The following is a 65951-nucleotide window of genomic DNA, read 5'->3' as shown; positions in this document are numbered from 1 at the left end:
GGCAAAGAAGGTAAACACTATCAATAAAAAAGATTCCATTTTGAAGAGATATTTCCCTGTTCTCCTTCTGGATCACTTGATTTATTTTCCATTTTTTTATTTTAAATATTTTCCCCCATTATACACACTGTCATTTGTATCATTATTCCTTCATTTTGTCTTGATGTCACATCTGAAGTGATAATTGGCTATGGAAACAAGAGTGTAGAGCAGGAATGTGGAATCTGTGGTCCTCCATATGCTGTGGGGTTGCTAATCCCATCAGCCCCTGGCAGCCAGCAGGGTCACTGGTGAAAGTTGATAGCATCTGGAGAACCATTGGCTCCCCATCCCTGGTACAGAGTCTCCACCCATTCTTGATGCAGAGGTTCCACCCACGAGGGCCTACCCTGCAGATCTGGCTCCAGCTTTGAAATGGTGCTTTCAGTTGTGCCCCCTCCTACATCAATTCTAATCTGATGGATTTGCTTGCAGGCAGGCAGGAAGGCAGCAGCAACAGCTTGCAGGCAGGCAGGCAGGCAGGCAGGAAGGCACCTGCACAAGGTGGTTATGGGAGATTCCCATCAGCATAACTGCCCACACTTAGAAATGATAGAAATCAATTTTCTTCACATTTTAATGTGAGCTTCTGGGGAAATTGCTTGCAAAAATGCAACTGCTAAGCAGGCAAAATTGCATATCAAAATCTATTCATGAGAGTGTATTTTTTATCATTGTTGTTGTTTAGTCGTTTAGTCGTGTCCGACTCTTCGTGACCCCATGGACCAGAGCACGCCAGGCACTTTGTCTTCCACTGCCTCCCGCAGTTTGGTCAGATTTTTATCATTATTTAATCAAATCAATGGGTGGGGGGGGGTAGGGAATGGGGCAGCCCTTACTTAGGACTGGAAAGATGAGAAAGGGAGAGAAACCCAAACTGACATATTTATCCATTCCTACCCACAATATCCACAATTTCTCCAGGACATGTGGAGGAATCCAGATGGTTCATTGCCCACAGTGCCCTGTATTTTCTGACTAAGGTGTCTAGTGCAGAGACTGAGGGCTATCATCTGTCCTGGTAGCTGCCTTGTCCCTATTCTGTCCCATCATTTCACAACCATATCAGGCTTTCTTTGAGCTTTAGTCTAAAAATGGTTTTGTTTGTTCGTTCTTTAATTAGAAAATACAACACTGCGCGAAGGTTGTGGTGGGATTGCATCACAATCAGGTTAGAGCATCAAGGCAACTGGGGAGTTGGGTATTAACAGGAGGGTACATCTTATGATCAAGCAGAATTGAGAAAAAGGAGCTCATGGAAAGTGCCTGTGTGACAAGAGTCTGCAGCCCATAAGAGGAAGAGGTGCACTTGTCCAGTTGAACATTGGCTCATAATGGAAAGAAGAAGAAGAAAAATCCTCTTGTCCTTTTCAATGATCAGATAATGCCCAGAGGCATGAAAATGCAGTAACTCAGTGTCTCTGTGGGTAAAGCTATAAATGTTACGGATGATCATAAAATTACCCAGCACCTTTAAAATGCAGGTATGGTATTTGACACCTTGACCTCCTCTGCAGTGTGAATAAATGCTCAATGAAGAAGTATTTCATTTCATTTGTTTTAAATTTGCCTGCCATTAACTTGGAGTGACCTCTTGTTCTCTAATTAGGAGGAGACTGTAAAATGCAAAGGCTGGCTGGGTTATTTTATTTTATTTTTTACTGTGGCTTTCGAGAGATTCAGCACCTCAGTTGAGTCACTTCTTCTGAGGCTAAATAATCCTAAATTTCTACAAAATGTCAGGGAGCACTTTATTTGTTATGAATTAACATTAAAGCAGCTATTCAGCTCTGTGGTGGTTCGCAGACCTGGTATGAGTAATGAGCTTCACTAGCTAGTACTCTTTTCTTTTCTTTTCTTTTCTTTTCCTCTTTTCTTTCCTTTCCTTTCCTTTCCTTTCCTTTTGCCCAATGCAAAGATTTTTATACCTAGCTGGAAAACATCCACAGTGGTTATGCAAAGTTGGTATAAACAGGTTGTGCTATTAAGAACAGAGGCATGTTGTAACACATCTCACATAACTTCTTAAAAGTTATACACTTTAATTGTTTTCCAGAGGGGGTGTCATAATGACTCAAAATATTTTTATTTTATACTGAAACACCAAAGTGGAGGAGGATTTTCAGTGGAATTTTTAATTGTTTGATGAAGAACAGACAAATGGGACAGTTTTCCAAAGCTCTTCTTGAATTGACTCGGAATTTATCCAAGCCCCCTCCCCCAAAATGGAAAAGTAATTGTTTCAAGTGAATCCAAAACTTCAGGAATCTATTTTCCATTCTCAAAGGGACTATATGGTCATTAGCTCCCATGCAGAAAGCTTTCAGCTTCCATCCCCCTAAAAGCTTCTGTTTTCTGCCATAAAGTAATTAGTGGGAGCATTAGAATCATAGAATTGTAGAGTTGGAAGGGAGAAAATTTGAAGGCTTGTATAGTTTACCCCAAACATGCTTGCACATTTCAGGTAAGCTATGCATGCCTTCCGATTTTTGTATATCCAGCGCAGTGTATCCATATCCAGGGCATATATATTGAATAATCCATACCTGAGCCTTAAAAAAAAAATCACACCTGGAAAACCAGGGATTCTCAAGAAAGACCTGGGATATGATGCAGGGGTCTATGGTGTGAAGGCGGGAATCACCAAAATTGGTAGAGGCAGCTTGCACCAAGTGGAATGAGAGCACCGTTCTCTGATTTGATTCTACTTAATATTTAAATTTTTAATCTGTAATCAGTGCTGACATAATGAAGGAAAAATAGATTGCAAACATTCAGGGTACCTGCATGAGAAATAGTCCATGGCCAAAAGTGATAGAGACTGAGAGTATCAGTTTCACCTCTCTCAGACAAAATAAGGAGTTTTAGAACAAATGCTTAAAGAGCCAAAATCCTTTCAGAAAGGCATGTTTTAAGTGCATGTGGAATATGTGGATATTTGCTTCATGCATGTCTATTACCACGGGGGTTACATTTGTAATTATAGGCAAGGAGTTCTATAATGCTTAGGGTTTCTCCTATTGTAGCTCTATTTAGGGCAATGGCATTATCCTGTCAATCTACATATTTTCAAGAACTTACACACACTGTCACTTCATCTTGCCCTGTGTGTGTGTGTGTGTGTGTGTGTGTGTGTGTGTGTGTGTGGTGCTGGGAGACTGAGCATTAGCATTGCTTCATTACCGTCCCATGAGACCTGGACCACATCATGATTCCAAACCATCAAATCACTTTTGGTGGTCCAGCTGCACTGCTCTCCTGCCATCTGTATACCAGCAGGAAAGTGAATATTGATGCTTTTATAATACAATATGGTGTTGAGTAATATCTTTGCTGCAGAGCAGGAGACCATTGGTCTCTAGTTGACTCTGATCCATGAACCAGCAGATGGATGAAAACCAATGAACTATAGAAAATGTCTGATGTTTCAGCCACCCTAACCAATGTATGATTTTATGAGGCACTTGAAGACTGTGATTGTGAAACCATTTATAAGCCTGTGAGCCCTAGTGACACCAGTGTTACTTACAGGCCTGTAAATTGCAGAGCCTTTAAGAATAATTATCCAATGCATCCTGAAGATAATACGGAAATATTCACTGTATTCATAAACAAGTCACGCTGGACTGGTGACAGTTTGTCAATGTACCATCTTCATATTTTATAAAATGGGGCAGCACTGTTTTCCAAATCGTTGGTTCATGGATTATTAGTGAGCTGCAAAACCATTCAGAAAGTTTAATATTCTACCATTTTCCTAAGGGGAAGCCTCCTACCAATATTTAGATGTGTTATCAACAATAACTGTTCTGTGAATTGCCACTGTTTTCCATAACGTAATTATCACTGACTACACACTCTCTGTATTTCATTTCCCTTTGATCTCCTTGTTTACAATCCCCATTTCACCAATCATGTGAGAATATTCCTGTAACTCAGGATAATACTTCATTCATCTGAGGAAGTGGACAGTGAGCTACAAAAAAGTATGTTGTAATTTACATAATTTATGCAAGTTACACATTTAACTTTACTCCACATTGTTCATTTCAGTGCAAAGGAAATACAATTTAAATTGTTAGGGGAGGGGATTAAACAATTACACATCGTTTTTGGAATGAAAAAAATGTGACATCAGTATTGCTGGATCATATTGTGTTCTGGACATGGGACAAATAAGTAAATCTCTGCATTTTTGCTTCTGTTTTCATCAGAACTCTCTGACATCCCTAGCAAGAAAACAGATCAGTCTCTGCCAAAAGCAACATATATCCTGGCTAATATGTCCTTGTGTGCCACCTAAGTGAAAAAGTCCAATAGAAATTCAATGAGCTTATAGAAATAGTAGGGCGCCCTGCACATGTTGCTAGACTACAGCTCCTATCATCCCTTACCATTGGCTATGCTGGCTGGGGCTGATGGGAATTGGAGTCCAGCAGCTTCCTGCATCATACTTCCCACCCCTGGACTATAGAATAAAAAATATCCTTACCCATTTGGCAATAGAGCAGACCAGACATATTTCTGGGCTTATTTGTCAAGGACTAACTGAAAGACAGGAGACATGCTGGAACACCATCTATTAGTGGACAATAATTCACAACTATCCTGTTGCTCCATTTATTCATGCATCATCTAATAAGATGACATTTAATACAAAATAAGAATGATGAAGTTTGCCTGAATTTGCACAATTTATTATTGGTGTCAAGCCATATTAGTTTTGCCAGCACTTGACATACTTTGCTTAGGATTGCTGTCTCCCAGAGTAAAAAGTTATTATTACCTAGTGGGATTTCATTTTGCACTGAGACTAATACAATCAAGAAGACTGAGCTAGCTGCACATTTCTCTCTGAGTCTTAAGTGGAAGACTGATTGTTTCTTGAAAGGCATCCCCATTTAATGCACCCACTTGCATCTGCAGTGCTTGATGATCACCATTACAGAAATGCAGAGACAATGGGATACTTTACACCCTAACTAGTCTCTCTGTTATCCACACTTACCTTTTGCCCCACTCTTTTCAGACACAGATTTCCACTTAAAAGCTCAGTGTCCAAGCAATTTTAATTGTTATTTAGAGCAAACATCAATTCAGTTTTTTCACAGATTGATATTTGCTCTGGTTGAGCTTCAAAGAGTTGGGTTTCATGGGGAAAAGGGAAAAGGGCACCCTCTCTATCCTCCCTCCAGGCAAGCGAGAGGCTTCATCAGAGTTCAGTGACACACTGGAGCCAGGCAAAAACACTTAAAGAAGGCACAGAGTGTAGTCAGGGAGGGGTGTGGCCTCAGGAAAGAGGGTGTGGCTGAGTGGGAAGTGTAGCAGAGTCCTGAGGACCAGATAGAGAGAAATGGAGGGCCACTTGTGGCCCCGAGGCCTGATATTTCCCACTTGAGTTCTTCAAGTATCCCCATCTACTAGTGATGCAAAGCCCCTTCTTCCAAAGGGCCTTACCAAATATTAAGTGTTACTGAAAGCCATCTGAGACTCAGCCTTGGAGGGCTTACACACTCTATCTATCATCTATCTATCTATCTTTACCAACACCCTCCTCTAAGTATTCTGAATAAAATACAGGAAGCGTAGAACAAACTATTGGTATACTTTGGAGGGTCAGGGAATGGTTGCGTTTGCATAAGGCTGAAAACACATGCCAGAAGTGTGCCAGAGATACTTGTATAATTTATTTTACAGACATAGGAAAGATGTAACCCACAGGAGCAAAGCATTTTCAAATCACTCCTGAGAAAAGGACACATCAATTCTAAGGCTGCCACCAGGCTCTCGAGTTCAGATATTCCCAGGCTTTTTCCCCAGACAACCGCCCTACACATCCTGTCAAAATGAATCAGGATTCAGCAAGTTTATGCATGTCATGCTGTCAAGCTACAGATGCATTAGAAAGGAAGCGGTGTGACTGTTAAAAGTAGCTCTGAAAAGATGGAAAATTTGTCTGGGAGCAAAAGAGATGCAGCAGGTGGATTATTGTCACAATGCTTTGAATGGGACTCAGTGCCGGCTCTGCCATTAGGTAAAGAGAGGCAATGAATGTAAATTCTATCCTTTTATGGTAGGCTAGTTTCTACAAACAGTCGCAAATCCCTTTTCAGCAAGAGGCATTATCAGAGTTTAAGAACACATTCCAGTCAGGTAAAAACATTTGAGGAGTAGGCAAAGCAGGGCAGGGGAGACGTGTGGTATGGGAAGATGGGTTTGTATCTGAGGAGAGAGTTTCACTTGAGGATTGTCCCAAGGGATAAATAGAGAGGCCTGAATTTCCTTGCCCTTGTGTCTAACCTTTATTCAAGAATATTGCAGTTCCACTGAATGGGATGAATGTCCCAATTTCAGATTGTAACAGTTGGACAGAAGTCTACAAATCAACAAGTCTACAGCTGTTGTTTTGCTACTGTTTTTGAAATGCTGGCCCAGTGAGGGATGAATTAATACTATATGGAGACTCTTAAGGCCAATCTAATCCATATTCCTGCTTCCCATGGTAGGTTTCCTGTTTCCAGGAAACCCATAAGAAGGGAAGCCTTCTGCTCTTGTTGGTCTCCAACAAGAGATGTTCAGCTGCATGCTGTCTACAGTGTTAGAGTTAGAATGTGCCCTTCTTCAAAGTGTGGCAAGCCAGCCCTGTTGCAATTGGAGGCCCCTCTGCTCATTCTTCTGGATGAGGCCCTTAGATGTCTGCCCCAGAGTCCTGCCCTGATGGTGCATACCCTCCAACATTCTGCTGAAGAAAATTGGGACACGTGCCTTTTAGAGCAGTGTACTCGTGCAAGTCAGATGGCGCGTCTTTCAGTACTGAGCTCTTGTGGGAGCCAGCGTGAGAGTGCAGCAGCACTGCAGGCACCAGTGCTAGCTGCAAGCTCATCCTCCCCCAAGCTCAGTGGCATGCTGGAAGGAGAAAATGGGACATTCCAGGATCCAATCAGAAACCTCGGTGCCTTCTGTAATTCCAGAATGTCCTGGGAATATTGGGACAGTTGCCTGGTATGATGGTGCCACTGCCAGAACTGACATGAAGCCATTATGACCTATAGGCATTGATTGACCTAAGCCGTACTTCCTTTTGCCTTATTATTTCTTTTGTTTTAATATTTTTGGAGCACTTCATTAGGATCAGTAAAATGGCTTAAGGCCCCACCTGACCCTTTGCCAGATTCCTATGGAGCCTGATGCTCAGCCAATCATGCCTTTGTACTTCATTTTCCCACCACACAAAAGTCTGCCTTAAAAAAAGGCAAAGAGAAAGCTTTTAGAAGTCATGTCAAGATGCTTGCTGCTTGTTAATATTCTTGTTGTCTTCCATTTTTAAGCCATTGGATATGGCTGATGTTTCTAATTTACAAAGAGATGACATCTTTAATTGATTTTATCCTTTTGTCTTCCCAGTATATCCATTGCCACTTATTGATTCCCGTTAACATATTCAAACGCAAGTCTCCAGCATTAACAAGACCTTGTCAGAATACATTCACTTCCTGTTTCGTTCTAACTCCTGCCCCTGGGTATCTATTATGATGCGGCTAGTTATAAGACATTTTGCTTGGATTGCTGTCCACCCACTAAATTAAACCTGCAAGGCATGCAGCAAAAAATGTCTTTTTTTTTATTTAAAAAAAAAATCTGCCCTGAAGGATGGGCAATAGGAAACAAGATAGCTGGATGAATGGTAATAGTATTCAGTATCAGTACTGGGAAACATATATGGACTCAAAAAAGTGGGGGTGTCTTCTTTTCCTGCAACCCTTCCTCAAGCTGGAAATAACAGTAGCTAAATTCCAACAGCTGGCAGGCAGGATATTTCATTGTAGCTGGTGGCTGACTGAGAAAAAGTGTGTGACACAGCACGCTTGAGACTTTATCACAATTTCAGATGAAGGGAAGAGCTCTTTGACAGTGGAACAACCTGCCTCATGATGGGTTGGGATCTCCTTTGCTGGAGATATTTGTGTCTCTGTCTGCATTTCTCTCCACATCTTCTAATTAATCTATTTTAAATGCAGAGGTATATTTTGGGCGGTATGAACGGTTCTGCCACACTGGGAGCTGGTCCTAGGGGGTGCCGCAAGGTGCCACAATTATAATGTAATGCATTGAACAGAACAGGAGGTGAGAGTGGGGATGGGTGGGGTGGAATTGACCTCACAAAGGGTGCCACTGAAATCTGAAAGACCAAAGTCTGTCCCTGTATAAATAAAGTTACAAAAGAAAACAGTTCCTATCAGAGTTCTGTATTGTGGTTAATGAAATACAAAAACAATAAATTCAGACAGCGCTTTTCATTGTAAGATAACAAAGTGCTTGATTGAAGTAGTCTGTGCATATTGTACTTAAATGTGTTGCCAAATCATATTGATTTTAATTGTATTTTAATTGTTTCTTTTATTTCGTATTGTATTTTACTGTGTTAAAATTGGGATTCCGTTGCTTTTTTTAAAAAAAAAAACACATTATTGTCTAGCACAGTGCACTACAATAGATAAACAAGAGGCAGAAATATCATTAAGCAGCCCACCAAGACCCTCGGCAATTTTCAAGTGGTCTGTGGAATGGGAGGTTGTTTGAGAAGCCCTGGACAGAAGGCACACACAATCTGTGCCTTCTTGCTGAAGCTAAGCAGGTCTGAGTCTGGTCAGATTCTGGATGGGTGACTGCCTGTAAATCACATGTATGTGGCTTCGGATTCCAAGAAAAGTGGGACATAAATATAAGAAAACAAATGGATGTAAGAACATCAGTAAATGAATGCAAGAGATAAGAGTGAGGTGATATATCTTTGTGGTTTGATTTCACACAAATAAATCACGTTGAAAACAAATATTCATTTTCACTTTGGCATGACACCAATGCAGGCAGCACATGCTGTTCAAAAACCTCTCCCCCTTTCTGTCCATAGGCTTCCAGTGAAATTTGAAATGCATTGTTCCAGTGGGTAAATACAGGAGCTAAGAATTCCCCTGTGGGGAGTTAAGTATTAGATATTCTCTGCCTGCCTTGAGCACAAGCAAAGGATTTCAGTCTCCAACTGTTGTCAGCTTGGCACCTTTTTATGAACACAAGATAAGTTTTCTTTATATATAAAAAGTATAGCTCCTTGTGCTCCTGCTGCCTTGGACTTCATAGAAATCACTGTCTCCTTGCAGAAATTGCCGTCTCCTTTTAAATAAGCCAAGGTACAAAATAATGTAGCTCAAAGACTTCAGAGCATCTCAAATCTCAAAGCCTGCTACTTTGTTACTAAATAATGCAGTGAAAGGAAAACCTTTCCTGCACAGCAAGGTAAGACAGGACTGGAGGATTTGAGCCAAAGGAGTCAATTAAGGTAAGGATGGCAGCAGTCCCATAGGATGAATTTTCAATGTGCAGCAATAGTGTCCTGCAGAGAGATATCACCAGCAAAGAAGGTCTGATGGGTCTGTGAAGGCAGCATTGCCTCACCCCCATCACAGTCCCTCTCTAGGGCAGGAGCAACTGGGCATAACCTAAGTTGATGCAGCCTCCCCACGGTTTCTGTGAGTGCTGCCTGCAAGACATCTGGCAGCCTCTTGTTAATTTAGGGCTCCGTTTTTGCAACTGATGCTCTCAAGGATGCTTTTAAGATGAGAAAAGTGGCAGCGTAGGATCTCCTATTAGGACAGCTGCTGAATCAGCATGCCACTTTCCACAGGCGATTAGGGAGGAGAAACTCAGAATGCTGTCATGCACACTTGAATCTGGCAGCCATTTGCCAGAGATGGATTGCAGGTGAACACGCACAATCTGCACGGATGGGGCTATAGCACAGTGGCAGAGCACATATTCCCATGCAGAAAGTTCCAAAGTGGTTTGGTTCTTCTGAGTTGGAAGATTCCAGGCAGCAGGGCTGGGCAAGTCAAGAGGGTTCATGGAGCTGCTGCCAGTCAGAAGACTAAGAACTGGTCTTGATGGATTAATGGTGTAATTAATGCAGCTTTGCTTATATTAGCATGCCACACAACTTGTGGCATATTTGGTTGTAGACAGATGGAAGGAAGTAGCAAATGGAAGGAGGGCTCATATCTTAAGAACATAGGGAAACCTCTGCTAGATCAGGCCAAGACCCATCTAGTTCAACATCCTGTTTTTACAGTAGCCAACCAGATGCCTATAAGAATCCCTTAAGCAAGTCCTGAGTGTGACAGCCTCTGCTGCAGAGAAGGCGAGAAAGAGTTGCAGTGGCAGAGCATATGTGCTGCATACAGACCCCCCTATATTCCCACTACCTGTCACCTTCAGGGAGGACTGAGAAAGATCCCTGCCTGAAACCCTGGAAGCTGTGACCAGTTGGTGTAGTAGACAATACCTAAGATCAATGGAACAATGGTCTGATTCAGGAGCATCCCATTACAGTGGTACCTTAGGTTAAGTACTTAATTCGTTCCGGAGGTCTGTACTTAACCTGAAACTGTTCTTAACCTGAAGCACCACTTTAGCTAATGGGGCCTCCTGCTGCTGCCGCGCCGCCGGAGCACGATTTCTGTTCTCATCCTGAAGCAAAGTTATTAACCTGAGGTACTATTTCTGGGTTAGCAGAGTCTGTAACCTGAAGTGTACGTAACCTGAAGCATATGTAACCTGAAATACCACTGTAATCCAATGCCTCAATGCATATCTGAATATTCCACATGCACACAATGGCCTTCATATTGCGGTTTACTGTGTCTAAAAGGAATAAATAGCAGTCATTTGTTTATATGGGGGAAAGGAAAATGGGACCAACACTCTGTGGAAGCAAAATTTGCCTATCTAGTAAACTCTTGAGTCAATGACCAATCTCAATGGTATTACAGACTACAGCTGTTTTCTTCTGTCCATAGACCTAAAAGGTAGCCACTAAGAACCAAGACAGCCCCAATCTGCATAGCTTCTGGAAGTGTGATATAAGTTTAAAATATGGGGTGGATGGGTGGGTGGATGAATGGATGGATGGATGGTTGGCTAGATAGATAGTCCTCCAAGGAAACTATATGCTAGCATGGTAGAATGGATTGTAGGGTGGCACTTTGATGCAGTTTGCTGGACTGAGCAAGATATTCATTTAGAAAATGGCAGCGATAAAAATCTTTTAGTTAAAATATAAACCTTTGACTGCAAGAGACCTAAAGCAGAGCAATTTGCTTCTTCTTGGAAGGTCTTCAGCATATTGCTGTCTCTTACCTTTAATGGAATAATGAAGACTTGCCTCACAGGTTTCTTATTAAGAGAAATGAAATAAGAATATGAAAGACATGTTCCACAAATTATAAATAGAAAGTGTCCATGAACTGCGGTATATGTAATGGCTAATTGCAATAGTGTGTAGGCGACAGAGGGCTTTGGGTTTTGCATTCCACCTGCAACAGGAAATCACCAGACAGATCTCTAAAGCAGATATAAGAATGCTCAGCCTGTATTGCTCCTGCATTTGTATTATATCTTTTTTAAAAGGAAAGATTAGCTTGGATCTCCTCTTGGGTCCTATATCTGGGCATGCCTGGATGGCGGCCAAGAACAGATGGTCTGGTTAAATTAACACATTTCCCACAGTCCACAGTGTGCCTGAGAGAAAACAAAATGGCTCTGAATGGTTACCATATCCATAAAATATGTTTCTTAATAGCAACAACAAGAGCCAAAATGACAGTGCAACCCTGCCTCACATATTTATATTGTTGATGGTTGTAGAAATTTCCTTCAAAGGCTGGGCAGATGTTTGTTAGGAGGACTGCATTTTTGTACAAGATATCTCATCTCAGTGTACACTTGGACTTGGGAGACCGCCGGGTCCCATTCAATTCAATGATTCTGTGAACAGTGACATAGATATCTCATTCTTGGGCATCTGAGATATAAACCACATAGCATCTCATGGGGAAATAGAGTTCTGCACATGGATGACAATGAGATTCTTCCATGCCAGATACAAGCCACATCATCAGCATTCCCATATGAATTACTTCCAAATGTGACTTTATCCTAGGGACAAGTGCATCAGTCTGTTTCTTTCATTCTTTTAAAAATTAGTTTTTAAAGGTTTTTTGTGTTTCAAAGCAAACAGATAAACAGGAAGTAGTACATCTATTGTCTCCATTTTCAATTCATATTCTTTTTCACAGTTCATTTACATTTGGTGAGAGACACTTCTGTCATAGACATTTTGCAGTTGGAGCAGAGGAACGGGGAGAGAAATGGGGATCTTCTTTCATATTATTGCCTATTTTTAGTGTGGGGGTTTGTGTCAGCATCACATGGGTAGGTCCTTTGTTTGCATATTTATTTATTTTTATTGATCTTGATGTTGCGAGAAGTTAGGGGTTCCCGAGCTTGGTTGGTTGTGTTCAGTTGATGGTGGTGTGGCTTATTTATGTGAGGGGCATCAGTCAGTTTCCACCCTTCTGCAGGTATTTATCCATCAGTTCACTCTAGCTCATTTCTGCACTAATCTGCAATGTGCTTTTTAAATTTATAAACCCATGCAAAAAAAATATGCATTCACATGCATATTTAAACATTTTCTCTTACAATCACATTTTAAATGTACATATTATCCCTAGAAATATAGATTTTGAAATGAATAAGGAAGTGTGAACACCCAGAGCATAACAATATTCACACATTAACCCAGATAGTGTGAATCAGGTCAGTTCATAATGGAATTCGCAATGAATGAATTCCTCCAGCAGAGGATCCTAAGAACATAGAAAGAGCCCTGCTGGATCAGACAAAAGGCCCATCTACTCCAGCGTCATGTTCTCACAGCGGCCAATCAAATGTCCATGAGAAGCCCAGAAGCAAGGTAGGAGCACAACGACATTCATTAGCATATGATCTGCAGTAGGGTACCAGGCAAGGCAGGACTTTACAAATTTAACTATTCAGGTAGGTAGCCGTGTTGGTCTGACGCAGTTGAAATATATTATTATTATTATTATTAAAAAAATTGTCCAGTAGCACCTTAGAGACCAACTAAGGTCTCTAAGGTGCTACTGGGCATCCCCCCCATCTTTTTTAAACTATATTCTGCTTGCTTCAGCTGCCATACTCTGAGCTGTATCAGCAGCTGTATCAGCCACATCCCAACTGTCCTGCCTTTGACAACCCCAAATGCCTACTTGGGGTGCCATATTCAAAGAGGGTCTTGATGTGTAAAATCCAGTGCACCCCATCCCATTTTGCATAGTTGAGTTCTGGATTTTGCCTGAGATACTGACCACATGAAATGAGGCCAGGGGAAACTTGGTTGCTGCTTTTTTGCCCTGGGTGATTAACTCTCAGCTTAGTCTGCTTTTTCATATCCTCAAACATTTCTCTGATGAAAACAGGGACATCCCATTCCATACCTTCCAACATTTCTTCAATGAAAATAGGGACTTCCTAAGGAAAAGCGGGACATTCTTGAATCAAATCAGAAACCGGGATGGCCTCTGGGACTGTCCTTGGAAGATAGGGACACTTGGAGGGTCTGCTTTCTGGAACAAAATGTCCCCATTTGTGCCTAGGCAGAAGGACCAAGATGGGTGTGCTTCCTTAAGAATACTGTGTTTTGTGATAGTGAAGAGGAACGTATAATAAGAAATGTTTGAGTAAAAAGGAGGATGCATTCTACATTGTTACTAACATCTAAAATAAATCTGATTCCAACCCTTGAAATATCCTTATAGTAACCATCTGCCTTGATGTTATGCAGGGGTCCTTTTCACAAGCATGGCATGCTAGACAGAAGAACAGGAGTTAGTTCAATAATTTTACGAATTAGTTAACTGGGAGTAAATGATGTTAGAATGCCAGCTCCATGTTATATTTTGTCATGTGGATATTTGTGAGCAGATAACATTACCCAAGTGCCTTAGAAATGCCAATGGAAATAATATTATTCACACTGTGTTCACTGTACTTTAATTTCAAATAGTTACAGGCAAGGCTGAATCAGATTAAAAGTAAATAAATAAAAAAGCACCAAAGAGAAACAGCAAGCTGAGTGGAAAATTGGTTGGAAATTGGAAATAAAATTGCAATGGGTAATGGCTTATAGAGGCAAATAGTGGGGTTTCTTGGTTTTCTATCTCTATCAATTACATAGATGAAAGAATAACAAGCCACCTTTCAGAAATTTGCCTGTGATATTAACATGATAAGCAAAGGAAATTGGGTTTCAGATGCCAGTAGTGCCTGATGAAACCAGCAAGGCAAGAGCTCTGACACAGAAACCCTGCAAATAGAATTTTAACACAGATAAGTGGCCTTTGCGTAATGAAAGTTAAATATTAATTGTAACAGTGAACTAAAGAGCAAACAATACAAGCAACAAATACTAAAGGAGTTAATGAACTGTAATAGGCGCTTCTTGCTAACTTTCATTATAAGAGCAACGGGGAAGGTTGAACACTGGCGTACTTGGTTTGACACAAATCATAGACAAATGGCTAGGTGATAATGGAATTCTATACCTAGCTGCTACTAGAGGTTAAGCATCTTTTAAGTAACAAATTTATAGTAAACACTCACAGATGAATGTGCTAGTAATAATTGCTCCCAGATATGAGCTCCTATACATTCTGAATGGCTGTACAGAAATCTGCCATCCTCCTGACAAATTTGCACATAGAAACTGTGAATCAGGGAGTCATAATAATTGCCTTTCCTACACTTAAGATTCTACATGGTCCCACATTATTTGTTCTATAATTATAGCCCTACTAGAATGTTCAGTGTCTATCCATGATGACAATTGTATAAGGGAGAGTGGGAGGGCTCTTCTAAGCTCCTCCCTTTCCAGCATGTGCCCATCTCCTTTTGGCCATCTGTCCACGAGCTGCAGGGCAAAGTTGTAGAGCAGGAAGCTTCGGACCTAAGTTCCATTGTTTCTTCCTAATTTCTTCCTAGTAAGCATGTTTAAGGATAGCCATGGGTGCCAACTATAGAGGTTAAAGGGCCTTTGACCACCTTAATATGGATAGCTCAGTTGGTTAAAGTGTGGTGCTGATCCCCGTATGAGATGGTTGCATATTCCTGTATTGTAGGGGGTTGGACTATATGAACCTCAGGGTCTCTTCCACCTGGACAATTCTATGATTCTGTTATTGCAGCTTCACAATGCAATCCTGTCTATTTATCTGTCTCTACTCATAGATAAGCCTCACTTAGTTCAATGGGAATAACAGTACGTATAGGGTTGTAGCTTTGGGTTGCAAAGATTTCTGTTTATGCAAAGGAACCTCTCCCCCTCCTCTCTCTGTGCATGCCCTCCCCAGCATTATGTGTTCTCACAAATCCTTGTGATACCTCTTTGCAACAAACCATCTGGATTCTCATGACACTTGTCAAAATGTGCCCCCCCCCCAGGCTTCTTTAACTGGTTCTTGAAATCTCCCCAAGCCTTTCCTCACAATTTCATTGACCTGGACTATATCCCTGTACTCTGATAAATGTTTCTCTAACCCTGTGCTAAGCCATCTCTTCTACATCATCCAATCCTCCTATATTGTCCTTAGTGTCAAAGGAACATTAACTTGCCTGAGAGTGGCTCGGTAGTTGCCAGCTGAACATCACTATGGTACAATGTAATATTTAATAAAATCTAGATTGAAGAGGGAAGGACCACATGCATCATCCATGATGCAATTTGACAATGAGCCCCCCTCCCCCCCAAAGCAGCATAAAGAGTTTCAGCCCTGGTTACAATGAAAGGGTGGGACATAAATGTGTCTGCAGAGGGAGAGTGGACACATTGAAAACAGTGAGTTTTCCCTACCTAAAGCCAGGAAAACAACTGGTCATAGAATTCCTCCTGTGACTCACACTTGACTACTCAACAGGCAAGCTATTAAATGCACAATACAGGTGGCACATTGCTAACAGGTTTGTTATTTCCCTCACAGCTATTTATTTGTTAAGTGTGGAAACAAAGCATATCGTTTCCCCTACTTCTCTTGTAAATTACTTCTAGATGTGTGCAGTTAGTGCTGATGAGGGGAATATTATGTGCAATAACAGTACAGAATAGAGGTTATAAAGGAACAATGAATCTGGGAAGTTTTGTGTGTATGTGTGTGTGAGACACACACACACATATGCAGAAAAACAGATGCATTGCATCTATGTTTGTTGCTGAGAGACCCATGGTTTCAGTGTTCCTATTGTGCTTTGACACACTGGGGTCAAGACTGCTGAAATATAGATTTGTGGACCTCATTCAGATACCTGGCCTCTGTCTCTTCAGACAGCATTAACAGGGCTCTAGTGGTGCTCTCAATGCAATATTAATGTAGCAATCCATTCCACTCACAATGGTCCATTTTCATTTTTAATAGGGACAGCTCTGTCATCCCTGCGAAACCTATTTTCCTGTCAACCTATTTATTTTCCTTACCTCCTTGCCTGTGGACTTTATTTGTTGTGCACCTATTTTTGGCTCCTTCTTTATGGCCACCCTGGAAGCCATCCCTTTTCAGACTCCTGCTGCTATTCTGCTCTGTATATGGGAGGTGGCATTTCATAGCACAGCGTCGTAGGCAGAGGTGCATGAGGCAAAAGTAGGAGAGCCCAAAACTTTATAGATACAGTGGTACCTCAGGTTACATACGCTTCAGGTTACAGACTCCGCTAACCCAGAAATAGTACCTCGGGTTAAGTACTTTGCTTCAGGATGAGAACAGAAATTGTGCTCCAGCGGCATGGCAGCAGCAGGAGGCCCCATTAGCTAAAGTGGTGCTTCAGGTTAAGAACAGTTTCAGGTTAAGAACAAACCTCCGGAACGAATTAAGTTCTTAACCCGAGGTACCACTGTACTCTGGTGGCAATGAAAACATTCTTATGACTCTTGAGGTGCCATTTCTCTCGACGAGGGATGGGTAGCTAACTCCATACCATTTCAGTCTCTCTGGTGCTCAATCATAGGTCTATTTTGTCCCTTTGTGCAGATTTTTTGAAAATTAGTGCAAAGTTTGCATTTAAGTTCTGCACATTTGGGTATGTCCTTTTTAAAACACCTGCTTTTAAAAGTGTGCCCTTTTGAATATGGCCTGGTCCCTGGATACCTGAAATATACTTTTCGGAACAGAGCTTGCCCCCACCCTCAGCTCTTTCTGGTGGGATGCTTGTCAGTGACAGCTGGACCAAAATATTCTCTATTGGCATGATTGTGCATGAGGGAAATATACTTATTTACATTTGAATGGTCTCACTGTGGGCTCAGAGCAACAGGTAGAGCATAATAGAGCTTGGTGGGGGAAGAAGATGGATTGGGCCAAGCCTGGTGCCCCAAGTTGGAATCAGATAGGGTGGGATAAAACACAAGCACAATTTTATTTTTATTTTTTAAATTTCTATACTGCCCTTCATCTGAAGATCACAGGCTGGTTTACAATATAAAATCACAAAAAATACATACCATCAAACAAAATAACCACTCCCCACAGTTTAAAAGGCCATAGATTATTTAATTATCCAAAGTTAAAATAGTCCCTCCCCCCAGTTCTAGTCCCTTATCTTGAGGGTTTACTCCTTCCACTAGAAACTCTGAGAAGACTTTCTCATTTGTATTAAATACTGATAGAAGATAACCTTCAGTCCAAAGGGCCTGGAGTTCCATTTATCCTTACTTAACTTTTATTTCTCTGCTTTGATTGTATTGGCTGTTTTGCTCTGATGTCACAGAATCAGGGGTCCACTTCTTTCAACAAATTAATCCTTTATATAAGTATGGCACTGGAGAACCTAATGTAGGCACCAAGTATCACAATACTGCCTACAGCCTATCTGTCAGGATTTTGGAATCTTTGAGTAGGGCTGTTGGTTTATAAGCTTGGATTCTGAATTCTGAAGTCAGGGAACTTTGCACTAAGACAGAGCCACAGATTATTTAAATTATGGAAGAGGAGCCTGTGTATCCCTCCATATGTTGCTGGCTTACAGGTCCCATCCTTCCCGTTCCCTGGCTGGTGCTGATAGGAGTTGGAATCCAGAAGCATCTGGAGGCCCACAGGTTCCCCATCCCTGATTTACACTATGGACTTTTAGATGCAGATTGGTTGAATGGCCTTGGCTAGCCAAAAATACACATTTCCTATTTACTGAGTAGAATGTAAAATTTATTCTCATGGACTGATCTCTTTTTAAAGTTGCTCCCTTGGGACTTGATTAATTCAGTCTGATGGCAGCCCATTTCATTACAGTACAATTAGCAACATGGGGCAGTCAGTCTAAAATTGGGGATGATGCTTGAGCTTTAACAATTTTCATTTCTCATGCTGACAAGATAAGGGATTAAGAGCTTCTTAATGTGGATAGCTCACTGTCATGAATACCATGCCTAGTTGCATGAAATAATCCTACTTGGCTAAAGAAGCAAGATGTGATATATAATGAGATCTTAATGTAAATTTGAGCAACTGACATTCATACCGGAACTGAAGATCTGAGGTGCTGGTACATATCTATTGCCTTTTGCCTGGTCTTGTACACTACTACACTGTGTACATTAGGCTCAGCTTCTAGAAATCACAGTAGTAGAGAGATACATTTTCTGACATCTCTTACTGCTATCCAGCATTTCTGTAGGACTTTACATTATCCTTCAGATTATTTCACATAGTTATGGTCGATATAATCTCCACACTGTGGGCTTTTTTGCATAACAAGGTGGTACTTCCAAGTTCATAATTTTATCTCCTCTTGGTCATGGTGAAACAAAGGACTGTGGTACCATTGATTTTTTTTTCATATATAGCAGCAATGTGCTTTACAACCACATCTTCTAAATCCATCTTCTAAATGGCCCTTGATAATAGGACAGTGTTATTTCAATTAGATGGGGAACTGAGACACAGTCACTTGCTGAACTCTTTGCAATGACTCTAGGACAGAAGTGGAGCCTGAAGTCATTGGACCACAGCCATTCTATACATATTACATGGCAGGTAACCCCGGTTTGCAACTGAGTGTATACCTGACAGAGAGCTACACTCAATCCTGGCTTTCTGCTAAGTATCCATATCATTCACAGTATGTTTCCCTCATTGACAAATCACATTTTTAGGTGCTTTGGGGACTTAACAAATTTCAATTCTTCACATTCAAATTTAATGTTTTACATATTTGAAACCATATGTGTGAAGTCGCTTCTCTTAATTCATCTCTCCTCAAAACTCACCTGTACTGTGACACTTAGATCCAGTACCCTACCACAGAGGCAGCCAATGTGGTGGCCTTCAAATGCTGTTGGACTCCAGCTTATTATTATTATTACTCCAGCTCTCATCATTCCTGACCATTGCCAATGCTGACTGGGGCTCGTGGGTGTTGGGGTCCAACAAGATCTGGAAGGCACCACATTGACCTGCACTACCAGAACTAAGTATAAGTATACATATGTGAAATAAACTCATATTTTCCCCTCACCTGTCTTTGTTTCCATCTTCCTGCCTTTCTTCTTTTGTCCCTCTGTGTCCAATTTTAGACAGAACAGAGACCTATCCACCTATATTTTAAAGCACCATGCACAATGATTATCAGTATTCATTGTTATTGTTTAGTCGTTTAGTTGTGTCCGACTCTTCGTGACCCCATGGACCAGAGCATGCCAGGCACTTCTGTCTTCCACTGCCTCCCGCAGTTTGGTCAAACTCATGCTGGTAGCTTCGAGAACACTATCCAGCCATCTCATCCTCTGTCGTCCCCTTCTCCTTGTGCCCTCCATCTTTCCCAACATCAGGGTCTTTTCCAGGGAGTCTTCTCTTCTCATGAGGTGGCCAAAGTATTGGAGCCTCAGCTTCAGGATCTGTCCTTCCAGGGAGCACTCAGGGCTGATTTCCTTAAGAATGGATAGGTTTGATCTTCTTGCAGTCCATGGGACTCTCAAGAGTCTCCTCCAGCACCATAATTCAAAAATTGTATTCATTACCAGTATTATTAAACAGGCCTTTAGTTAGTTATTGCAGATGACCTTGTCCCAGAATACCAGCTTTTGTCTTTAAATTACAAGAGAAAGAGCGCACCTTACCAATAAATTATATGACATAATGCATCTAAAACAGCAGTGCATAATCTGTGGCTCTCCAAATATCGTTGGACTTCAAGTCCTATCATCCCCAGCCAGCATGGCCAATGATCAGGATTCATTGGAGTTGGAGTTCAAACTGGTTTCCCATCCACGATCAAAAACATGTTATAATTGCATTGTTGAGAAAATAATGTCTTCTGCTACATAGCCACACAATCTAATTTTGTGTGGCTATGTAGCATGGTGATTGCCATAATCAGTGGAGGAAGGGAACTCCATCTGCATTACCCTTCATATGTTGGTTCCTGAACTCTTTTCTTGGAATCCTTTAGAAATCGTTCCCATTTCTATTCAGAACACTTGTCGGAAAGATTATCACTTCAAGTGAAGCCCTTAACCCAGTGACTCCACTTCGGAAATAATGTTTATTCATAAAGAGAATAATGAGCAATGTTTATTTATAAGTATGAGGTGGCATGATGAGCTATATTATGCAAATTGTCATCCAGGAAATGTAGCAATATTCTCAGTAAAATGGACAAGAACACCAATTTGTGATTTTCCTCTGCAAATGGGTTCTGCCCTCGGATGGCAGGCAGCAAAATGAAGGGCAAAGTGCTTTACTTGCTAAGCAGAGTGGGCTGGGTGAACATTTATTTGGCTACAGGACCTGGAACCCAAAGAACGCTGCTCCTTCCTTTTGAATTTGTGGCCTAATCTAATGCATGCTCATGTTAACATTAAGTATCATTGGATTAAATGGGACTTACTCCCAAGTTAGTGTGCATAGGATTGCAACTGTTGCTGTTGTTGTTGTTTAGTCATTTAGTCATGTCCGACTCTTCGTGACCCCATGGACCAGAGCACGCCAGGCACTCCTGTCTTCCACTGCCTCCTGCAGTTTGGTCAAACTCATGCTGGTAGCTTTGAGAACACTGTCCAACCATCTCGTCCTCTGTCGTCCCAGCTGGCAATAAATCACACCATTCAAAGTTGGAGTTTTAATTCTTCATTATCATAAACATAATCTTCACAGACTTGGTTGAGTCTTAGGCCTAATTAGCACAGCAGCTCATCCCTGGTAGGTCTTACTCAATGAATCAGTTGCCGAGACTGAAAGTCGCCACCTTCCCACGGTCATCTGTGTCCCCTCATCTCCAGGACTTGTTCCAGCAATCAGAGACTGCACCTGTGTGCAGCCTAGTACTGTTCCACCCCTTCAGCCCTCTTTTGGCCCTGGAAGACGGGGTGGGTGGGCACTTGTCACAGTACGAAGGGAAAATACCCATGACTCTTTACCAGCCTGACTCATCTCTGCCTCTTGCCCTCTCTCCTCCCACTTGCCGTATTCTGGACTTCTCTCTGCCACAGAGTCTCCCAGCTCACTAAGTCATGTTATTTCTTCAGCTTCCAACACTTCCTCTTCTCAGTCTTCTTCGTCTTCTCCCTCTGACCACTCATCATTGCCCTGCCACTACTCCCCAGGCTCTGAGCCTTCTTTCCTTGGTGGTTCCTCAGCTGGTTCCTCCACACATTCATCTACATTCAACCAGTCAATGACACCACCATGTGTATAGACCCAATATATACTACTGAGAGGAACAGAACTTTTTGTGTGAGCTGTGAGCCACCTAATCATTGAAAACCTGACATATAAGTATAGTTTTGATGCTGACTAAGGAGAAGGGGGGGCTTGCTTAGTGAGGGAATAACATGGCCCCAAATCCTTTGAACTTTTTTCTGTTCCTTCTGGTTTACTATTATGTTTTGTGAGATAATTTTGAAGTAAATAGGACATGGCCTTAATTTAGGAAAGAGAACTTCTTTATCTCTGTAATATCTGAATCATAAATTTACCTTAAAAGTGATCTTCACTATCTGTTTGGAGTATGGTTCCTGCTTACAGAAGTATGACAAACAGTTAACTCCCTGGCAAATATGTGAATTCCTACTCTGATCTTTTATTTAACAATCAGGGTCATGATGCTAGCTGTTCTTTACAGATCTTGTAGGAGGTAGCAGCTTGTACCAGGTGACCAATGGCTCATAAGGGGTATATTTTATATTAATTCTAATGCCATGATCCATAGAAATAAACTATGTTAAAAGTCTAGGCTAGCACCTGTTACATCAGTAAGCATCCATACAGGTATCACAAAACAGATAAGGAGAAATTTAAAGGAAACAGGATAAAGAGTTGAACTGAAAGACAACTTTCACTTGGTAGAAAATAAACCACTGGGTCCCCAGAACTTTGAAACTCATGCTGTTTCAATATTTTCATTAGCAATGCTAAGTGGGCAACAAAAGTAAAATTGTACAAATGCTTTTGCAATAGTGCCAATAAGGAAGTGGTTTGTCTAAAAGTGTTATGAAGACGGAATCAGATTAAATTAAATAGACTAACACCATTTAGTAAAATTGATCTTATGTTTGTGCAAATTGAATGACTAAGCTTTCAATTATATGGGGCTTCTGGAGCTGTCCTTGGGCCCTATTGTTTGGCATTTTGCAGCAAGAGCTGTTTTCCACTTAAAAAAGGACTGTATAATTCACAAGACCTTGACCATGATCAACACATGAATAATGAACTCAGACTCATATGTATTTTATAGCCCATTCCTAAGTATGTTTATTAGAAGTAAGTGTCATGGTTTTTCAAGGACTGTCCACTTGGAAGTAAATCTCATTGATTTGTTTGGTGTTTACTCCTAGGTAAGTGGATAAACAACTACATTGTTAGTCTATCTAATGGCCTACAGTTTTAAAGTAGGATAATATTTAGCTTAAAAACATGTAGCTGGGGATGATGTTACTTCTTCAGTGACAAATAGAGGGTACACAATATGCTTTTTAAAATAATCACAATGTTAGTATGTTGAAAAGGAATAGAAATTTGAGTCATCCCTGACTCTGATAGGATTCCCAGCAAGCTAGCTTAAAATACAACAGGAGTGACCTAAATAAATTGGGGCCCCATCCTAATTTGCTAAATTTGACCTAGATTCCAGGTACCTGCAGTGCCAGCTGTCTCACTTTGGTACCAGATTCTAGAGTTATTAATATACTCTGAATGTTAAAATCCTAAACATTTTAGTAGATGTCAAAGAGGCATGATGTGAACCCAATGGAAATGGCTTCTCTTTCTGTGTTGCAAACCTAAGACAGTGGAAGCAAGGTGAAATGTGTGCACTTAATGTTATGATTCAACTGTCAGACAATTACTGCTTTTCTTCTATCTGAGCCATTAGAAATAAACAGTGAAAGCCAGCAACTGGTTGCTTAAGACAGGGGCTGTAATTAAAAGTCTGATTCTTTCTGCATGTGTACGCAAGCAAGGAGCGTTAATTACTGATTAACAGGGGTTGAGATGAGCTTGGGCATGAGGCGAGACTGCCTTGTCCAGCCCAATACTGTAGAACATTTTTCACTAAGGAAACATGAAGAAGCAAGCTGAATTTATCCAACTTTCTATAGCATTGGAAACAGAAGGTAGGAATACATTTGGTAAAGTTCTTATAAACTAAGAAGCTGAATATACGAAAACACAGGGGCAGGAATTGGGACTAGCAGTAATGGAACAGAGGGAAGACAAATTCTGGGAACAGGTGGCCCAGGGTTTTAATGATGTGAGGTCATCCCAGGAAGCCTCAGTTCCTGCCTCTGATTGGGTTAAATCTTTCTCCAATATATTTGGTGCTCAAACTGAGCAATCACATGTCCCAGCAATGCATAAGGATTTCTGAAACCTAACTGAATGGCAACCATTCTCCTGTAATGACACAAAGGCCCTCATTTCTTGCCTGAAATCAAATAAAGCTCCTGGAGAAGATATGCTCCCACCTTGTGCTCTATAATGAATACATGGAATGATGGATGCCTATCCTGGCTGGCTTATTTACCACCATAAACAACAAGCGCCAAATGCCCTCTGGATGGAAAATGGGAATCATTTTCCTGATTTATAAGAAAATATATAAGAATGATCCACAAAACTGCCAGCCAATTAACATGCAAAATATCTCCTCAAAGCTATATTCATGGTATCTCCTTCCACATTGTTCATGAAGAACAAGTGGGGTTTAGAGGTCGACACAGTAACATTGAACAGTTTTTTACTCTGAACCATACTAAGAACAATAAGTCTTTATGTAGCCTTTATTGGCCTTTCTGCTGCATTTGACTCTATTATTTGAAACAGACTGTGGAAGAAACTTCAGATTGCCAACATCAACTGAAAACTTCTGCTATTGCTATACAAGGACACAGAAAATTTTAAGCTTGTATATTAATGATAGAGTGCCATATTTAGCCAATGCAAACTCACACTTCCAGTAATTAGGAAAAGAAAGATACTAATCTTAATGTATGCGGGTGATTTAGTGCTCATCTCTCTTTCTGGATTGGGCCTCACTAATCTCTTGGAGGTGTTCAGCATACTGTAAACAGGAAAGTCTATCTATAAATTACTTTAAGAATCAATATTGTGATTTTTGGCAGATACAGTCCTAGGAATGGATGGTGCTTGGATCAGCAAGCTATAGAACAGGCATAGGCAAACTCTGCCCTCCAGATGTTTTGAGACTACAATTCCCATCATCCTTGACCACTGGTCCTGTTAGCTAGGGATGATGGGAGTTGTAGTCCCAAAACATCTGGAGGGCCGAGTTTGCCTATGCCTGCTATAGAACAAACTCATTTATTTAGATATCTGGGTGTACTCTTTAATGAACCCTCTCTTGGAAGTGTCATATGGAAGCAGTGAAAGTCAAGGCACAGAAAACCACAGGGGCACTGATGAAGTTCTATTACAATAAGGAAAGGCTCTGAAGATATTTGGTAGCAAAATGCTTACTCAAATGTTCTATGGCATTGAAATTTGGGGCTCTGATTCAAACTCCATTTAAGTGCAGAAGCTCTACTTTGTACCATCAGGAATGCCAGTGGCTCTTCTTTGTACTGAATCCAGGTGGCCAACAATTAAGGTAAGAGTGTACTGTGCTCAGTTAAAGTTTATTTTTAAAATTGCTACTATGCCTATGGAGCATTCACTAGGGTTATGATATATGGAATTGGGTGGTAACCAACTCTGTTGGCTGATGCTTGGTCAATTTTGTGTGGCACCCGTGTTTGTGTGTAAAACTTTTTTTTTTTTACTCACTGTTACACCAGTCTGCAGAGCATCAAGGTTCTTAGGCAAAAGTCTCTCACTTCACTCACTTACCTAGAGATGCTATTCTGCAAAGCCTTCTGCATTTAGAAGGATGGCTGGGCCTGATCCTTCAAAACCACTAAGTCTAATCCCTAGCATATTTGCTTCTCACTGCAGGAAACAAAACAAAACAAAACAATCCTTTCCCATATCTGAGTTACAGTCTGATGCTCTTGAGATTCATTTGCACAATATGAAAACTTTGTGAATCTGTCCCACAAAACTGTCAAATGTTAGGGAAATCAAACCTATTGCACAGCAGCACATTATATCTGTGAATTTTATTTTCACTGCCATCAGGTAATACACTTTTGATCAAAGAAGACAGAGGAGGGCCTTCCAAGGAAACTCAGAAGTAGCACTGGTAGATAGCTATGTGCTCTCCCTACCAGATGTTCCCCAACAGGTAGGGGATGCTGACAGATAGATGACAGCTCTAGGCGATACACAGGCTGTCAAAATTTCCTTCTGGACAGACTGTGGTGTTCTCACCTATTTATGACAGTTCTGTTAAGCATATTTTAACTTCCATTTTAAGCTGTCTCCTGCAGACTCCATTTTAAGAAGTGGAAAAATGTAAGAGCGTAAGTTTACCCCTGACAAAAGAGATAGTGGTTTGTTCCCCTCCTAAATGTCAGTATCAGTGGCTGGATAGCTCAGTCAGCAGAGCATGAGACTCTTAATCCCAGGGTTGTGGGTTCAAGCCTCACATTGGGTGAAAGATTCCTGTAATTTAGTGGCTTGGACTAGACAATCTGCATGGCCCCTTCCAACTAACTCTACATTTATCTGTATTTACCCACAGATATAATCTGCCTCAATATTTGCCTAAATAATATGTACCTCCTTTTTCCCAGTTCCAATGTTTATTTCTTTGAAATCTTTATCTACACTCATGCATAGTCTACTTTGGCGCAGAAAGGACCCCTTTTCATTTTATTTCTTTTACAGAGCAAATGTCGCTAACTCATGGCAAGCACTTAAATACCTATGGTGTCTGTCCCTTCCCCTCTGATTCTAATGAATGACATAGCCACAACATCCAGAGCACTAAGGCCTTGGAGATCATGGGGAAAAGAAGGGTTCCCCTACCAAGGCATTTATGGTTGCTGTGAAGCTGAATAATATAATTTCTGCAAGAAAATATATTTTGAGCTTGTATTTTTCAAAGCATAGGCTTGCCAGTATCACTTTTTTATTTTAATATTTGGGTCCCTGTTCTCTGACAGCTTCGGAAGAGGAACTTTAGCTGTGTTGCAACCAGTGGCGTAGCGTGGGTTGTCAGCACCCGGGGCAAGGCAAGTAATTTGTGCCCCCTAACCCATGGATTTGCGCCCCCTAACCCATGGATTTGCACACCCTAACCCTGACCCCCAGATGTTGCCCCCGGTGGAGCCGGCCCCCCCTGCTCCCCCCATGCTATGCCACTCGCGAGCGCCTCCTAAGCATGTGCAGAGCGCCTCCCTCCGCCCCCGCCACGCGGAGCTCAGCCTGCGCGTGGGCAGGCCCTTTGCGTCACGCGCGCTTGGCAATCCCCGGCACCTCTCCTCTCCTCTCTCTCTCCCTGGAGAAATGAAGCGGTGACCCGACAAGGAGTAGCGAAGGATGGGCGTGTTTCATCCCTTATCCAGATGAGATCAAGGCGCCGGCAACGGGAAGGAGGTGGGGGAGAAGCAGGAGAAGGCCAGCTGGGGCTGCTCCAGACTCCCCCCCCCCCGAGGCACTGAGCCTGGGAGACGGGTAGCCAGCCAGGGCGCACCTACCCAACCTCGCCGCGCCCAGGCCCGCTGCTCTTTCCAGCTTCCTCCCGGCCGGGCCAGCGGCTCCACCTCTTCCTTTGCCTCTTTGAGCCGCTTAATTCCCAGCAAGCGATTAGCAGGCTCGGATCGGATCCTGCGGCAGGCAGTGCCTCCACCTCCTCCTACTCCTCCCGGCTTTGCTGCTGCGCGGCTCTTTTCTCTCCACCTACGGCGCACTGCGCCTTGGAGAGGTTCCCGCTTCCTCGAGGGGGGCCGGCCAAACAGAGACAATGACCCCCCACCCCAAACAAGCCTCAATTGCTTGTCCCTTCCCTCTGGACTCGCCCCCCCCCCGATGTTGCGCCCGGTGCGGCCAGCACCCCTGGCACCCCCCACGCTACGCCACTGGTTGCAACCACTGTAGTTTGGCCTTCCCTGAGAGCTGGTGACTGGCCCAAGATCACATAGTAAAATTGATGGCTTCCTACTCCACTCTCCCCACAAAGCATGGTTGGAAACAGAACCAATAGTCTGCTTCTGTTGTGATCCGTGCATAGGCAGATTCAGTGCTGGTGCCAGGCTACTTGGTGCCCTAGGCAAGGCTAACCAAGTGCACACCCACATCCTAAATAGTTAACTTCAGTTTTCAAAAACAGATGTCTTGTAGAAATGATAAACTTCTTCAAAATATAAAAGCAAAATATTACCAGAAATGTATAAGACATAACAAAAACTAATCTGTTACTTACTTCTAAGTAAATGTGTGTAGGACTTGGTTGTGAAGCTGTTTGTTTGTTTACTTTGACCCTCTTCCAATTTCCCTCCATTAACATTTCCACAGCTGGTCTAATTCCTGGTCTAATTACCAATGTTGAGTCCACATTTGTGTGTGTTTGTGTGTGTGTTTAAAGATCTGTATGGTATACTTAGAAGATTGCTTGCATTTTCATCCATGAATTTCTCTGACACTGAGACTTGATCCATAATTATGGGAGCCATCATCAGCCACATTATTTTAATTCCCCTTTTGCTAGCCTCTTTTTAATTAGGTCTATGTCTAGCCTTTTATACTCTTTTATTCTAAATTCAGCAGTCACGTCCCCCTGCTTTTGTATGTGTTGAGCTGGATTCTATTAAATACCCCATTGATTTTAAAATCCTGACTTTTAACATTTAAAAGTTTATATGCCTTTTGCTCCCTGGTATTTAGCAGAAGTGAGAATGTGAAATTTCCTCCCCACCCCCTTCCATTAAAGGGCAAGTATTTCTTTTATGGTCCAAATCCCCTGGATTTTGGGAGAACCTATTTCAGCAATGTCCTTCCAGAAGTTACTGGAGAAAAGAATCCCCTTCTAAGTAAAGGCTCCTTCAATGCTCTGCTGCGAGTAAAGCTCGGAAGTCCAGCTCCCAGGGCCTTTTGGTGGTTCCCTCATTGCGAGAAGTGAGGTTACAGGGAACCAGGCAGAGGGCCTTCTCAGTAGTGGCGCCTGCCCTGTGGAACGCCCTCCCATCAGATGTCAAGTAAATAAACAACAATCCGACATTTAGAAGACAGCCCTGTTTAGGGAAGTGTTTAATGTTTGATCGCATTTTTAATATTCTGTTGGGAGCTGCCCAGAGTGGCAGGGTATAAATATATTGTTGTTGTTGTTGTTGTTGTTGTTGTCGTCGTCATCATCATTACCATCATTATCATTATCATTATTTTAAATCAACCTAGCTAAGGACTTGCAGGGTAGGTTGAATGGCACACATTGCTCTATCCTCCAACACCTCAGCACCTCTGGCATCTACCAGCTAGCATCTGTCTCAGTCTGCCTAATGGTAGCACCCTCTTTCTTATTCCTTTACAAATGAAAAATATTCTCATTTGCTTAATGCTGACATTATCTAAGGCCCATCTTATGCTTTCATGCAGATGCTGTTTTTTAAAAAAATGTATGTCTTTGTTGGCACTCTATACATTAGAGTGTTTGTTGCTGTTGTTGTTTAATGAAAAATACTTGCTGCTTGTACCTGCTTGGTCCATAGATGCCTGTGCTTATCAGTGCAGGCACTCCTAGGGGTATCAGACACTGCATGAGTATGGGACAACATACAGGGTAAGTGGGATTTAAAAGTTATGCTGACTGTGAAAAGCGCAAACACGGATAAGTGCATTGTGGCTGTCTCCGCAGGGAGTAGGTCATAACATTCAAATCAGCCATACTGATGAGAAACAAAGGATTAGGACGCAAATGCATAAACGGGTAACTTCAAAATTACTAAAGCAAACATCAAGGAGTGAATTAGACTGTTGAGAAGGAAGGGATGGAATTGAAATGTTCAGCAGCAGTCAGGGCTGGATTTAGATGAAGAGAGCCCCTAGGCTACTCCACTTGTGAGGCCCCTCCCCTGCCGCAGGCCTGTGCAGGCCGGGTCTTCCTGTTATATACCTGCTGGGATTGACAAGGCATCTGACCCTCACTTGAATCCTTGAATCTCATAGCTCTCCTGACGAGTGCTTTGGTCTGCCCACCAGATACCAGGCACTCTACTATTCTAATTAGATCCCAGTGTTTTTGTTACAATCCCCTTCTCAATTAAGTAATCAATTTTAATCTAGAATTTAAATTCTCAAAACTTTCTTATTTGTTAATTTGAGCAAAGTAAACTACTGCTCTAACTTCATTACAAACAGTATTTCTACCTGCAACCCACTTGAACAAACCTGCTCCTCTTCCTTTCCCAGCTATTTTGTTGCCATTTGCAACTGTAACTGCCTTTGATTAGTTATCATTTAACTCTTGGGGAAAATAATTAGCATCACACGTCATGTGCATGGAAGTTGCAGAACCAATTAACCAGCTAGAAGGATTCCTGTTAATAGCACCAGTTTTCCTATAACTTGAGATTGCTGGATAGTTTTGATGAACTGCAAAAGCATTTTTAGTTTTCTTTCTGTTGCCACCCTGAACTTTTCTTTATTAGTACTACTTTGTTTTGTACGATTCCTTGCAAATGAAGGAAAACAACTTTTCTGCTCATATGTGTTGATAATATAATTTTGGTTACTGAGGACAAACAAGATTGTACAAAAACAAGATTGGATGCAGGCCTGGCCAGGACATAGGCGTCCTGACTGTGACAAAGGTGACCTGTGTGCTTGCTTGATTAAGAGCTGTTGGGAACTTCAAGGTCCTTTCTCTCCCTTCTTATGGTCTTTGTACTGGACCTGGAGACTTCAATAGAGAGCATTCCATATCAAGAAGGAGGGCAAGTGGGCACCCAATCAAATGACAGGGCAGGAGCTACACGGAACAGGGCCTTTTCACTGGTGGTGCCTATTGTATGCCTCGCTCTTTCCAGACCTGTTCTCTTTTGGCCTGTATTTTGGAATGCTCCAGGCTGAGCTGAAGCATTCCCTGCTTTCAGAATAGGGACTGCTGTTTGGTAGTACCAAATTGGTTAGCAGTCAGATTCTAGAGCTCCCTATTGGTGGCTCTTAGGTAATTCACAAAATACAGAGTCCATTCATAAAACACAGCGTTCATTCATAAAGCAGCAATATAAATCTCCATTGCTACATATTGGGTGTGTATTTCAGCGGTTGAATGTACAGGTTTATGGCCATGCTGTAGTGCTTATGTGACTGTGAATAAAAGGTGGCTGGGCTCATTGTCTCGGGGTTTGGGGGGGGGGAGGTGACAAAACTGATTTCCAATAAGTGCCCCCCTTTATTTCCATAACAAGTCCTTGAGTCTGTACTCTGAATAGTAACACCAGGGACCTAGAACGTGCAGGGCTTATCAGTCCAACCCTTGCACAGTCTCATCAGGGCTGATCTTAAGGCAATTGGAGGAATTTGGCCAAATCGGGGCAATCTAGATGGATTTTATTTATATCTATAAGATTTTGCAGACTTTGGCTGTGAACTGGGGCCCTACAAAAAAAAATTATTCAAGTTGTGTCCCAGTGCTTCAAATTGGGCCCCACTGGCTAGTCCTGAGTCTCATTGTTGCTGGGCCTGAGTTGCCCTGCCCTTGCATGAAGTCTTGGGTTTACAATTTTGGGATAGGGGAGTCTGTGGCAATGGGGAGCAGGCAGGCTGGCGAGGCCCCCTAGATTTAGAGGCCCAAGTTGTCCTGCCCTCTCATGAAGCCTTGGGTTTGCAATTTTACGAGAGGGGAGATTGCCTGCTGGGGAATGGGCTGGCCGGCGAGGCCCCCTAGATTTAGAGGCCTAGGCTTCAGCTTGCTTACCATATACATAAATCCAGCACTGGCGGCAGTTTTGCAACTCCTTCCAGCTCACTGTCAGAGCAAGTCCCCGGGGAAAAGGAAATGGATGGAATTAGACCATTAATGTCACAGAAAAGACTCAACGGCACCAGAGCCTCAGTGCAGTGAGTTGCCTGAGATCAGTGCAACTAGAGAGGCAATTGAGCTTGACAATTAGGATTGGCCAGTGAGTTTCTGACAACATGATTTTCAAAAATAGCAACGTAATCAACAATGGGACTGTTGTTTACTTTCTTTCTAGAAAACACTGGTGTTCTGATGCATGATGTGTGTCTCCCACAAGAGGTTTGTAGCACTGTGGTTGCCGTTCCATTGGAATTCTGTACCAAAAGAGCCTATATAGAAATAATACATTTATTTGGACCCTCCACTCCTATGCCTCCCTAATAGCTTTTGGGTCTGTCCTTCACCTCCCCAGCTTGCCTGCATTTCAATAGCTAAGGATTCTAGGTAGTGCTATTTTTCTAGAAAAAGAGGTGCTGGAACACTTCATGAACACCTTCTCTTATAATGGCAATGGCACCCACCTGAGAGGTGCCAGAACTCAGTTTTGGCAAGTTCCAGCTGGAAAAAAGCCCTGATTCTAGGTCAGTCAGAAGTGGGATTCTCACACAAATCCAAGCTTGCATTTTGTTAGGTTATATCATATTTAACAGCAAGAACAGAGGTCTCCATCTGCAAAAAAATAAAAGAGCCAAATAACTTTATTTATTTATTTATTAGCCCTGTGCTCAGAGAAACGTTCACACACTTGGTTAGGCATGGCCATGAAACCTATAAGACAGATTTATTAGGAGCAGGTCTTTCATTATCTAATTACAACACCCAATAATTGCACATCTTCAATAGTCAGGAGCAATTGATTTCCTCTGCCCCCCCCCCGGTCTCTTCAGCACTGCAGAGCTCTGTGCCACACATTCAAGTCAGGCACTTATTTATTTATGCATATGGCTTGCGTATCTCAAGGCTAAAGGCATACATTTTTAACAACTGAAATATTCCCAAAGGAAGGAGGATGGGGAAAGGTTCCTTTCTGAACCTCTCCTGCGCTATCCCTTGTTTATCTGCTCATTACGATGACTGAAAATGGATTTGTCAGGAGAAATGTAATTTAAGAAATGGAAACAGGAGCATATAGAGGGCATCTTGATAACTTAGCTGCAGTCACACACCTGTTTCCCCCCCTTGGTTTGTTGAGAATTCGTCCCCTCTCCGCTTAGTATCCCCCCTCCTTTCAAAACATGAAGAATCTTGCATGACTAGTCTGAATAAATAGTCATTCATTCCCTTATTTGGACACATTCTGATTCACAAAAAAACCAGGGCACCCCTAAGGGAGTTGAACAGTTGAACAGAACCTCTTCTGGCTCTCAGCACCTTCCAGGTGATCAGCTTTCAGAGCAGTACCGATATACAGAGAAAGAAACACCACACAGCTGACTGGTCCATTGCAATAAACTATTAGGACCTCTTGAATAGCCGTTGTGTTTGTTGTAATTGATTGGTTGATTGGTTAAATTCTATTAAATTCATCTGACAATCACAGGGTGGGTTACAATATAATAACAAAAAATGCATATGATAATAACAAACAAAAACTGTGACTGTGGAGACCAATTCTGAATTCACACATTCTTCCACAGTGGGGACATAGGTTTCCAGGCAGGAGTTGATCACAGTGAGGGTTTGCCAAGCATGTCTTCCTCTTAGCACGTTTCTCCCTTTCGTCCTGAGTTCAAGTGTCTTCAAAGCCCATGACACCTTTGGTAAAGACTGTTCTCCAATTGGAGCGCTTGCAGGCCAGTGTTTCCCAGTTGTCGCTGTTTATACTACATTTTTAAAAGATTTGCCTTGAGAGAGTATTTGAACCTCTTCTGTTGACCACCAGCATGACACTTTCCATTTTTAAGTTTGGTATAGAGTAGTTGCTTTGGAATAGTTGCCTATTCCTAGAGGTTACCTGTGCCTAGGTGGCAGAAGTTGGGCTAGTCCTGTGCAGATGATGGCACAGCTGGACTACTAGCTGAAGGCACTCTGTGCCAATGAGACCACCTAAGCCTCAAGCAACAGCAGTGGCTCCAGAAGTACCGCCAAGCTGAATACCCACTCCTTCAAAGGGAGTGTAAACCCATCAAGAACAGGCAACCTCCCATCCATCTGGTCTAGGGAACCACCCACTAACAGTGGGTCTTATCTGGGCTGAGCTGCAGTTTATTGGCTCTCATCTAGTCCACTACTGAGGTCCAGCACATCCATTGCCATATCTATAGATGTGAAGGAGAAATAGAGCTGTGTGTCATCGTTATATGGCAGGCAATGTATTCCAAGGCTCCAGATGGCCCCCAATCAGTGGTTTCATGTAAATGACAAACAGCATCTACAGCTAAACAGCATAGGGGATAAAATTGAACCCTGAGGAACCCAACTTTGAAACCTCCACGGGACCGAAGAGCACTTCCCAAGCATCACCCTCTGGAAATGACATCCAAATAGAATTGAAAGCCCCTGAGAGGTCAAGGAGAATTTAAAAATGACACATCTCTCTATTAACAGAGGTCATCATATGAGGTGACCAAAGCAGCTTCTGTGCCCAAACCAGGCCTAAAGCCTGATTGAAATGGATATAGAAAATGAGTTTCCTCCAAAAGCATCTGGATCTGGTCAGTGACTACCCACTCAAAAACCTTGCCCAAGAAGGGAAGATCAGAAACCGCTCAGTATTTACGTACTTAGATTTTCTGAATCCAGTGAAGGTTTCTGGAGGAGTGGCCTTACCACTGCCTGCTTCAAGCAAGCAGGGACCATCCCCTCTTGCAAGGAAGCATTAATCACCTCCCTAGCCTAGCCTGCTGTCCCCTTCCTGTTAGTTTTTATCAGCCAAGAGGCGCAAGGGTTCAGAGCTCATGTGGTCACCCTAGCAGCTGATCTAAGCACCTTGTCCCCATGTGTTTCCCCAAATCTGCCTGTCATTAAGCACTCTTATCTAGTTCTTTGAAGTGTGTTTTGTTCCTACTCCAGACTCCTGTGCAAGGTTTCTTCCCTGCTATAGAAAACACATATTAACCTCCTTCAGCAAGGCCAAATGGCCAGATACACCATAGAAAACAACCAATCCTCCATTAAGTGTGCATGACAAGCATGCTGCTGGTAAGGAAGAAACTTCTTGCCTTTAATTTGCTGGAAAGGCCTTGTAAGAGGAAGGCCTGTAGTTCACTGGTAGAGCACTTGCTTGCATGTAGAAGATCCCAGTCCAAACCCCAGCATTTCCAGATAGGGCTAGAATAGAGGCTCATCTGAAAATCTGAGAGCCGTTGTCAGTCAGTGTTGACAGTACTGAGCTAGATGAACCTATGGTTTGCCTCAGTATAAAACTCTAAAATACATGTTTTGGTCTCACAATCACAGACATGTACTTTCTCCATATTTCCAGGGTATCAGATACATGAGAATTTGATACGTCAGGGGTTTTAAAAATCTCCTATTCATCCCCCCACCCCAAGTGAGCATGTTTCTGGCTAATATAAGCTTCATAATATTTAGGCTGTTTATCACAAAATTCATGAAGTTATGTTTGGACTAAGCAAAACTTCCAGTACTTTTTAGTTCAGTTCTTTTCCCTCTTCCCCTTGACTAGCAGAAGCAGCATAAATTATGCAAAATGAGCCTATATATGTAAATATGCTAAAGATGCATAATTTAAATTAAAGAATGTGGCTTTTGTTGACATAGAATATAATCACCTTTGGAGAATAATTTGTTTTTAATTTTTTAAGGGTTCAGAACACACAGCTCTGGCCTCAATTGGAGCAGGCACTGGCTAAGATATGTACCTTTCAGTATTGAAATTTGCCTGTCACTTCTGCCTTTAAAGGTATTGGTAGAATTTCCAGCCTCAATATAAACAGAGTTCTTTCATTTTAATTTTAAGAGAAGAAGAAACGAAAGGAATAAGGAAAGAAGGCAGGGGGTCAAAGGGATGGGAGAAAAATGAACACTGAGATAAGGAAATGAAGAATGGAAGGCAATTCGGTAGGAAAGGAATTCAGAGAGTGGCAAAAAAGTTTTTACTCCTACAATGCAATCCAGAGGTATAACAAAATAATGGTGATGAAACTGATTTTTTAAAAAATTGGTGAGAACAATGCACTTAGATTAATGGCTGCTGATCTAAGAGGTGCCATTGACTTCAGTAATATGTGATGGAAAGACAGAGAAATGAAGGGAAGAATCAAAGGCGAGTATCAGAAGAAAGTGAGAATCAAAAGCAGCAAGGAAGGAAAGAAGGACTCAAAGCAAATAACTGGAGGAGCCTTTGGAGGACATAAGCCTTTGAAGTCCCAGTATGTTTACTCAGAGCAAAGCCTGTGTGACAGTTGCTGTCTTGTGTATACTGCTCCCGGCGCTCTGGGCCTGTCACTTTGCAAACAGTCCTGTCACCAACTAACACAAAAATAGCATGTGTTGGTCCATCTCCATTCTTCACTTATCATAAAGCCAAATAACTATTTGCAAGCGATAGCCATCCTCGGTGTTGTTGGTCTGCAGATAATCTGGAAGGTGGCATATGGAAAAGGATGACATTCTCGCCAACCCTGATTTCTTTGTCACGGCGCTATGGCTAAAAGAAAACCTTTCACTGAAAACAGAACTTATTCCTTGACAGTTACTCTTCAGTTTCAGAATCCTTTTTTTCATTAATGGCACAGCTTCTACAATCTTGCTACTACCATGGATTTCATGAGCATCTCATTGTTTGATCCCCAAAGGATAGATCTTTTTGTGAGACACCTTCATCCACTTCCCTCGCCTAAAAGTCCAAGAGCTATGGAGATAGAGAAGGGGAAGGTGGAAGAGGTGGAAGTAGGTGCTCTCATAGCCCTGATAGAGCATTTTTTCCTTGCCAGGAAGGTATATGGGCAAGTGCACCAACTAGGGTAAGGACCTAGGACAAGGACCACCTGAAAGGGTCTGGGCCCACTCAAAGTTCTGTGGGGCATGCTTCCATCATCTGTGCAAGCTACAGGGTATATGCACAACATCCCAGCAGGCCCCTGCAGCATGTGCGAGTAACATCAGCATGCCCTGAAGCATGTGCACATGGCACAAGCACACCACGGGACGTGATGACATCATGTGTACTTGGTGCAAGGCATGCACACGCAGCATGCTGGCATCAAGTAGCCCTGGAAAGGAGGGGAGGCAGCACACGTGTGTTTGGGAAAAAATGATGTGAATATTCACCAACAGGGACGTTTTCTAATTCGGCCCTCAGTCTGCATCCTGACCACAGTGTGTGTGAAAGTCCATAGCCTCAATCCAAAAAAAGGTCTTGTGTGGCACTTCTTAAAAGTTCTCTTAGCCCCCCCCCCTCCAAGAAAGGCAGGAGGCCTCTGAATACCAGTTGCTGTGAATCACAAGTTGGGAGGATGCTGCTGCATTCAGGTCTTGCTTGTGGGCTTCCCATCTTATTGCCCACAGGATGCTGGACCAGATGGGGCTTGGGTCTGATCCATAGGGGCTCTTCATGTGTACTCATTCAGAGAGAATGGGTGATATCTCTACATGTTGTGCTCCTGCTGTCTTAAGATAGCAATTGTATGCTGCATGTTTCTTCTGGTTCTATCCTGCAATTCCCCCCTTCAGTAGCTTTCAAGCTCCAAAATCCTGGAATTATTCAGCACTTTATAAGGCATCCTTTCCATCCATGATAAGATATAATGGCAGATGAGTATCCCTGGAAGACAGTTTGCCCATGTGCACCCCACTTTCAGAGCAGTGTAATTATTATTATTATTATTATTATTATTATTATTATTATTATTATTATTTGTACCCCACCCATCTGACTGGGTTTCCTCAGCAACTCTGGGCGGCTCCCAACAGAAATAATAATAATAATAATAATAATGTGATAAAACATCAAACATTAAAAGCTGCCCTAAATAGGGCTGCCTTCAGATGTCTTCTAAAAGTCAGATAGTTATTTATTTCCTTGACATCTGATGGGAGGGCATTCCACAAGGCGGGCGCCACTACAGAGAAGGCCCTCTGCCTGGTCTATGAGAAGTCTATGAGCAATGGTCAAGGTTTCAAATTCCTTTACTCATTGGGGGTTGAAGGTGCTAACTAATAAACAGAATATTAGTTCTATTTAGAAATATACAAGCAAGGCATATTGGAAACAGACACTCCTACAGCAGGCAGGCAATATGCTCACCTTAGAAAGAGCACCTGCAATCCCATATTATTCAAAGAGGTTAGCTCTGTGGAGTGTCACCTTTCCTAAAGTACAGTAAATAAGTATTGAATTCCAAAAGCAAAAAAGGGCTTCCCAACAATCCAGAAAAACAACTCTGTGGTTGTGAACAACACATTTGTTGCCCAGTCATAGTGATCAAGGTGGCCAAACACATCACCACCATGAATTGCAGTTTCACTGCCTCCTGAAATCTTGCCTAGACAATAGCTCTGTAAAATGAATTGCTTTCTTGAACATTTCTGCCCATAAATCTGAGGTTTTATCACATTAACAAGAGAACATGGGAAGTCTATGGAGTTCATTTATCCATAAATAACATGATCCATAAAGCCTAATTTCTCTTACTATGACAAAAGTGATTGTTAATAAACACTTGTGATCTGATCTGTGCTTTCAGGGATATTTATGCAGATGCTCAGTATGTTGCAAAAAATCTGGTTAGGTTCATTGCAATGTTCATGAATAATACATAGGTTTAGCAAGTGAGATTTTTTTAAAAAGCCAGTCAGGAGGAAAATGCCCTGGTCTGGGATGGAACAGTGAGGAAGGCAAAGGGGGAAAGGCTGCCTTAATCCCAATGTACTTTGTCTTTCAGAGGGGGACCCTGAACAACAATACCTGTCCATGACATCTATTGCTATTTGTGGCTGTCAGTCCCAGGAGATTGATGATACTGGACGTGGCTGGTGATTTCATCTTCACTCTTCATCGTTCCATTCAGCAAAGCTCTTTGAATTGGACAAACCTGGCAGCTAATCATTGAAAGGCCCTTGGAGCATCAATACTGCCCTGTCATTTGTATTGATGGCAAGTGTTACTGCTTGAAAGTGAAATCAAAGAGGGACAAGGCAGACTGGAGACTTTGGAATGATAAACCTGAGTTAGATTTAAAAAGATATGAGGTTGGAGAGAGCCAGACCTCAACTACCTTGCTTCCACTCTCTCTCCCTCTCTCTCATCCCCTTTTCTCCCAGTCCCTCTCATTAGACTCCTTCTACCTGATGGCTACATCTGAGATGAGTCTGCTTCCCCAGGACCGAATGTACCTTGAAGCCATATTGTTGCATGTTGATTGCATTCAAGCAATCAATCTAACATCAAGACTATCAATGGCTACTAGCTAGGATAGACAGAATGGCTATACTCTGCCTCCATGGTCAGAGGCAATATGTTTCTGAATGCCAGTTACTGGAAACTACAGGAGGGGAAAGTTGTTTTGCTCAGGTCCTGCTTGCTGGTCTGGCTTTCTATGGGCATCTGGTTGTCAACTTTGAGAACAGGATGCTAAACTAGATGGGCCACTAGCCAAATCAACCAAGGCTTGTTGTACATTCTTATGCAGTTTGGCACTGAATGGTTGTGTGTCAAAGTCTTCAGTGACTTGGCATGTGAATTTTGAGGTGGTATATGAAGGAAGACAGGTCATAGGTGAGGGTAATTCGCACGGCAGACAGTGAGGAGCCATTTAAAAGAGAAAGAGACTTTGGATACTTGAGAGTGGTGGAGAAGGATGACCAAAGGTCATGAACAGAGCTGGGGGTGTAAGAAGGCATAATATTCCATTGCACACTATTTTTATCGTTTGCAGAACTGTCTCCTTTCCACTGCAGTTTGTGTTATACTAAAAAACTATGTTACTCATTGCACTGTCTGTTGGGGGCAAATTACAAAACTTACATAATTTATGTAATTAATTTCTTAAATTATACGTATGACATTGTCATTATGTTATTCCAATGCAAAGGAAACACAACACAAAGGGTGGCGGGGGGGGGGGACACACAATCAATTACAAATCATTTGAGGACTGGAAGCAGCAACAACAGCAAATAACAAACATATTCACTGGATTGATTTCCATTCCAGACATGGGATAAATAAGCAAAAATTGCCCATTTCATATTCTGGTTTGTCAGAATTCTTCAACATCCCTAATGACATCTGAGAGATAAGTAGGGAGGCACAGGCATAGAGAGATTTGAAGGGAAGCAAGTCCTCCTCATCCCTCCAGGATCCTGAAATGCCTTGGAAGTCATTGTGAGAAATGAAGGAGGGGAATCGCGTGGTCTGAACAATGAGAGGAGCAAGCAAAGAACTTGTGGACCTACCTGTTTCCAGGGAAAAGCTGTCCACAAAATGCAACATATTGCTCAGGGTAAGCAGCCATGATACTGTATAAATGCTCCTTTTATTTGTATTAATTCTATTTCTCCTTTTGGTCTTTTTCTGCTTTGTTTTATAAGCACTCAGCGTATTGCACAGTGTTATAGCACACTATCATTTTTAAACCATTAAATGTTAACTTCATTTTCTTGTATGAATTATGCTTCCCTCTTTTAGGTTTGTAATGAAAAATAAGTACAGGTTATGCAAGCAATAACCTCCGTGTAAGCAGCAGCTATCTTTTTTAAACGGTTTATTATGCCACAGTCTGGTACTCCATTAAATATAGATTACAGACTGTTGAATAAATGAATATCAACGAAGCAGCCCCAGCCTTCTGTACATATCAATGCAAATAATGAATCATGGCATCTCATGAAAATGTATAACAGAGGAGAGCAGGTCAAGAAGTAATTACACATTTGTCTAATCTCATGCTTCTTGCACTCAAAGCAGGCTGAAAATGCATCACTGGTGAGAAAAAGAAGCAAGAAAGCAAAGGTGCTGCTGACCTCTCTTTGCGGGGAGGAAAGGACTAAAGAAAATGAGCTAGTTCTGCTCATATATTTTTGGTGGGGTGTTGTTGTTTTTTGTAAACTCACATATTTATTTTAGTCACTACAGAAGCAGTTTGCAAGCTGATAGCTCTCGGGATGTGCCATGGGTTCATATAGACCATGGGTGATAGATATTGAAGGCCGAGTTTAGATTTGAAATGGGATGTTTATAAAGTCAAAATTGCCAACTCTTTGGCATCAGGAGTCTCAGGAGTCACTAGAAATTTTAAAAAGCATATTCTCCTGGAAACGCTCTTTCAGAGGGAGCTACACTGGGCACAACCACAGTGTTATCGTAGACTAAAATACCAGCAAGCATATTACAGAATCTTGAGTTGGAAGGGAGCATAAAGGCATTTTGGTGGCCTTCCAGATTCTGCTTAAATAGCTCTTAGGAAGGAAAGTCTATCACCTTCCATAGTAGCCTGCTTCACAGCTCACTTAACGTTTAGCAGAAATCCCTTTTATCTTATTTGCAGACATTGGTTTGGCTTCCATCCTTAGTCTATGTGATAGCCCATCAAATATTTGAAGATGGTATTCTATGGCCAGATGATGATGATGGTGACAATGGTGATGTTTAGGAGAAGGATTTTCCCAACCTTCACTCTAATGTCCCAGGGTGGGTTACAACAATTTTAAAATACAGTTTAAGAACTTACAATTAAAAAACACAATTACAAAGAATAGGATGGGTCCTGAAAGTGGGGTGTCAAAGGCCAGGGTAAAGAGGTCTGTCTCTAGCCTTCACCAAAAACTGTATAATAACATTTCCATATGCACATTTGTGGGGAGGGAGTTTCACGACAGAGAATGTCCTCTCCTGGGCCACTGCCACCTGAGCTTCTGAAGGCAGCAGAATAACTTAGAAGTCTCTTCTGCCAATCATAGCACTGGAGAAAGTCTGTAGGGAAGGAAATGGTTTTTCAGATATTTGGGACCTAAGCAGTTTAGGGCATTAAACACAAATGTGAGGATATTGAATTGGGCCCAGAAATGAACTGGCAACAAACAAAGTTTTTTTAAAAAACCCCACAAAAAACACTAGATATATGTGATGGAATCCCAGCCAGTAATCTAGCTGATTGATTTTGAACCAGATGAAGTTTCTGAGTCTTCTTCAGGGGCAGCCTCATGCAGAGCACATTGCAGTAATCCAGTCTGAAAGTTACCAGAGCATGGAACATAGTGGCTAAGTCATTTGGGTGCAAACAGGGAGTAGCTGGCAAACCAGCTGGAGCCACCAAGCATCACATGCAACCATAGCTTAGTGCGACCGCTTGGCCCCTCCTTGCTTGTTCTGTTGCTACACTGTGCTAAGCCAAGCTATGGTGTAGCTTACCATGTCACCTGAACTTGGGCTCATGGTTTAACTTCCTGGACTGACCGCAAACTGCAAACCATGGGATTTTTTGTTGTTTGTTAAATGTATTGCACCCCGTTCACTAGCATTTCCCAGGGCAGATGACAATTTAAAATTCAGAATTAAAATTGGTTAAAACATATTGAAACAAATGTTCGCTACAGTTCGTGGTTAGTCTGGAGAGAGCTAAACCATGTGCCTGGGGTCAGATGGCATGGACTATATTTGCATCATCCCTGAGCATTTTTCAAGCTGGTTGGGAGTTGGATTCCCGTGACATCTGGGCCAGAGGTTAGCAACCCCTGCTGCACTAGACAGATACAGAGTGGTCTGACTTTGTATATATGCTTACATTAATAAAAATATGATTTCATTAGTATATAAAAAAGTGATTTGTGATCATGTTGACAGAAGGTAATTGTGATTTTTGAAAGCAGCTGAGATAGCAGTAAAAGTCACCCATAAAAACTAAAATATAAATTAAGTTTTCTTCTTCATCTGCTACTGGACTACTGTACAGAGGTCCAGTAAAGATACACATTTGCTTAGCTGTGACTCTGCAAAAAATCACAGTAACATTCGGTATAAAAATACTTAATGTGCTCATTTCACTGGGTAGCTTATATGACTGGTTCTTCTATTTAAAATTCAGCTGCTGAATTATCTCAAAACACAGCATGCAGCAACTCTTGGATGAGGTAAATAAGAAAATGCTGAAAGTAATGACTAAATCGATAGGGCCTGTGCCCTGAAGTATGTTTAGAGTGTCTTATGTGAAATATCAATAGTTATTTATAAAGTGCAATGACTTATTTAACTTTCAAAGAGTAGCCAGAAGATGCGGGGTGTGGGGGGAGAGAATTGAATTTCATACTGAGGCATATACTTGCCCATCGAAACTGTTCTGTAACAAGCACATGTTATTTGGGTTCAATGAAACCGGTGAACTATTTCAGATGATGTCCCTGTTTCAACAATAAAGCTGTAAGGGGACCAAGTACAAGACAATTTTATATGAGCAGCAATTGGTTTCTTGCTTGTCTGAACTCAGTTTGAGGCACATGCTGTCATAGGCTCTAATAGTGAACTCAGAGGGTGAGTGCTGAGAGAAGCAGAGCCCAAAGGGAAATACTGAGAAACAAGAGGGAGGTAAGAGCATACTGAAACCTGAGATATGCAGAAGTACAAGCAATCTTAAGTGGGTGAGGGGATGTAAGGGGATGAACTTCCTCCAAAACAGTCCACTGAGGACTGAGCAGTAGCTATGGGATATTAAATATCAGTGGGGAAATTGAAAACCAGAGGCTGGGATGCCTTCCTTATGTTCCTACAGCTTATACTATCTGAAGGAGGGTCTTCCTGGCTGGCAGGAACCCTGAACAGGTGTTTACACTTACTAGAAGTTGAGGATACAGTGGTACCTCGGGTTACATACGCTTCAGGTTACATACGCTTCAGGTTACAGACTCCGCTAACCCAGAAATAGTGCTTCAGGTTAAGAACTTTGCTTCAGGATGAGAACAGAAATTGTGCTCTAGCGGCACAGCAGCAGCAAGTGGCCCCATTAGCTAAAGTGGTGCTTCAGGTTAAGAACAGTTTCAGGTTAAGTACGGACCTCCGGAACGAATTAAGTACTTAACTCAAGGTATCACTGTACATTACAGCATTTACTGACAGGTCCCACCCATGTTGTCATAAGCTGAAAAAGGATGCAAAGATCTAATCATTAATTCTGGGTTGCGTCCAAAGTAGTGCTAACATGAACATTCCACCACCATGAGCATTTATTCTTGTTCAATTGAACATTTTCCTCCTCTCCTCCCACCGTACACACCCCAAATGCTCTAGGGGTTCCAGAGCAGATTTGGCAATGATGTAGGACTCGCTTGAGGGGGAGAGAAGGAATGGATTGGGTACCACCTTTTGCCTCTATCCTCCATGCTCTTCTCAGTGAAACGTCCTGTGTTCTTAGGAGCACGGAGTGTTTTCTTCATCAGAGGCATTCTGGATTTAGGGAGTCAGCTTTAGGGGGAAGGGGCTTCTAGTCCATCACACAGCAATGTTCTACCATGCAAAGTGCATATTGTGGTGGGGCACAGCCACCCTCACATCACAGGCATCACATAGCGGGAAGGGTAGGACAGTGCCAATGACAAGGCTGCACAGACAAACTAGTGGAGCCAGTCCAGTGCTCCTGCCAGTACATCTGTAAAGCCATGACCTCACTGCTGCCCTGCCTCCACCCAAGCCTGTCCTGTTCAAACAAGCTGAAGAGATGCTGCTGATGAGAGGAGGGTGGCTCTTCTGTTCTACTGCACTGGCAACTACTGAAAATAAAATTTTGAGTGAAAACCACAGAGCTTTTTCCATTTGTACATTAGCTTTTCCATATATATGTGTGTGTGTGTGTGTGTGTGTGTGTGTGTCCCATGCTTTTCAACACTTTCTATTAACTGTACGCTTTAAACTTCAGCCTTTAAATAGTTACAGGACCAACTGACATAAAGAATTAAGGGGGTGATTTCTCAAGTCAAATAATAAAAAGTTCAACATGCAATAACAGATCTGTGGGAGCCATTCCATACAACCAAGTCATAACATGCCATTTCAGTTATCATTACATGATGAACTTATCTGAATTAGAACCGAAGAGTGATTTCACATAGATTCAGCATTCAGTTACATTTGACAATGTCATTGACAATCTGAGTTTCAAACATTTCCATATATATCTTTAAAAAGTTAATTCTGGTTCCTTACAAAATGAGACTACACTTTCAGGAAAAAAACAAAGCCTTAAATTATTAGAATATACAAGTGGAGTTTTTTTGTAAGCAAACTTGGTATAAGCTGGAGCTGATAAATTAATTATTGGGTGGAAGAACAGAAAACCCAATTACATCCTAAGTTATGTATGATCCAGAAAACCTATCAGACCTTTTCTTTATAACAGAGAATGCCAAGTACTTTGAAGAAATTCAGACTGTGTTCATAGAGTTTTATGATTAATCAAGAATTTAACATTTCAAAACACTGTTTCATTTATTTGTAATTTCCCCAAATAGCTCTTTTTTCTACTGATCATTAGGGTTTCTTTTAATGGCTGTAAGGAAATTCTTTTATGTTTTCTTCTTCTTCCCTAATATGCTAAGAAAGGAAATGTGGGTATGCAAAAGAAAGGAAAGAACAGTGGGAGGAATGGGAGTTTAAAAGGTTGTATAATAATATACGAAACATCAATGTATGTAAGATGAAGGGTCCAATCCTTCCATAGTTCAGCACTATTAAGTCCCATTGATTTCAAATGGGGAAAAGTAAGCACATCATCAACTTTCCCATTAAAATCAATGGCATTTAAATGTGCTTAATTTTGGTGGATCTTGCTCAAAACCCCAGGATCCAAAGTCTCATTTGCAATGTTCTTCTAATGTGCAGCAGCTTTTAAGCTCAGCAAAACTTCCGCTGCCTTTCCTCTATTTGCAAGTTCCCCACATGCCTCCTAAATCTGTTCTGGGAATGGTCTAAAGCCTCAGAGGAGCGCATAGGGGCATGCAGTGCTAGGAAAGTCAGGGGAAGTTCCATCGCATTAGCATAACTACTTTGCTGGATACTACCCAAGATCTCTATATGAGAGGTCTTGTTTGGTGCATGGAACAGCCCCATAAAATGGCATTGATGTATCACTAAGGGATGCCTTCCTTCAGGTAGGTAGCCATGTTGGTCTGACACAGTCGAAATAAATAAATATAAAAATTAAAAATTTTCCAGTAGCACCTTAGAGACCAACTAAGTTTGTTATGGGTACAGTGGTACCTTGGGTTAAGTACTTAATTCGTTCCGGAGGTCCGTACTCAACCTGAAACTGTTCTTAACCTGAAGCACCACTTTAGTTAATGGGGCCTCCTGCTGCCGCCGTGCCGCCGGAGCATGATTTCTGTTGCGTGTTGAGTCACAGTAGCCCCCCAATAATTCACACTTCACACATCAATTTTTGTTTAAGGTTTTTGGCATAATTTTGGCCACAACTTTATTCAAATACAAAAATGTGAGTGGTTGCTTAGGCACTGGTTCCGACTATCTGTCCTTGCCCTCAGGGACAGTGCTGGCCTTCCGGATACCAGCGGAAGCCAGTGTGGGAAACAAGTATTGGGTGAGAAATAAAGCTGGGCACCAGACCATTACTTCTCACCCTCATGTTCCTGTGGGGCTTGCACGGCCCAAGTCCGACTCCGGGGACAAGGACGAAAGAATGGCAAGCCCCTGGATTTCCTTTAACGGAATTCCCATTCGCATCATTTGGAGGGGTAGGCACTTACCCCTCCAAGCACCAATTTAACCAGTGCCTAACCGCCATGGAGCCCTCAGCTCACCGCCAAACCACTCACAGCCCCAACCAAGACCTCAGCTTGGTCACCACCGCACCAATCCAATCCTCATTCCCTGAAGCGGAAAGGTGCATGCCATCAGCTTGGAAAAAGGATGGCCTCTCAAAAAGAATCTCGGGGTGGGAAATTGCATCGCCACCAGCTCCAAAACTTTTTTGACCACAGCAGAATTGATGCGTTTTCTGGCCCTTTCAGTGGCAGCCGGGCAACGACTGCCCTTCCAAACGCAGCGTTGCAAAAGCTTTGACCAAAAAATTTTCGCTGTCGGCACCATTGCACGCAGCGTCTCCAGGTCACCCAAAATTGCAGCACGTAGTGACAAACAGTCCATGGGCACCAGGTCGTTCTCACCAAGCTGCACCACAATAGCAGCTGGCGGCCCCTCCAGGGGCAACTGCCTCCGGATACTTGGCAGGAACTCCGACCAGCGCATCCCACGTCTGGACAGCCAAGACAAGCGAATATGTGGAGGAAAGCCGAAATCTGGACCCAATCCAGATTGCCGTGCTGCGATGCCAGCCCAATGGACGATACTGTGCCCCACAATCCAAACACGGGTCACCGCTAAACCTGATAAATAAGATGAAACAAGCAAAAATTGTAAGACACCAATAATGTTAACGAACATAATCTTTGAATGCATTCGATTTCCAACGACCTGTATTTTATTTCCACTGCCTTATTAACATGCTTTCCGGCCTTCTTGGTGGTACGTTTGTCTAGGCATTGGTTCCCGACTAGCTGCACCTGACCTCAGCAGGGCAGCACTGACGACTGGGCCCCACCATATCGTCAGTACCAGCAAACATTGTGGGGGAGCAATGAATCCCAAGGCAATCGCATCCCGCCAGGTGTCGTTCCCCATAGGGGAAAGATGCACCCCATCTGCCCTAAAGAGGGCAATAGCCTTGAAGAAAAATTAGGAGGGTGCAATATTACAGAACCACCTAAAGCAAGGACCTATTTTATTTTATTTGTTATTTTATTTACTTTATTTATTTTATTCTATTATCCACTGCCTTATTAACATGCTTTCTGGCCTGCTCGGTGGTAGTTTGTCTAGGCATTGGTTCCCGACTAGCTGCACCTGACCTCAGCAGGGCAGCACTGACGACTGGGCCCCACCATATCGTCAGTTCCAGTAAACAGCATGGGGGAGGAATGAACCAGGATCAGACTCAAGCTCACCCCAAATGCTCCCAGGGACTCTTGCATGGCCCTACCCCTCAAAAGGGTTCGACAAAAGCATGGCGAATCCTTGGATTCCCTTAATGGAACATCTTTGCGCATTGGAGGGGACAGGTGCTCCAACCCCCCCTCCAGACCACCTTGAACCAATGCCTTAAATTATTTTGAGTCCAGGGAGAGCTGCCATCAACTCAATCCAAGCCCTCTTGCATGCAGGAATGCAAACTTATGCTGGAGGAAGACAGCAAACATTCTCGCCCAGCTGTACCACCAGCACTGCGGGAAGACCTGCACAGGTCACACTCGACCGCACCAAAGGAAGGATCTCCTCCCAAAGCATTCCCCATCTGGACATCCAGTATATGTTCACATGGGCAGGAAGACTGAGATGACGCCCCAGTCCAAACCCGTCAACATGCTTGCCAGCCTAGTGTACAATGCTGTGGCCCAAATGTGCACAGCTGCTCCTATGAAAAAAGGAAACAACAGACAAGCATCAGCACAGACATCACTGTGACACTTCCTGATATAACCCTTGTCAGCGTCAGACTTCCAATGACCCGTATTCACAATCCTGTCTACTGACAGGCCCCCAGTGTGCAGCCTTTGCAGCAGCACCTAATCGTAAGGAATGAGGAGCGTTCAGCGGTAAGCAAGCCGCAGGCTGTAATAACTGGTGCACGACGTAAGCACATTGATGCCGGGCTAACGGGAACCCATTTTCATGCACTAGGAGCGGGCCAGCCCCCAGGGAATAAAAAGCCAAATATTCTGTTATCCATAACCGGGCAAGGGCCCTCCTCACCTGTGGCGGGAAGCCTGATTGTGGCACTCCTGCCCACTAAGTCTGTTTTAGAGTTACCAGCTCTAATGACAAGCTCCAAAGGATAAGGAAAAGTCCTGAAGCAATAAGCCTCCAGACTCTCAGCCCCGTGCTGGCTCCAACAACCATTTCCCCAACCCTCAGTGCGAAAATGCAATGGACTACTGAAAGGAGTCTCACCTTGATCTTTAACCCGCAGACAAGTTTTAACTTGTTGCAGATACTGCATAGGTAAAATTGACCGACTCTCTGCCCACTGTCCTATGAGGTTGGAGCCTATTCCAACCTTCCAAGGCCCTGCGCGCTGCAACTTTATACAAGGGTCTCTGAAAAAATAAAGCTTCAATGTAACAGACATTGCAGCGGACTGAATTCGGATAGTTATAACCGCATGCCCAATCTGCAGCAGGTGGACCAAATACTGCAGGATCTGCTCAGAGGATGGGGGCAAATTCTTCCGAATGGCCAAGAACTGCCAGCTTAAGGCTAAGAAATCCATCCAGGCCTTCCCATAAGAGGTAAAAGCAGAAGGGGAAATGGAAGCTGCCGCTCTCTGAAATTACTAAATGTTGTCAAAATGCCACAAGACTGGAAAAGTCTGGCAATAGCTGAGTCTGGAGCCCAGGATCTGAAGCGCTTCATCTGAAAATCGGATAGTGTCAGCGTAATTTGGAGAGTAGAAAGCACAATATTAAACCTTAAGTGGCGCAGCTCGAAAGCATGAGCGGAGGGGCAGAGACTGTGTTACAGCATGAGGACTGTTTTGCCAAGACGCTCACCACCACCTGGTTATCAGACCAAAAGCAGATCCGATGGTCACTGAACTCCTCAGGCCACGTGAACTGCTACTACAATGGGGAAAACTCAAGAAAAGTTATGTCACATGATTGCCTCACCACACCAGGCTTGAGGCCATAGCTTTGCACACCAGCAGCCCTTGAAATAAAAACCAAAGGGCAAAGATCCAGCAGCACCAGCATGAACCTGAAAATCCCTGAGCGGGTTCAAGGTATCCTGCCATGGCGAACTACTATTGCATACATTCAGGAATTGCTACCATCGCCTGATATCTGCCTTCACCACACTTGGTAGGCATACACAAAGGTAAGGGGACCTCTGTCAGCATCACCCTTGAGCCAGTGCCACCAACTGGACTCATCCACTTCAGCCCCAACTGGGCTAGGCGAGCTGGGTAGCACTTCCAGAGACCACCTTCTGCACAGGGACAGGTCAAAGTGCTGTGGACTCACAGCTTAAGAGTTGTGAGCACCGGATTCACTCCAACAAAAAGACAGTCGTCGCACCGCAGAGTACAGCAGAGTATATAAACAACTCAGAGAGCAGCTCTGTAGAATATCTTCTTTATTCTATCTACAACTATACAAACTATATACAGAGCTTAATAGGTCTAAGTATAAATAAATGCTGCACTGCACTGAGTGTCTGCAGCTGCCCTTAGCAGCAACCTTATCTCTACACATGATCTCTAACACTCAGTCTCTCTCCCTCTCCGACACTGACTGACTGACTGACTTGGTGCTGGAGCAGAATAAGTAGAGACCAGAACACGCCTCCTCCTTTCTGGAGAATCAGCAGACTCCTCAGGAGATTCTTGGATATGGGAGGGGTGAAATCTAGGCAGCCTGGCCTAGTGGGAAGATTAGTTAAGTGACCCAGCAAGATCGGATCTGGTGAAGCATCACTTGCTACAGAGGAAGTATTACAAATTAACTTCCTTCAAGGCAGACAGCTTCTCCATAGCCAAGTGGTATGTTTTAGCAACGATATCCAACTGGATCCCTAAATAAAATGGGAATATGGGCAAAAGGTATTGAGCTATTGCTTGCCAGCTTCCAGCCCCCGCTTGGGCAGGGGGCATCTTGTGCTGCCATCATGATAAGTAAATTTACAGGGCCGATGCTGGCCTGAACCCCTAAAGAAGTCCCAACCAAGCTGCCGCCAAGCCAGCTTCCTTTTCAGACACACACTCTGTGCAATGCAAAAACACACTCCGTGCAGTGCACACACTCTCCATGCAATGCAACTACACACTCCGTGCAATGCAAAAAAAAACACAAGCTCTGTGCAATGCAACTACACACTACATGCAATGCACACACAAACCCTCCGTGCAATGCAACTACACACCCCGTGCAATGCAAAACACACTCCCTGCAATGCACACACCCTTCATGCAATGCGACTACACTCCATGCAATGCAACTACACACTCCGTGCACTGCACACCCTCTGTTCAATGCAACTACATATTCCGTGCCATGCACACACTCTCCATGCAATGCAACTACACACTCCGTGCAATGCAAAAAAAGCACGCTCTGTGCAATGCAACTACACACTACATGCAATGCACACACAAACCTTCCGTGCAATGCAACTACACACCCCGTGCAATGCAAAACACACTCCCTGCAATGCACACACCCTCCATGCAATGCAACTACACTCCATGCAATGCAACTACACACTCCGTGCACTGCACACCCTCTGTTCAATGCGACAACAAACTCCGTGCAATGCAACTACACACTCCGTGCAATGCACACACCCTCCGTGCAATGCAACTGCAAATCTCCTAGCAATGCAATGCAATTGCAGCCCGTGCTCTGCAACGCACGCAAAGGTGCTTTCTCCCAGTTGCATATTGCAAACATGGCGCCCGTTACATCCCTCGCAGTGAGGTAACCACCAAAAGGACTTAAGTGTCCAGGTAGAGCAATAGGGGAGCATGCAGCTGTCCCATACAGGGACCAATCCTGCAACCTAGGCATTACCGGCACTATCCGCTGACCCAGTGAAACCAATTCTTCATGGACCACATGGGGACACTATTGAGGCCGGAAACACTTCCAGGCCATCGAATTCTAGGGCAAAGCCCTAGGGTCACCTGCTAGGCCAGGCATAAATGTTTCCAGCGAAATAGCAGAGTTGAGGTAGCCCACAGCTTGTCCAGGTGCCCCTGCTTGCCCTTTTAGAGGGAAGCACCCCTTCAAGAAACCCAAAGTTCTTTTATCACAAATGGGCCGAACTACCCAGCAACAGAATAGCCCATAAGGAGCAGTTTGTTTTGTTTTGTTATAACAATGGCTAAGAGGGGTATATGAACCCTGTCTCCTAGGTCCTAGTCCTACACTTTAGCCACTAAGCCACAATGGCTCATCTCTAAAACGGCAGTCGCCACTATCAGGGCAAAACAAACTTAAAGAAAATAAACTTGTTCAGAAACAGCATAGTTCAAGAGCATATACAGAGTGCTCATAGTCCTTGGAGGCACAGGGAGCCATAAAGCCAACCTTTGGGGATACTATAAACGAAAGTGATACCAGCTAAGCTGGGAACAGCCCTGACTAGCCCCACAATTTCAACAAGAGAAATGGGGGAAACCTTTTTGCGAAAGAAAGCCCCTAACGGGGGCTCTCTCACTATTGGGAAAGGCAAGCCACAGATACAGGGAGAATCTTCCTACAGGGCAGGGTAAGGGGTGGGGTGGGAAATTGAACAGGAAAGGGGGGTAATTAAATTATTTAAGGGACTAGAGAGGATTAAAAAGAAGGGGAAAATAAAGAAATAAAGAAATGTAACCAGACAATGAGAAGATTGTCCAAGTGCTCCATGTGATCCGATGCAAAACGGCCAAGAGGCCGTGCCAACGTCTGGCCCCTGTATATATAGACTCTGACCCCTCCTCTGAATTGGCAACAATCAAAACACCCCAGCAACCCAGTTTAACCATTTAAATGGTCGGGATTCAACTAAATTTGCCTAGTCACTGGAGGGTGGCCTGTTCCCAACCGCAACACGTGCTCTCTGCTAGGGAGAACACGCTTTCTCATCCTGAAGCAAAGTCCTTAACCTGAAGCACTATTTCTGGGTAAGCGGATTCTGTAACCTGAAGCGTATGTAACCTGAAGTGTATGTAACCCGAGGTACCACTGTATAAGCTTTCATGTGCATGCACTTCTTCAGATGACTTCCTGTTTGTTGGGTATGAAATATAGCAACCCTAAGCATATATGAAACAGTCTGCACATCACTAAGTGAGTACCAACTTTACAGAGGGTTATTGGGTACTCCTTTCTAAGCCACAATCTACTTCTCTTGTATCACTTTAAAATAATATTTTAGCCTTTTAAAGGTTAAAGTTTGGGGGTAACTGGGAGGGGAAGGAAGTGTTGATTTTTAAATGTAGACTTGAATTAACAGGCCTAATGTTAGGTTGTAGGTCTGCAGTAAAAACACACATGCAAACAAAGCTATATCTTCCGAAGCAGCAAGAAGAGCTGCATTTTGATGTGTACCTAATTTGCTATGCTTATTTTAATGCTCCAGGTTGCTCCTGTTAAATATTTCAATATATTCCATTCAAATTTAATTCATTAAAAGACAGATCTCATTACACACGTATTCGTTACATAACATAGAAGTAATTATACTAAAAGAACAATTATATGATTTCTACATTTTGATTATAAAAATGCTGAGGGATGATCTAATTTTATTATTCTGTTGATCCATATGTGAAAAGGAAGCAATTTTCTAGATAGAGCTAAATGGCATTCTTCCAGTGATTTTGCAGAGAAGAATGCTAGCAATGGGTTAGAAATACAAATATAGGAATTAAGCTCCAAAGAAGCAGGCATAGATTTGGCATTAGGGGTCCACAAACTGTGTGCTTGACATTGCCCCGCCTTTCCCTAAGGGAGACGATGTGGTCTTGATTGTCTTGTCATTCCAGGTTTTAAAGGCCCTCCAGTCACCTCTAAATGCAAACACAAATGTGGGGGCAAGTCCTATACTTTCCTCCTGCATGCTGAAAAGGGAGGGGATTTTCCCCTGTTGTGCTGAGTCTCAGAGATGCTTTGGGATGCAGAAAGTCATCTTGCCTAAAACTCTCTAAGGTGGGTCCCCACCCTTTCTCTGACCCTGAAGCAGGGTAGAGAATCTGACCAACCTCAGGCTGATCATTGCATGCAATGCATCTTGTTTGTTCCTCTTGATTCTAAACATTTCTTTTTAAAAAATTGAAATAGAAACATATTAAAATATTAAGCAAAAATATAGCACCTCACCAGCCAGAGGATGTCACCACAAGCACTGAGAATCCACATTGTTCCAGGATGATGACTGGACACCTCCAGAAAGGTGTAGAGAAGTGTCTTACTGTCCACCTTCAATTCAAACAAGGTGAAAAGATGTTGTTGAGGTCATTACTACATGTTAAATGCCAGTATTTGTGATCAAAAAATGCCTTTGGGAAGGACAACTAAGAGCCAAGAAGCAGCAGGTGGAGAAAGGGTTAAGACCCACCCCACTCCATTGCAAAGCACCTCTTTCTGGTGCTGCTTTTGCCTGAGAACAGGGGCTCTCTTTAAACATATTCAAGTGTAATGGGAAGTTAAACTCAAATATGGTTCCCCCATTTGAACTTACAGACTTCACTGGAACATTGTCAATTTGTTTCACTTTTGACTTTCATCATTTCAGAACTTGACATTTCAGGTTAATGTTCAAACAAACAGAAAGGTTTCAAACATTTTCCAATATTTCTTCAAGCCTCAAAGCATATAAAAATGTTGACATTTCTGCATAAACCATCTATTCTTCTTCTTTTTCTCCTCCTCCTCCTCCTTTCTGTCAGTGTTTGTAAAAAGCGAAAAAAAGAAGGAAAGGGTTCTGACTTCCCTTTGTCTCCTCAGCCTGATCCTCGGACCCTTGTCGGCACAAAAGAGTCCACGAGAATATCCTTGCAGAGTTTTATTCTTAAAAGTCTTTGTACAAAACATGACTGAATAACTTTACACACCAGCACCAACCAACCCGAACACCAGCCTCACCACAAACTAACATTTCTCACTTTATATATACAACCTGCTGCAGGCCACTGAGTCATGCTGACCCAGCTTTATTCGCATTAAAGAAACAGTGGCCATTTTAGCCGTGACACTTTCTGTGTCTGATGACTGTGACTGATAGTTGATAAAAAGGCATATCTAAAAAAATTCTTCCGCTGATGGAGAGATAAATATGATGTACCTTCCAGTCATGCTCAGATATTAATTAATTTGAGAACAGACTGAAATAGCTCACATCTATAGGGTGCTTTGATTATTCTATGCCCAAATTAGATGCCTTGTGGAAACTATATCATTAGTGGACTACTGAAGCCTTTCCCCTGAACAGGAATGGTATTCAAGCCATCTAATACGGTATGTTTGTACATTACAATTTAATATTTCAAAAATCTCAGTTAAGGCACAGTTCCATTAAGCTGAAGCCATTTTCTGGGTATATTGATTTACTTACTTAGTTACCTTGCTGCCCGCCCAACTTGTTTGTTTTCAACATTTATATACTGTACTGTATTCTGCTTTTTGCCACACTGGATTTTTTGGCAATGCAGTAAACCCAGCCAGTTAAAACAGCATCACATTTAAACAGTAAAGCAAATAAAATGCCATAAAATCGATGTGACAATAACCCTGTGGTTTCAGAACTACGTCACAATACTCTCCCATGATTTAGTGTGGATGTACTTAAGAACTTATTCACCAAGAACCTGGGTGAATAGATATGCTTTTATTAGGCAGCAGCAGCTCATTGTGGAGAGAGCCATCCATGCCTCCAGGTAAAAGAATTTATATAGCTGGGGTATTACTGCTGAGAACACTCTTCCCAAATTCCTACACAATGCACAACCATTTCTGGGATCCTTCTGCCAACTTCAAGGTCTGGGCATGCTGGTAAGGGTAGAGATGCTCCAACAGATATCTAAGTCCCAAGTGTTCAAGGGCATTAGATAGTGGCTAGCTCTATTATGCTATGACAGGCACGTGTTGAGAGAGCAAGCTCATATTCCTTCAAGCATCTTGTCCACATACTCAGAGCTCATTAATAGAATCTGATCCCAAATAACAAGATTAGGCAGTTACTTGGATGCCTGTACAGTGGTACCTCTGGTTACATACTTAATCCGTTCTTAACCTGAAACTGTTCTTAACCTGAAGACCACTTTAGCTAGCGGGGCCTCCCGCTGCTGCCGCGCCACTGCCGCACGATTTCTGTTCTCATCCTGAAGCAAAGTTCTTAACCCGAGGTACTATTTCTGGGTTAGCGGAGTCTGTAACCTGAAGCGTATGTAACCTGAAGCATATGTAACCCGAGGTACCACTGTACTTATAGCAGTGTCAAGGTTGGAGTGGAGATGAGTAGTCTGTCCCTTAAGCTGCCTAGCAGGTATGTCACAGCAGGCTACAGATGGTTCAGCTGTTTATAGGTTAGTGAACAAGAGTTCCTTAGTCCCCCTAACCACTATGAAGAGCTCTGCTAGAGGACTATATATGGATGCAATGGTGATAGAGAAGTAATTTTTCTTAACTGCCATCACCATCACATGATTGGCATGACTATATTTTCTAAGTTCAATTTGCATCACTTGCATCCCATCCATTGTCTGAACTGTTCTTTTGTCTGAAGCTTGCAGCACTCCAAGCTCTACAGCATCAAAGAAAGCAGCTAGGGGCAATCCAGTTAATGGAACTTTCTATCTTGCCATTGTATATCAGAGCCTCAATAGGAGCACTAGCCATGCGAGAGCATCACTGAATTCTTAAGATTTCCTAAGTCTCGGGATGAACAATTGTGGGGGAGGAGGACAGAGGAGGACTGCTATCATCAAATCAATCCTCACCAGGAAATTGCCCATCCATGACACAGATATAAGAGCATCCTCAACTACAGGGCCACTCTGGCAAAAAAAAAACCAGGGTATGACTTATAATATGTCTTGGCTCAAATATCTATTGAGACAGTCTTTTGGGTTGCCATGGAGACCATGAAACACTGATCTGACCCTGATAAGGCTGTTTTTATGTAGCTATTGAAGTCCTCAAATGCAATTGTCAGCGGGTGTTCCAACCTCAGGATGGTGAATGAACTTTTCATGCCACACGTCAGCCCCTCTCACACCACATGAGTGACTCAGGAACAACTAAACCAGAAAAAGAGGATTAGTTTGGACTTCAGTCCATTTTTCCCCATGCCAGGTTCAGCCACCCCATCCCTTATAATGGCCAGCAGCCTTTTATTCATTACCTTCAATGAGGCGACAGCAGGGACTAAAGTTACAATGCCTACTCAGAATTCATTTGAACTTGACTGACCTTCCTTTTTTGTCATTGTCCTCCAAATCTTCAGCCTGCTTTGACAAAAAGCAGTGTGGGTGCCTGTCGTTCAGGTGATCTCACTGAAAGCCAACAAACGGCAAAGGCCTTTTCAGGCAGGTATCAGATTATCCTTTACAATCCACAACATCCCAGGGTCTGCTGGCTTTTCATAGGAAAAGCCAAGCATTCTCTTCCCTATCCCCACCACTCATTGGATGGGCAAATACATTTTTAAAAGATATATATATTTATTTCAAGAGATGAGTATCAGGCTCTCCACACAATTGGTTCTAAAGATTTGTCAAAAAGCAATAAGAGAAAATAGAATTTATTTGCCAGGCTAGCTCTTAAATCTGGAAGGAGTTGGTGTGCTACCCCTCCATTAAATCTATTACTGTCCCTTCCCCATGCTGTTTAATTCTAATACAGATGTTGTTCACAAGGCACAGCTGGCAGTCATGCCCTTTCAAGTTTTTAATCAAAGAGGATTTGCCAATACTCGACAAGCCTGGACAAAGCAAATCTGATAATGACTTCTCACTCTCCAGCAGGATTGAAGTGACAGCAGCACCCTATGATGCCTTTCAATTCCTGCCTGTTTCTTTTGCAGGCTACTGTCCAAAGAACTGTCTGTATGGATTGACAAAGGAGATCACTGGGCAGGACCAATCCATGGCATCTTGGTGTCTGAGACGGCATATACAAATTGTGCTCCCTTGTGGCACATGTGCACATACATGCTAATAAGTTATATAATGGACAATTTGCAGATCTTGAGCACCATCCAGAATCTGTTAGCTGAAGTGCTCGTGCTATTCTGTTGCACTGTCAAACACAGAGCTATTGTTTCTTGGGCAAAAAGGCTCCCTTCTGCAATAGCTTGTACAGCAGTTTGGTGAAATCCTGCTTGTTATATCTTGGGCTTACTTCAGTGATGTCAGTAGGAAGATGAAGTCCGGCTGCAATAATCTAGAAGTTGCATCTAAAGGTTCTCTGCAGATGCTTAGAAACCGTCTTCAAGTGGGCAGATTGGCTCGTGATTATGGTTTTTCTTGGGTTTCTTTTCTTTATTGCCCCATGAGCAGTTGTGAAAATGGTTGCCAATAATAGCAAGTAACCCAAGAGTTCTGATAGTAGACGAATAAATGGGAAAATATCTTCTCCTATCCTTCCTGGCCTGCAGAGTGTTGATGTTATTGTTGTCCTGTGCTTCCTCCAATGAGCTCAGGGTGCTTTGTGTCACCTGCCTTCATTTCATCATCACAGCAACCATGAGGTATGCCATGCTGAGAAATAGCAACTGGCACAAGGTCACCCAGTACACTCATGGATGAGTGGGGATTTGAACCAGGACTCTCTTTATATGTTCAAAGCAAACAATTCTCATCTATGAAGCTCATTCAACCCTCAGAGGAAGGAGCGAATTGTCATATATGAGAAAGCAAATAAAAACAGATTTAATTGAATCGGACCTTGAATAATCATTTTTGTGAGCAGGAAAAACAATTTAGGATATATTAGTGGAATTCTAAACTGCAGCCTCAGGAAGCATTGCTTCTTTTTCTGCAAATATATTCCATAGTGGTAAATGTTGCGGTCATGACAAATGCACCTGAACTGGGTAAGCCACATCGGCCCAGCAATCTAGTGATGGAGAGAAATCCTTTCCACACAGCCAATGAACCTTCTAGTTCATAAAGAGATCAACTACAGCTAGATTCATTCCTGTGGCTCGTGGATCTTCTGGATTAATGTAACTTCACCATATTAATTAAATATCAGTGGTACCCAAAGTGAAGGTGTTCGACATAACTGTTTTGAACAGCATTTTCTGCAGGAGGAGTACCATTAATCTTTCTGAATCTATGAGACCATATTTTTCTGACATGTGTTACACAGAGCAAAGCTGCAACTCTACCTGAGTGAAAACCCACCGGCAAGGCTTAAAGATGATCAGTTGGATAAAATGTTTTGCATTTCTCATTCCTCCCTGTCTTGTCAATAAATACTGTTTTTAATGCACTTGATTCGCTCCCACTTTTCTTCCTTATCCATCACTATGCTGAAAAGCAGCATGCTGGAAAGTGAAGTCCAGTGACTGATGAGAGTGGGGGGGGGGTTCTTTTTAGGGCAGCTGCTAAGGAGAAGCACTGGGATTTGCTCCCCAAATCAATGCTACTCACTTCTTTAAACTTCCCATAGGAAAGAGAAAAGGGAAGGGCCCTATGCTTTTTGTGGGGCTTGTAGAGGCACTTTAATGAGCCTCTTTTGGAAAGGAATTACAATCCATTGGATTTTTGCTTGAACACTTTTTTTTTTTAAAAAAAAGTCATATACAACCACATGGCTTATCAAAAAATGTTTCATGCAGTCACATTCTCTCTGAATTGAAGTCCTTTCCAACTTCTGGTGATTTATTCTATTTTCATCACTTGGAGCCTCTAGCTTTTTGCTTCCACTTTAATTAAGCAAATGGCTATAGATCTGAACTATATTTAACGACATGGCATAAAAGGTGGAGCAGTATTTCTGACATTCTTCTATTCACTCACTTTCAAATGTCCATTCCAATTACTTCTTTCGGATTCAATATTTTGACAGAGGCAATGCAGTTTCGTTCTTTTTCAATAATTTTCAACATTTTTTACTGGAAGCATATTAAGTGTCTTAAACTGAATTCTAGAATGTTTCCTACCTGCCCCTCCAAAAAATAATAATTAATTAGATAAAATGCAGAGGAATCATTAAATTATGCCCTGAGTTCTGACTGAACATTTGTCATTGCTGTCATTAGAGGGGAAAATCTCCTTTTCTTGTAAGCAGTTGTGACTCTGTTTTCAGAGGGTTGTATTTATGATTTGTATTCTTTTAAAATCTCTGAAAGTTTGCTAAAGAATCACAGCAATACTACAAGAAAAAAGCAATGGATACCTCAGACTCACGACACCACATGGCTTTGTAGATGATGGTGGAGGACCCCTGAATTATGTCACCTTGAGGTCAGATGAGGAACTGCTGATGACTCAGCTGGAACATTCCAGACAACAACTTATCTGACAACAGGTTCAAAAAGGCAGCAGGTAACTGAGGAAGATACTCGTGTGTGTGATCTCTACTGCGAGAATGCTGATAGCCAAATGGTGGAAGAGAGATAAAATACCAACTAAAACGGAATGGCAAGCGAAATTATTTGAATATGTAGAATTGGCAAAGATGACAGGAAAAATTAAGACCCAGACAAACCAAAAGTTTTACAAAGAATGGGATATATACAGATTGTACTTAAGAGAACATTGTCGGTGGAGAAATTAGTCTGTTTGTAATATTTTTGTGTTTCAGTGTTGTCTTTCTTTCTTTCTTTTTCAAGTTATGTTTTAATTTTTTGTGTGTGTACTGTTTACAAACTAATAAAGACTGAATTGGGGCGGAAAGACCATTGTTCACATATGAAACCTTTGGCATGCTTTGGTTAACTTCTGCAATGTTATATGCTACAAAGATTATAGACAATTTATGATAAGTTAAAGGTCATACAATATGCAGTCAACAAGGAAACAAAGGACCCATACTGAGGAAGATGGAAGACTCAATGTATGGAATAACTTTATTTTATATGTAACATTTTCTTTGCATTTGATGTGATTTGTTTGTTTGTTTTTGTGATGAATGGATTCAATATTAAGTGTGTAAAGGGCTGCATATCTCTTTGCTGTTCTTCAGAACAAGCCATGTGCTAGGGCCAGTGAAAATGTTATACCACACAAAGGCTACCAAAGGAGACTTCTGTACATGATAATCCACTCTGTTGGCCACAGTGAGCCAGCACATTCTTGTGCAGCTTTGCACTAGGAGAAGTTTTTATGGGGTCCTCTTCTCTGTTCTATGAATTATGAATATTATCTAGTAAATTCATTGTTACAGTGGTATGGAAGAACATTACCATATATTATTAAAAAGGGTGGGTGTTGTAATATTACAGTAATATTTCCACTGTGAAATATCTCTGCTTAAGATAATACCTTCTCCACATAAGAAAACACAATCTGGGTTCCTCTTGCAGTCCATCTGCGTGCTAATTTTATACACTAGCATTATTTGAAATATTTACTCTCTATCTCTTCCTTCAGCCATCCCAAGAATTCTATTTGAATCTAACCAAATCATTTCCAGTGTTTTCCAACCTGTATATCAGGGGTGGGCAGACTTCAGATTTGTGAGCTCTGCTTTGGTTTTCACTAGAACCTCAAGAACACCAATTGGAGTTGCTTCCATTGTACTTTTGATTTTATTGTTAAAGAACTGAGAGTCAGAAATCCTTGCTGATCTCCTCCTGAGATCTACCAACAGGTTGAGAAGGTTTCCCCCCACCCCCTTCTCTAAAGGACTCAATTTAAAAGAACACAAATTCTTTTTTTCAAGAGATTATAGCCTTGTCAGGAAACAATAATGATGAATAGTAAATATTGAATATATGAATAATGAAGTCAAATGCTGAAATTTCAAATTTTTGCCAGAGCATGACATTAAGTTTGCTGGGATTTTTTATGTTAATTGGAATGTGAAAATTCTGTAATTGAACGTAGATAAGGTCACCAACCTTTTTTAAGGTCTGTGGGCACATATAGATTGTTTAGGGAGTGTCATTTCTCTCTCTCCTCCCCTACAAGAAGAGAAAGAGATGCACCTCTACATTCCATTAGACAGGCCACAGTTGCGCTGTCACAAAATCTTCCACTACTACCACTATTGTAGGATTGCTGTACAACTACTTATTGGGATCCCATTTTCCATCTTGTCCCATTTTCCATTTGTAGCAAACTCTCTGTGCTTAAACTTAATGCAAACACCATCTCTTTCTACCTGCTAACCAAGCCCCAGCTCGAATTTTACTGCCTATTTCAGCTTCTTGCCAAGTTCAAGTCTCAACAGCTAATATAACAGCAGTCCCTCACCATCTGCACAGCCCTCTCTCTTATGCTGTGTAATTTATTTCCTCTTTTCTCAGGAGCAGCCCTTCGAAACAGTTCCAACTCACCCTTCCCTGAGCCTAAACCGACTTTGACTAGAACGGTCTTCCTGACTGAATTCATTATAGATGGCCTACTTTTCTAATTGAAACAACAAGATATTTTTCTCTCCCCCTTAATTGAAATTAACTATAATTGTGAAATACAGCTGGTGGGAACTTTTAATTTTTTTGCAAATCAACATATAAACTTCTTTTCATGGGTTTTGAATTCTTTGAAGAAAAGTAGAGTTCTGCTGAAATGGTTTTTTAAAAATGTATGAACATATATATTGCAATCCTAGGGCAGTCAACTCAGGAGTAAGTGCTAATGAGTTTAATGAGACAAGCTCTCAGACAAGTGTGTATACAGAATTGCAACATTCGGCAATTATGATTGATGTAAATCTACATAAGCAGTCAATGCTTAAGTTTTTTGGTTAGTTGTTTTAAAAGAGTAGTGTCAATATATAATATTATAAGATTCACAGGCATCCTGTTGAGTAAGTTGAGAGCCCATAAGGCTGCAAACAAGACTCTGTGCCAGCTAAATGAATGCACCCCAATCTTAAACTTAAATGTTGTAAATTTATTTTCTGTTGTAAACAGTTGCAGGTTACGCAGTATGATTTTAGATTAAAGTTTTCCTTTTATTCTCTGTCATCAGTTGCAAAGGCCTTTGGCTACATACAATAAAATTGACTGACTTGGCTGGGACTTGGCTAGACTCACCCGTTAGTATTATGTATCAAGTCACATAAATATCTAGACAGACAGAGCTAGATAGCAGGAGAGGTCAAACTCTTCAGGACCTTGGATAGCTCCCAGATATCACTTCAACGGGGATCAGAGCACTAGTGGGCACCTCTAAATAAGATGGAATGTGCAAGCAGTTTGGAATGAGTTTGTACTTCCCCTGAAATAACTGGTACATAGTCTGGATGTTCTCCTGGATCCAATGCTCTCTGTTGAGATACAGAAGGCTTGCAAATCCAGGAGTGTTTTTAAACTAGTTCAGCTGCTGCGACTGTATCTGAAGAAAGAACACCCAGTTTTAGTGATACACACCAAGGGTATAACAGACAAGACTACTGTAATACTTTCTAGTTTGTAAACATGAACCGGTGCAGAACACAACCTGAATTTGTCTTGGCCTTGAGATTATTAGAAAGATATCAGAGTGGGAATTACCAGAGACAGGGCCTTTTTAGCAGTGGCCCCTCAATTGTACAATTCATTTCCCCATTTGATTGTTTTAAGTGGTTAAAAGTGGACTTCCTGATTAATGTGTCAATATAAATTGACTTACCAATTCTGTGAGCACACCTCCAGAGCTGCCTTCCAAGTTTCAGAGTTGGACTTATTAGTAATAACAAGTAATAGGTAGGTAATAACATTGTTACCTGCCAAGAGAATAGAGTAGGATAATTTTATTTTTGTAAAGTGCAATAAAAAGGTGTGTTTTTTTTTTAAAAAAAATGCAGCTTGTCAAAGCTTGAAAGTAATTATTTTTCCTTGATTGACAGAACAACCCTATAAATACAACAGGTTTATAGCCTAAAATGAGTATTTATATATTTTTGACACACACACACAATTTCTGACAATGTGTTATATTCATATAATTTATGTATACTTTTAATTAATATTTTATTGATATTAATATTTTATGGGCTATCTTACAATTTCAAGAAGGAATTTTTTAAAGTAAGCATCCACTAGCTAAAGTTGAATAAGTGCCTTTACCTCATTATATTTAGTTGAATAGATTTACAATGCAAACCTATACATGTCTACTCAGAAATAAGCCATGTTGAGCTCAATGGGGCTAGCTCCCAGGTATAGCATTTCAGCTTAAAATGGATTTGCAGTAAATCTTTTGCATGCTGACCTGGGAGTAAGTCTCATTATGTGCAATGGAGCTTATTCCAAGATTAGTGTGCATAGGATTCCACTACAAATCTCCCACTGGAATGAATAAATCCACTTAGGTTTAGTTGGATCACGGTTGTCAAAATAAATACATATACTTAGACTGGAGTGATCAAAATAAATACATATACTCAGTTTCCTCCCATTGTACACACAGTCAGGAATTCCTGTAAATATAAGGCAGAAAGGTTCAACAGGGTTCAATTATAGCCCCTGAACTTGCTAATCAGTATCAAATCAAGACTATAACCTTGTCAAGGGTTAAAACCTATCTGTGAGCAGGAAGAATGGGAATAAGCATGCTAAACTCTGTCCCCTGTCACTGTGCCTGTCACATTTCAATTTATGAAGGTCTGAAGTGGAGGCTTCCAGTGCAATTTAGAATGCTGCATAACCATGGTTATAAATTGCACAGGGAGACGCCATTCAGATCTATGCCCTTTATGAGCTGGAGGGTGATGGCAATGGCAACATGTTCACTGCCCTGCCCTCCCATGTGGGTTTCACACATGAACAAAGCACCCAAATAGGGCTTCTCTGTCCCATCCAGCCGAAATTTATCAATTAATTTATCAATTTATCAAGAAATGAATTGAATGACATGTACTGTAAGTTGCCTAATTAGAAATGGCTGAAATACTGTTTAAAGACTTCCATTTGGAGTGAAATGATCACCTCTGGAGAACCATGTTTAAAAAATCTTAGGCAAGGGTAATTTGCATGGCAAAGCGTTGCCCCTACCCTTTGGTCATCCCCAATACCAAGATTAAGAGACATGACAACCAATATTTAGGTGAAATCAGGCCACAACTTTATTGACAACAGATGTAAGAGGTTTGATTTAGACATTAGGTAGACTCTACCCCTTGTAGCCTGCCTACCAGTAGAACTTGCATTCCGGGACCAGATTGGCTTCCCTGAGTGAAAGTCCCAATCCTGCACCCCTGACACAAGGAGATTTGCTGGTGCTGAAATCAGTAGGTTGAGGAAAGAGGGATTGTGTTATTTGTTCTTGAGTGTGGTTCTGTGGGTTAATGTATTAATGTTCAGTATTTGTACGTGTGCAAAAAGTTTGTTGTTGAATTGGCTTCAGCTAAGTAGACAAATTGATATTAATGAACCTGAGTCACGTCTATGAACTTCAACTGATCTTCTGTGAGTAAAACTAGCCCTGAATACCACCCAGTATTTACAAACCACTAAATAATTAAGGTTCTCTGGGTGATCTACTGTAAAAATTTAAATCATGCAAAACCTGTTGCAGCAGAAAATAATAAAAATGCTTCCAAAAGATATACTTTGCAAGTGGTTGGTTATCTTGATTAAGAGTTTAGAATTTAGAAGCATATAGTGGTACGGATAGGATCTGTTGTGTGGTTTGGACACATGTGTAATGTCTAATACAGCCAGCTAAATTCACATTGAAGACTGCTCAACTTAGACATTGCCATGTGGCCTCCCTTGAGAGTTAAGATTTTGGGTTTTGTTTTTTACATTTGTTTGCTTTTTATTCTTATTTATAATTCTTATGTATATTTTATGTTCATATGTTTCTCTTTGGCTACAACCTGTATTGAGTTGCCTTATTAATAGATTTGAATATAAATATTTGACATTTAGAAGTATGTGTCCAATTAAATACTGAGCTTCCCTCAACCTGAAGAGAACCAGGATTGGGGCTGAAAACCCAACGAAAAGTGTGGAAGCTGGAAGGCAAATTTTTAAGCGACTCCTGATATTGTGTCATTTGCAGAAACAGAATGGACATTGTTGTGTCTCTGTGAAAACCATGAGTGTATTCTAGCTGTCCTCAAATTAGACAGTTTGCCACTGAGTTTGATGGGATGCAAACTTCCTCCACTGTGAGAAAGCATCAGGCGTGCATCAAGATCCTCCATAGTCATGAAAGCTGTTTCTAGGGCTTTGGAACTCTCTGGTCTGTCATGTCTCAGACATAGATATAATGGACTCTCAGGGTGCTTTGTGATTGCTCTGCAGAAACAATAATGCTTGTTGCAGGCTTCCCAAATGCAAGAGGCCCATGCTTCTCAAGAGGCTTAATGAGAAATGGAAGTGAAACAGACCAAGACAGCATAGCATTTCTACAATAATAACACGAGGAAGGTGTTGCTATAAAAGGCAAGAATGTAATGTGATCTGCTTCCAAGCCTGCTATTTTAATGTTGCACTTCAATTGAGGTATCTCATATGGAATCCCGTAGGACACAGACTACATTTCCTCTCTAATAAGCAGCAAACGACCTCACCCTCCTTCCATCTGCCAGCATACATATAGATTTTTTGCACCGTGAACTGATAATGAGCCTGTAAAATTCAATGCAACTCATAGCAAGCGGGAGCTCCACAAAGGGAATGATAACCAAGTTTACTTGGGGTTGAAGCCAAACATTTCCCAGAATGGTTTGTGCTGGTTGCATCCATGCTAACAGTCACGTATTTTTAATTATCAGCTTTAAAGAAATGATGGCCCTTGTATATGTTCAGTGAAGTCACTCGAAATATTAGTGGTAAAATCCCATGCTTCCATTCTAGTTTCCAGTTGTTGTTGTTATCAACATCCCAGACGATACTTTTATACCAGCCTTCAGTTCAAAATTTCCATGGTGCTTTAAAATAACTTTCGTTGAGTGGTCGTCTTCCCTCCTCCTACATTGCCGTGAAGGGCAGGCTACAAGTACAAATAATTAATATAAATTTATTTGAGTTTGTGTGTTTTCAAATGTATAATCCACTCTTTCTTCCCAAATGGAGCTGGAGGTGGGTCAAAGTAATATAATTACATTGACTGTAA

At 42.0% G+C, this 65951-nt stretch overlaps 1 long non-coding RNA gene across 1 annotated transcript; it reads left to right on the top strand.

The window, feature by feature from the left end:
* The first annotated feature begins 23489 nt into the window (after positions 1-23489).
* LOC309541286 lies at positions 23490-61376 on the top strand. The gene is made up of 3 exons (XR_014223689.1): positions 23490-23542; positions 39457-39695; positions 61208-61376. It is a non-coding gene; the product is annotated as an uncharacterized lncRNA (long non-coding RNA).
* Positions 61377-65951: the final 4575 nt, after the last annotated feature.

The sequence above is a fragment of the Podarcis vaucheri genome (genome assembly GCF_965113315.1).
Source record: "Podarcis vaucheri genome assembly, chromosome: 1".
Taxonomy (NCBI): domain Eukaryota; kingdom Metazoa; phylum Chordata; class Lepidosauria; order Squamata; family Lacertidae; genus Podarcis; species Podarcis vaucheri.
The sequence above is the reverse complement of the archived record's forward strand: the minus strand, read 5'-3'. Positions and strand labels throughout refer to the sequence as shown.